General features: G+C 42.8%; 1 long non-coding RNA gene across 1 annotated transcript; it reads right to left on the reverse strand.

The window, feature by feature from the left end:
- Window positions 1–32942: 32942 nt before the first annotated feature.
- LOC132398398 (uncharacterized) lies at window positions 32943–58338 on the reverse strand. Its single transcript, XR_009513641.1, has 3 exons — window positions 58213–58338; window positions 42019–42090; window positions 32943–33656 (listed from the first exon to the last, which is right to left on the reverse strand). It is a non-coding gene; the product is annotated as an uncharacterized LOC132398398 (long non-coding RNA).
- Window positions 58339–72089: the final 13751 nt, after the last annotated feature.

A 72089-nucleotide genomic window follows, 5' to 3' on the forward strand; every position in this document is an offset into this window, starting at 1 on the left:
GTGTATAAAACCATAAAATTTCCACATCTGTATGTTGAAGGTGAGTCACTCAGCACCAAATTCCTGGGTGCTGACTTTCACTTGCTCAAGTTATTGGCACTTTTAATCCTAGCGTTCTGGGGTCAAGTCCCACATCAGAAACCTTTGCACAAAAATCTAGGCTAGTACTCCAGGACATGAGGTGTTGTACTGTCAGAGATGCAACCTTTGAGCTAAGATATAAAACCAAACATGAGATACCATGAGGCTATTTTTTTAAAAATCGTGAACCCTCCCTCTGGCTAGTGTAAAATTTCTTCTCTTTTCTGCAGATCCTGAAGATTGATGAAGAATTACTTCTACTCTATTTTTTGTGTTCTGAGGTGGCTAGTGAGGACAATATGGATACTACACCTCTTCCACAGATGTGTCAGGTGGTGGCTGATGGGGCACGGAGGAGTGAGGGACCATAAATTTCAGTATGCTAGAACTGCATTCAATCAAAGTAAAAGGCTTATAATGTTGACGAAAGCAGCATTTAAGCCTATGAATTGTGCAAGTTTCAGAATGCATCAAAGAAAGACTAAAGCATTGATAAGGAAAGAGGGTCAAAGAATATAAGAGCTGTCTGTCAAGAAACATAACAACTGCTTGTAATTCTATGGATTAAAACTTGTATAAATACATTAAAAGGGAAAGAACAGATAAAACTAATGTGGATTACTTACAGCTGGATTGGGGAGTGATTATATTGGAGAATGAGGAAGTATTAGATAAATTAAACAAACATTTTTTTTTCGAAATTGAGAGATGATAAAGACAACATCCTATAAATAGTTGAAACTAATAGGTCTAACGTGAATGGGAGACTCAAAGAAGATAGCATTAGTGAAGTAATGTATTGGGAAGAAATCACTGTGACTAAAAGGTTGATGTGCTTTCTGAATTCTGAAGTGGTGATTTTCGATCATCAAAATTCCATAGTTTCTACATTAGTTTCTACAGACTGAAGGGAGGCAAATATATTCCTGACATTTAAGAAGACGTGAAAGAGCAACGAGTAGGAAAGATGCCAGAACACATGATCAAAGAAAATGTTATGGGTGCATTTTGGAAATAATAATCGGATTCAGCTGAGATTGCTTGGATTTGTGCAAGGGAATCATATTTTACAAATCTGTTAAAGGTTTCTGAGATATTAATCCAGCAAAATAGATAAGTGAGATCCAGTCACTGTGGCATTTTTGCACTTTCAGAAGCCTGTATCAAGTGCCATACAGGAGATTAATAGACAAGATGAGAGCACATACCATTGGATGCGATATATCAGCATGGAATGAAGGTTGGTCAATGGGCAGGAACCATTGACCAGGAATACATTGCCATTTCTAGGTTGGAAACCTGTGCCTACTGGAACCTCAGTTGTTCACAATATCGATACACTATATCGAAAATATTCACAAGGTCTACTGCAATATGTCTAGGATTGATAAATAGCTGACCATCATATAAGCTGAGAAGAGAATGTAGAGTGACTTTGTAGAATATAGACAAGTTGGATGAATTGACAAGGACACGGCAGATGGGGCTCAACTGTTAGCTATCCACTTTGGTAAAAATAAATAGAATAGAAGAGTACATTTAAATGGTAAGAAATTTCAGAGGTATCAGCATATCCTAGCAGTTGAAACACTGAAAGTTAACATAATTACAATAAAACAATTTGGAAGTCAGATGTTTTGTTGACCTTATTACAATATTTGTGCACAGGAGTGGAGATTACTTCTTCCAGTTACGTGCACCCCCGTGTATCACATTATAAATATTGTGTCCAGGTCAGGTCTTCCTACCAAGGGATGGATATATGAAGGTGGAGGAGGTAATGAATGTTTATGGTGGCAGATGAGGTTGTTGATCAAGTGGACTGCTTTGTAAAAGCTCATGGTTCAAAGTATTATCAGAATACATACATGTCACCACATACAACCCTGAGATTCTTTCAGGGTTCAGGCATAATCCGCAAATCTATAGAATAGTATTTGTAATAGTCTTTGTAAACAGGATCAATGAAAGAGCAAGAGCCTATAAGACCACAAACTGTGCAACCTCAAATATGAATATTAGCAATAAATAATGACAGCACTAAATAACAAGATAAGGAATCCTTAAAGTAAGAACATTATTGTGGGAACATCTCAATAGATGAGTGTAGTTATCCATTTTTGTTCGAGCCTGATGGTTGAGTGGTAGTGACTGTTCCTGAACTTGGTGGTGGGGGCCTGAGGCACTTGTACATTGCACCTGATGGCAGCAGTGAGAGAAGAGCATGGCCTGGGTGGTGAGGATCTTTGATGATGGATGCTGCTTTTCGATGACAGCATTTCATGTAGGTTTGCTCAGTGGTTGGGAGGGCTTTACCAAGATGTACTGGGTGAACCCATTATTTTTTGTAGGATTTTCCATTCAAAGGTATTGGTGTTCCCATACCAGGCCGTAATGCAGCCAGTCAACACACTTAGCACCACACATCTATAGAAGTTTATGAAAGTTTTAGATGACATGCCAAATCTCCGCAGACTCCTAAGGAAATAAAGGCACTGTCATACTTTCTTTGAAATTACATTTATATGATGGGTCCACAACAGGTCCTCAGAGATTACGACACCCAGAAATTTAAAGTTACTGACCTCTCCACCTCTGATTCTCCGATGAGGACTGGCTCATGGATCTGTGGTTTCCCCCTCCTGAAGTCTACAATCAGTTCCTTGGTCTTGCCGACATCGAGTGAGAGAACATTGTTATGACACTACTTAGCCAGATTTTTGGTCTCCCTCCTGTATGCTGATTCATCACCCCTTTGATACAGCCCACAACACATCAGCAAACTTGAATATGGTGTTGGAGCTGTACTTAGCAACACAGTCATAGGTCCTGGAAAGTGTTGAACTTCTTGACAGCTACAGGCAGTGGAGAGAATTCCATCATGACGTGGTAGTCCAGTGGCTGGCATGGCTTTATGACATCTCCAGCTGTAAGGTGAGGGTTCAATTCCCACTACTGCCTGTAAGGTGTTTGTATATTCTCCCTATGACTGTGGGGTTTCCTCCAGCAGTTCTGGTTTCCTCCCACATTCCAAGGATGTAAGATTAGGGTTGGTGAGTTGTGGGTATGCCATGTTGGTGCCCCTTGTGGGCTGCCCAGCACAATCATTGCTGATTTGATTAGATGCAAACGACGGATGTTGCTGCATGTTTTGATGTATGTACACGTGACAAATAAAGTTAATCTTTGATCTTTAATCACACTTCTAACTTGTGCCTTGTGGAAAGACTTTAAAGTCTCAGGAGGTGAGTCGCTCAGCAGTGGATATGCAGCTGTTAACTGGCTCGTGTACTTGTGTGCCTGGTGCATCTGAGCTTCTCTCAGTGGTGACTGGGGGGGGGGGGGGGGTTGGTAATGGCTATGCCATTGAACATTAAGGGTAGGTGGGTAGCCTTTCTCTTGCCAGAGCTGAACACCATTTGCCATTTACTAGCCTCTGCCTGAATGTTCCTCATGCCTTTTTGTCTGAGGAGTTGCTGGTGAGATCAAACGGTTACTCACCAGAAAACATTCCCACTTCGACCTTACAGTGGAAGGAAGGTCACTAATGAAACAGCTGAAGATGGATTGGCCCAGGACTCTGCCCCAAGGAACTCCATTAGTTTTAGAACATAGAATATAGAAAAGTATAGCACAGTACAGGCCCTTCAGCCTACAATGTTGTGCTGACCTTTTAACCTACTCCAGCATCAATCTAACCCCTCCCTCACACATAGCCCTTCATCCATGTGTCTAAGAGTTTCTTAAATGTCCGTAATGTATTTGCCTCTAACATTACATTAGCAATGCATGTTATTCACTTACCACTCCATGTGTAAGTGTGATCCCTCTCATACTTTCTGCCATTTGCCCTCAAATTACACCCTCTTGAATTAGCCACTTCTGTCTCTGACTCTGCACTCTATCTATGCCTCTCATCCTCCTTGACTCCAAAGAGAAAAGGCCTAGCTCACTGAATCTTTCCTGATAAGACATGCTCTCTGGTCCAGACAGCAACCTGACAACTCTCCTCTGCACTGTCTCCAAGTCTTCCTTTCTTCCTTGTGTGAGGTATGGCCCTGGCCATTGGAACGTTTTCCCTTCGATGCATATTGACTTCAATCTGTCGTGGTCAAAAGCTGCTTTGAACTCAATGTCAGTCACTTCCACCTCACTTTACCCGTGGAGTTCAGTTCTTCAGACTGCATCCCTGATTGAAAATGCAAAGTCAGTGCCACTTAACCCCACTGTCAACCACAGCTCCAGTTGCTTTGGTGATGATTGGGGGTGGAATGATCTGTGGTAATTAGACTGGATTTGCATAGCTTTTTTGTGGTCTTCTGCTGCCGTGGCCCATCTGCTTGAAGGTTTGATGTGTTGTGCGTTCAGGGATGGTTTCCATACACCACTGTTGTAATGTGTGATTACTTGAGTTACTGTCACCTTCCTGTCAACTTGAACCAGTGCGGCCATTCTCCTTTGACCTCTCTAACTGACGAAATATTTTTACCCACAGAACTGCTACTCGATGGATTTTTTTTTGTACCACTCTCTAAACTCTAGAGAATGTTCTGCTTGTAAGTCCCAGGAGATCAGCAGTTTATGAAGTACTCAAGTCACTTCTTCAGGTACCAACCATCATTCCATGGTCAAAGTCGCTGAGGTTACATTTCTTCCTCATTCTGCTGTTTGGTCAGAACAACATCTGAACCTCTTGACCATGTCAGCATGCCTTTATGCATTGAGTTGCTGCCACATGATTGGCTGATCAGATATTTGCATTAATGAGCAGGGGTACAGATGTACCTAATAAAGTGGCCACTGAGAGTACATGGGGAATTTTCCACATTGTTAGGTAGATGGCAGTGTTGCAACTGTACAGGAATGGCTTGGATAGAGGTAGCTTGTTCAGAAGTGCAGGTCCTCAGCTGTCAGCTGCGATGTTGCCTGGTCTCATATCCTTTGCTCTTGGCCTCTCCCTGATGCTGAGTGAAGTGATTTGAATTGACTGGTAGGGACCTCAGGAGGAATTCGAGATGGATTGCCCAGACTCCATTGATAGCTCAACTTGTTTGCAAATGTTTCAGAGACGCCAGAAACTGCAAGTGCTGGAATCTGGAGCAAAGCACAAAGCTCAGGAGGACCCTCAGCCTCTGTGGAGGGGAATGGATAGTTGGTGTTTCAGATCGAGATGCTTATGAGGGGAAATCAATTGGTCCAGATGAAGGGTCTGACCCCGAAACATCAGCTGCCCATTTCCCTTGCTGAGTTCCTCCGGCGCTTTGTGAGTTGCAAATGTTTCAGCCTTGTTTCAGACTCTCATGTGCTGAATCCAGCCATCACTGAAGATGAGGAGATTCTTGGAATCTCTCTTCCTGTTAGCTGTTTAATTATACACCACTAGTCAAGACATGGTTGTACTGTTGAGCTTCGATCTGATCCAGTAGCTGTGAGAGTGTTCATCTCTGCCTGTTACATGGCATTTTTACTCTTTAGTACACTGGTGTCCTGTACGGCTGCTTTGTCAAGTTGCCCCTCATTATTTTTTACTTTGCTTGGTGCTATTCCCCCACACCAGGGTTGATCCACTGGCTTGACAGTGGAGTGAGGGGTATGTTAGGCCATGAGGTGGCAGGTTGCGGTGGTGGTGATTTCACAGGTGGTCCATTCTGTCTCATAGAGACCCAGCAAATCTGATCAGAGTCTATCCCACTTAGCCTGCATGAGGGAACACACAACATGGTGGAGTGAGTCCTCGGCGTGATTATGAGAATTTAGCTTTAGAAGGACTGAGCAGTGGTCACTTCTACCAATGTTGTCACAAACATAACATGTGGGGGGTAAGGCAGCATAGCAGATAGAGAGACGCTATTTAGCACCAGCGATCCGGGTTCAATTCCCACCTCTGCCTGTAAGTAATCTGTACGTTCTTCATGTGACTGTGTGAGCTCCTCCCAAGTGCTCTGGTTTCCCCCCATATTCCAAAGACATACGGGTTAGTATGTTAATTAGTCACATGGGTGTAATTGGGCAGCTTGTGCTCGTTGGGCCGGAAGCTTACTGTAAATGTGCTGTATCTCTTAAACACACACACATAAAATGCTGGAGGAACTCAGCAAGTCAAGTAGCTTATATGGAGGGGAATAAACAGTTGGTGCTTTGGGCTGAGACCCTACATTTGGGTCTCCATAGATGCTGATTGACCTGCTGAATTCTTCTAGCATTTTGTGTGCATTTCTGAAGATCTCCAGAGGGCTACAAAATGCTGGAGGAACTCAGCAGGTCAGGCAGCGTCTGTGGAGAGGAACTGCCAGTTGACATTTCAAGCCAAGACCCTTCATCGAGGCTGGAAAGGAAGGGGAAAGAAGCCAGAATGAAAAGGTGGGGGAGATGAAGGAGTACAAGTTGGCAAATGAATCCAGGTGACGGGGAAGGTGGGTGGGTTGGAGAGGGAGGAATGAACGTAGAAGCTAGGAGATGATAGGAGAGAAGAGTGGACAATGGGAGAAAGGGAAGGTGGAGGGGCACCAGAGGGAGGTGATGGGCAAGTGAAGAGAAGAGGTAAGAAGAGAGCCAGAATGTGAAATGGCAAAAGAGGGTAGGGGAAGGGTTAAATTACTGGAAGTTTGAGAAATCGGTGTTCATGTTGTTAAGGTGGAGGCTACCCAGATGGAATATGGGATGTTGCTTCTCACCTCAGAATCTGTTGTGTTTATGACAGACAGATGTACCTGCCACATTGCTGAGGACAAGACTTATCCCAGATGTCAATTCCCTTATTACCTGCTACAGACCTAGTCTGGCTGCTTTGTCTTTCAGGACTCATCAGCTCCAATCAGAGTTGGTGTTACCAAGTTTGCTCATGGACACTGAAGCTCCCCGCCTCTGTACCCTCACTAATTTCCATGTATCTGACTGCATTGCTCCTTGGAGAGCTGGAGCTGGGAGTGCTCCTGCCTGTAATATCTCTGAGGAAAATGATCTGTAGACACGAGCTCTTGTTACGCTCCTCCTACAGGGATGCTTTGGGACGTGTGTTGTTTGTGACACTGTTAAAAGTTGGCTGTAGATGAGTGATTGAAGAGGCAGAGGTTTTAGAATCATTCTAACTGTAAATAGCAGGTATTAATGATCCTACCCTATGATAGTGTGCCTGTGGGGAGTTTGCACACTTTTTATGATGGCGTGGATTTCTTCTGGATGCTTCCTTTGTATTACCCATCCCAAAAATGCATGAGTTTGTAGGTTAGTTGCCCTCTCTAAATTGCTCCTAGTGTCTAAATGAGCAGTTGGAATCTGGGGGTGTTTGAAGGGAATGTGGGGAGAATACAAAGGGTTAGGGTAGGATCAGTGTAAAAATGGGTGCTTGATGGATTTAGCGGGCTGAAGGTCTTACTTCTGTGCTGTATCTCTCTCCGATTCAAGATATTTTACATCTGTTCAGTACATCAACTGAATAGGGATCCTAACTATTTTCTCCTCTCCCTTTTCCCCGGCCAGTTTTAATTTCTGCCCGACCCTTCCTTTTCCACCTCAGCACATTAAGGAAGGAGTATTGAAAATCTGTGGAAGTAGTGAGGGACTTGTATATTACAAGTGAATATTACAAGTTTGGGGTATTTAATTTGAAAAGATCCCTGCTGTTCTAACCTTTGGTTTAGCAATACCTCATCATTTCCCCTGGAGCTTATGTTAAAGAAAATTACATGGAAATCTGCCATGTTCCAGTTTGTTCCATTTAAAATGAAAATCTGTCTATTGCACTTAGTGTTTCAAGCTGTTTCCACTCCAGGGCACGCACTGCCATTCAGCTCTGTTGTGAATACCAAATTCATTTAGTTACACGGATCAAAGTCCACTTTTTCAGAAGGTTCATTTAAGCCACTGCAGGAACTCAACTTGAGTTGTTTACCTCTCACAACTTCACCGTATTAAAGAGACAGGGTCGCCCATTGTACAGATTGGTTGAGGGCAGATCTTACTTAGAGATACAGTATGGTTTACACAGGCCCTTTTGGCCCGCTCCACCAAATTACACCTATTAACCTACTATCCTGTATGTCTTTGAAATGTGGGTGGAAGCTGGTGTAGCCATAGGAAACCCATTCAGTCATGGGGTGAATGTACAAACTCCTTACATACAGCAACAGGAGCAAAGGTTTGCATGTGGAGACAACAAGTAGTATCTGGGATATCACTCCTGGTACTTGGAACAACATACCCCCTCCTTCTTGAACAGTTTTTCCATTTCCCTCTCTCTACATCATCCCCCTTCCTTGCCCTCTCTTACCTACTTCCACTCACCCTTCCCTTCCATTACTCCTTTCCAATTTCCCTCACTCCTTCCTACCCTCTTTATCCTGCATTGTTGCAAGGACGTGGCAGTGGAACGAACTCAAGTGCTGAAAACGGCGCGGAGGCTGAGTCAGGAGACGTTACGGTCGCAGCGAGCGTGGAATTGGTGCCAAGGGAGTCTTCACCCGGAGTCTTGGTCTTCGTAGAGAATTCAGGAACAATGCTAGACTTAGAGCTGATAGTCCTAAGAACCATGGAACGAAGTTACTCATACATAAGTCATCCAACTAACTGGCACCTTCTAGTTGTGGTCACAGGATTCTTATGCTGCATTGGCTGATGGAAAGCAGGTGTTTGTAGTTATTGGAACCTGGGAATGAGCGGGAACTAAACAAGGTAATTAAGGCCCAATTCCTGAGTAAGATAGCCAGGTGCCAGAAGGGACCATGACATGCATTCCATCTTAATTCCTCTTCCCCTTTTCCCCCCTTCCCCTCCTGCCTTCTCCTTATCCTCTTTACCTACTCCTCCTTCCTCCCTCTGCTTCCTCACCTCTTCCCCTGTCCATTCACCCACTCCTCCTCCTCTTCCTCCCCTCTCCTGCCCTTGACGTCACCCTCTTCCTTCCCTTCGCCTTTGCCTCTTACCCACATTGCCTTCCCCTCCTCCACCCTCCCATTCCTGTCACCAATTCCTCGCCCCCTCCTTCCCCATAATTCCACCCTAATCCATTCAAGCTGAAGTCAAATCAGAACTCTGACTTCAAGTGAAAATCTGTGAATATCAGTATTGACATTTTGATCAGCTTTTAAACTTCTACCATTCATAATTACTCACATTGGTCTGGTCTTTGCTGCTGATGATCAGATTAGTTACAGATTCAATTTAAACTTTTAATTTTGAAAATTGTGGAGATTCACCAGAAGAGCTGTGATATGCATTCCTGTTGTTGGTTGACCTATGTTTGAAGTGTTGGATTTATTTGATACACTATAGAGGTTAAAATTTGAGTGATTTTGTTCAACCACCATACACTCAGTACCTACTTCATCAGGCGCACCTACTCATTAATGCAAATATCTAATCAGCCAATCATGTGGCAGCAAGCCAATACATAAAAGCATGCAGACATGGTCAAGAGGTTTAGTTCTTGCTCAGACCAAACATCAGAATGGGGAAGAAATGTGATCCAAGTGACTTTAGCCATGGAATGATTGTTGGTGTCAGATGGGGTGGTTTGAGTATCATAGAAACCTTTGATTTCCTGGGGCTTTCACACACAAGCTCTAATTTACAGAGAAAGTTGCAAAACAAAAATCCGGTCAGCAGCTGTTCATTAGATGTGAGAGGAGAATGTCCAGACTGGTTAAAGCTGACAGGAGGGTGATAGATACAATGCTTTGAACCTTGAAATGGATGGGCTACAGCAGCAGAAGACAACAAATGTACTCTCAGTGACCACTTTATGAGGTAGTCCCTGTACCTAATATGTGATTTGATTTTATTGAATGGTGTAGCGGGCATACCTGATAGAGCGGCCACTGAGTTTAAGTTGTTATAATAAATTCACTCAAATTTTAACCTCTATGATGAATCAAATAAATCCAACACTTCAAACATTGGTTAACCAGTAACAGGAAGGCATATCACATTATTATCTCCTGTGCCTGATAAGGTAGCCACTGGGTGTATGTTATGAGATTTGTTATTTTGTGGCAGCAGTACAGTACACAAAATATACTATAAGTTACAATAGGAAATATATGACTTCAGACCCATGGCAATCAATAGGCATCCGTTAGGCTTGTGAGACTATGGATTTGCGCCTTGGAAGGTTTTCTGGGGCGCAGGCCTGCGCAGGGTTGTATGGGAGACCGGCAGTTGCCCAAGCTGCATGCCTTCCCCTCTCCACACCACTGATGATGCCCAGAGGACGGACACTAGGACCCAAGCAGCTTGGCACCAGTGTTGTCACAGAACAATGTGTTGTTGAGTGCCTTGCTCAAGGACACAACACGCTGCCTCAGCTGAGGCTCAAACCAGTGACCTTCAGATCCCTAGACCAATGCCTTATCCACTAGGCCACGCGCCAACACACAAGACCCATAACAATGTAACTATTAATTATGAAATTAATCAAAAGATCTCTTGGTTACCTAGCGCACCATAACCTTCTCCAGGCCATTTGGAAATGGGTGAATCAGCTGGGTTTGTTGATTTGGTCTCCTCTACACTGGTGAGACCCATCGTAAATTGGGGGACCTCTTCTTTCAGCACCTCCGCTCCATCAACCAGAAGTGGAACAATCAAATGGCCAAACATTTTATTCTAGTTCCCATTTCCATTCTGACATGTTGGTTTATGGACCAAGACAAGGCCATCCTCAGGGTGGATCAGCAACACCTTATATTCCGTCTGGGTAGCCTCCAGCTGATGGCATGAGTATCTGTTTCTCCTTCCTGTTAAAAAAATCCCTCTCTCTCCCCTCTTCTCCTATTCCTCACTCTGGCCATTTCCTTCTTCTCACCTGCTTATCACTCCCCTCGGGTCCCCTCCTCCTTCCCTTTTCCTATGGTCCACACTCCTCTCCAATCGGATTCCTTCTTCTCCAGTCCATTACCTTTCCCACCCCACTTGGCTTCATCTATCACCTTCTAGCCAGCCTCCTTCCCCTGCCCCCACCTTTCTAGTCTGACAACTTCCCTTATCCTTTTCAGTCCTAAAGTAGAGCTTGGGCCTGAATTGTCAACTGTTTATTCATTTCCATAGATGCTGCCTGACCTGCTGAGTTCCTCCAGCATTTTATATGCGTTGCTTTGGATTTCTAGTGTCTGCAGACTTCCTTGTCTTTGTGAGTGTTGAATTCCAGCTTTTAAAAGTGAGTTGATACAGATGCCAGAACAGCAGAGTTTCAGCATTGCCTCAGCCTGGCATTGTGCTGTCTCCTCCATTCTCCAAAGTGAGCTTTGGACTCACCACAAAGCTGAGATAAGAAGATAAGGAGCATTAGCAGGTGAAGGCCATCTGGCCCATTGAGCCTGTTCCACCATTCAATAAGATCATGGATGTTCTGTCCATGGACTCAGCTCCTTCTACCTGTCGTTTACCCATAATCCTTAATACCCTTGCTAAACAAAAATCTATCTAACTGTGTCTAAAATATCATATGTTTAATGAAGTAGCCTCTACTGCTTCCCTGGGCAGATAATTGCACAGATTCATCACTCTCTGAGAAAAGCATTTTCTCATCTCCATCCTAAGTCCACTCCCCTGAATCTCAAGGCTCTGACTTGCATTTCTTTGCAGAAAGAGGACAAAACTTGGAACTGATTTCTTTGCGCAGATTGGGAAACCTCTAAACAAACTCGAGCAGGAAAGTCTGACGATCTGTGAACAAGAAGACAGCAGGAAGAGCCTTGGGAATCATGCTTGTATTAGCGTTGACATCTTCTCCAGTGCAATGTGCAGCCAGGGCAGCCGTAAGCTCATTCGGTGGACACTGGGGCTCCCCTGCCCTGTACCGTGACAAGTCTGGTTTCACTTGGATTCCCAATCAATCACCAGTGAATGGATAGTAACTTCGGTGCCCACCTCCATTTGGATTTTTAGGAGGTGGTATTCCCACCCATGTGAGGGTGATCATCCGATGTCAAATCCTGCCTACACTCGCTGATTTCCTCAGCATGGGCATTTCCTCAGAGTTCACTCCGTGCTGAGTAGCTGGAGACACACCAGCGTCCCCTGAGGTTCGAGAAGCTTCCTGGTAAATCTGTGCTAAATCCATGGGCACTCAACTGCAAAACACAGCAGCCTCTCTTCCCATGCCCAGATGAGCTGTGGGAAGCAAGCTAGGCCCAGAAGTGGAGAAAACTAGTGGTGAAGAATTCAAGCAATGCATTTTTGTGGCCACACTGTCCCTGGAGTGAAGGAAATCCATATATTACTATTTATATAAATGGTAATAACTCAGTGTGATTTATTATCTGCAGTGTGCAGTCTACAGCCGAGGCTGTACTGAGCCCCTTCACTACTGATCATCCTGTCCCTGACCCAATCCAGCCCAGACTTCGAGTTGGGCAAGTTTGGCTATGCTCTCACTGAGGGGCTGAATGTCCTCTTTCCATTCCTTCCTAACCAAGGGGTCTGCTCTAATCCTTGTACCAACGAGTATGCAGGAGACTAATGTATGTCTCATCTTTTTATAAAAGACGAGTAATGCTTAATAAGGGGAGAATGGACTTAAAATAAACACCGTTGTTATCAATTGCCGTTTCCGCACCCCCTCCCCAGTTCACGGATAGCGGATAGGCTCCTGTGATCATTGTTAATCCACTTGTACGAGCTAATTTGTTCCCACCTTTCGCGGATCGTATTCAAAGACGCATCCACCCGACCCTGCTGCCGGTGACGGAGGGGTCTGTGGGGAGCGATGGCATGTGATTCAGTCAATGTGAACTGCATGGCACGAACAACGGTGCCTCTCGAGAACGTGTCCCACTTGGGAACATTCACATTTACAGGATAGAAGTTATTCCATTGGAATGTTGTCAGTTGTTCTTTCAGCACTGTTACCTTCAATGTTGGCTGGGTTGCTTAGCTGCCTTTCAGATTCAGGTAAGTTTATTAGCATACAAAGAAAAGATTGAAGATTGGTTTTATTTGATAGGTCTGCATCAAAGCATCGAACCATACAGTGAAATATGTTGTGTGATGATGAACGCAGGCACAAAATAACTGAAGGCTCTTCGCAGGTACTCCGACCACTCAGGATGAACATCACGATAGAAGGACTAGCTCAACACGGAGCGGTGGGTGCTCAGCTTCTGTGGAGCAATTAACAGGTAGAACAAACCATGATTAGGTAAATTAGCGATAATCAGGTGAAGTAGAACACCGGGATCTGGGTCCCTCCCCGCTGATCCAAAGAGTTCACTACAGAGTTGTGTATATCAACGACCAACATCGTCCAGTGAAGTGTTTAGGACAAGCCAGGACACTCCCGGCGCTAAAATAATTTTCCCCCAATTTACTAACTCTAATCCGGACATCTTTAGAATATGGGAGAGAACTGGAGCACTCACGTTGGAGGAGCAAAACCTTGTATTCGGTCTGGGCAGCCTCCAGTCTGGTGGCACCAACATCGATTTCTCGAACTTCCAGTAATTGCCCCCCCACACCTTCACCATATCCCATTCCTGCTTCCCTCTCTTGCTGATTTCCTTACCTGCCCATCCTCTTCCTCTGCCCTTTCTTCCATGGTCTTCTACCCTCTCCTTCTCCAGCCCTGTATCTCTTTCACCAACCAACTTCCCAGTTCTTTATGTCACTCACTCCCTGCCCCTCTCCTGGTTTCACCTATCACCTACCACCTTGTACTACTTCCTCCCCCCCCCCCATCTTCTTACTCTGACTTCTCATCTTTTTTTCCAGTCCTGATGAAGAGTCTCTGCCCGAAATGACGACAGTTTATTCCTTTCTATTGATGCTGCCTGGCCTTCTGAGCTGCTCCAGCATTTTGCGTGTGGAACCCTCGTGGGCACAGGGACAATGCCCATTACAGACAGTGGCAGGAATTGAACTCTGATCACTGTCACTGTGAAGTGTTGTGCTAACCACTACTGTACAAAGGGTACAATGAAATTCCGTGCTCTCGTTAAACTCATGGAGTAAATGGTTTACATGACAATAGTAAATACAATACATACTGTAAAGAGTGCTAAACAGCGTGGCTGGTTAGTGTAGTCTATTACATTATGTCTAATAATGTAATAGCCTCTCCAGTCTCAGGCTGTATTTAATGACAATGCTATAGACTTCAGCGTGGACTCAATTTGGTTAATTGCTCTGAGCTAAAGAAATGCGGATTAGTGCTCGTCTTGAACTGGACCAGTACTGAATTATCTGCTCTCCCCCAGGTAATAAGGGGTGTGGAAATGAAGGAAAAATCTGAAATGAAAAATCAAGAAGTGTTCAGGTCTGGAACAGAATTGATGAGGGGGTCTCAGACTAGAAGTACTAACTCTGTTTCTCTTTCCAATTGATCTGTTTTGGGGCGTGCTTCAGTTTAATGTCTCACAGCTTACGAAAGAGACAATCAGCCAAATTCACACTGGGGATCCAATAATCTTTACTGGAAATTTCCATGCCGTGGTGTTGAGTGAGGAGAGGGGCTGGCTAGCTGGCAACACCCTACAGTTCCATTTAGGATTAAGCTCAAGGATGCCAGGGGAGTGGCAGCACACATGAGACAGTGTTCATGGAATCTGGTTCTGTATGGTGTGAGACTGCTTCTTTATATATCAAAATAAACTATTCTCATAATAAATATTTACAAGAATAAACTGTGCATTCACTTTCGTTCCTCTTCTGGCTTTTAATGATGCTTGGCAGTCCAACTTAAAAGTGAATTACCAGCACCAACTGGACTGGAGTGTGGTGTAGAGAGTTGGGAAATAAAACCCCTATGAGCTCTTTATCAAATGAAAACTAAATTACCCAAAACCCCCTTTAGATTGTAAATAATGAAAGACAATATTGTGAATAAATTTAAAATCACTTCCATAACTTAGTAAGGTTTTTAAATGAAAACTATTAACCCCTGAAGCTAGTAACGCAGTCTACATTTTCTTCCTTTCAACCTTATAGGCTTCACATTGTAAAACGTATTCAACTGTTTTATAATGATGACAAAATCTACACACCCCAGAGTGATATTTTCCAACAAAATATGAGGAATAATTAAGCATAGTATGCCTAATTCTAAGTTGAGTCAATATAATTCCTTCCATTCTTATCTTACCCCCTTCTCCCATCAATCCAACAGTTTTATGCATTCTTTCATTCTTACATTACACAGTCAATACTTTCTGAAGTGTTTGCTTACATTTCTTAAAATCTTTAGGACCATTGCCACTCATACGGCCACCTCAGGTGGTACTCTGATATTTGAGGGGCTTCCTCACTCAACCTGGTCTCTCCTTGTCCAGCAGTAGAAGAGCTCTTCGCTGTTGTTCTTTCCTCACCTTCACACCAAGCCCTTGCCATGGCTGCGCCAAGCTTCAGTGCGCCCCTCAGCAGGTTCGCCAGCAGACTGGACTGTGCCAGGCCAACAGCTTTCCTCCACAGATCTCTCGATGGGCTAGCAGACAAATGTGCGTCTTTCATCGAGTTATTGATCTTCCAGCAGCACTTGGTGTCTATCCCCGTGTGCGTCCCTGGGAACAGCTCATAGCTCAAAGAGCCCTCTGTCACGCTGCTGTTTGGATGAACCATGACATGGACCCTTGCAGCTTTCTCAAATTCATTAGAAAAGTTACATTTTCTGGCAATACTGCATCGACAGGGATACTGTGGTGTGCTCTGAGTGGCCACCTTATTAGATACCTCCTGTACCTGATAAAGTGGCCATTGAGCGTATGTTCCTGGTCCATCCACTTCAAGGTTTGATGTATTGTGCACTCAGAGAAGTTCTGTTGTATGGTGTGGTATTTGAATTGCTTCTTTCATCCTGTCAGCTTGAACCAATCTGACCATTCTCCTCTGACCTCTTTCTCCCACAGAACTGCTACACAGTTTGTTTTTTTTTGGTAACATTCTCTGTAAACTCAAGAGAATGTTGTGCATGAAAATCTCAACAATTTATGAAATACTCGAACCAGCCTGTCTGGTACTAAACAATTATTCCATGGTCAAAGTCACTAAGATGACATTTTTCCCCCATTCCGACGTTTCACCACGTCTGTTTTGAGTTGCTACGATATGATCGGCTGATTAGATATTTGCATTAGTAAGGCCATAAGACATAATAGCAGAATTAGACCATCTGGCCCATCGAGTCTACTCCGCCATTTCATCATGGCTGATCCTTTTTTCTATCTCCTCCTCGACCCCAGTTCCTGGCCTTCTCCCCGTGACCGTTAATGCCATGTCCAAATAAGAACCTGTCAATCTACCTTAAATACACCCAACGACCTGGCCTCCAAAGCTGCATGTGGCAACAAATTCCACAAATTCACCACCCTTTGGCTAAAGAAATCTCTCTGCATCTCTGTTTTGAAAGGGCACCCTCTATCCTGAGGCTACACCCTCTTGTCCTAAACTCTCCCACAACATCCTTTCCACATCTACTCTGTCTAGGCCTTTCAACATTCAAAAGGTTTCAATGAGATCCCCTCTCATCCTTTTGAATTCTAGTGAGTACAGACCCAGAGCCATGAAATGTTCCTCGTATGATAACCCTTTCATTCCTGGAATCATCCTTGTGAACCTCCTCTGGACCCTCCCCAGTGCCAGCACATCTTTTCTAAGATGAGGGGCCCAAAACTGTTCACAATACTCAAGGTGAGGCCTCACCAGTGCCTTATAAAGCCTCAGCATCACATCCTTGCTCTTGTATTCTAGACCTCTTGAAATGAATGCTAACATGAAATTTGCCTTCCTCACTACCTACTCAACTTGCAAGTTAACCTTCAGGATGTTCTGCACAAGGACTCCCAAGTCCCTCTGCATCTCAGATTCCTGGATTTTCTTCCCATTTAGAAGATAGTCTCCACGTTTTTTTCCACTACCAAAGTACATGACCATGCATTTTCCAACATTGTTTTTCATTTGCCACTTTCTTGCCCATTCTCTTAATCTGTCCAAGTCCTTCTGCATCCTACCTGTTTCCTCAACACTACCTGCCCCTCCACCAATCTTCACTTCATCTGCAAACTTGGCAACAAAACCATCTATTCCATCATCTAAATCATTTATGTACAGCATACAAAGAAGTGATGCCAACACTGACCCCTGCGGAACACCACTAGTCACTGGAAGCCAAGCAGAAAAGGATCTTTTTATTCCCTCACTACCTCCTACCAATCAGCCAATGCTCTATCCAGGCCAGGAACTTTCCTGTAATACTATGGGCTCTTAACGTGGTAGGCAGCCTCATGTGTGGCACCTTGTCGAAGACCTTCTGAAAGTCCAAATATACAATATCCACTGCATCCCCTTTATCTATCCTACTTGTTATCTCCTTAAAGAATTCCAACAGCTTTGTCAGGTGTACCTAATATAGTGGCCACTGAGTATATTCAGAATAAACTCACTGTACAACAAATAAATCCAATTAGTTTCTCCTTAAAACCAGAGGAAACAAACACCCAAAAAAGTTCCCCCAATAAAAGCAGGATAATCGCTCCAAAAATTTGTTCTATGTGAAGCATCATTCCATATTATTTATATGCATGTCATGAGTGTTAATGCCAAGCCTGATTGACATGGCATTTGACCAATCTTCATTCTGGCTACACCCTTGTCACTATCTGTGAATCTGGTGAATCTGTGGAATTAATTGCCACAGCTCCTTGTGGAAGCCAAGTCACTGGGGAGGTTGATAGGTTCCTGATTAGTAAGGGCGTCAAAGTTTACGGAGAGAAGGCTGGAAAATGGGTTGAGAGGATTAGTAAATAAGCCATGATGGAATGGGCTGAATGGCCTAATTCCACTCCTTTGACTTATTACAGCCTCAAAAAGAAGCGATTGAACCCTGTGATGTGATTTTTTTCATAAAGGCAGTTGAAAACAGTCTGCTCCAGCCCACTAATGAGCCTTAACCCCTTCTCTGGCCCCTAATGAGCCTTAATTCCAACCTGCTAATTCGCTTTTCTCACATATGCATCTCTTACAGATGTTCCAGCTTACTACAATTTAATTAGCGGAGTTTCTGGATAGTGTTGTCATGTGGAACAGTGCCTCTGCTAAAACTGGCCCAAAGATGCTATAGTCCTGATGCCACATTTATTTTGTCTCTCAGTGCTCAAATACAGCTGAATCAGGACTTCATCTTGTGGTTGGGAGAGCTGGGTTGAGTATTTCTTTGGGATTCCTGAAGGAATATTTGTACCCATCCCACTTACATTCTTGAACTGTGATCAGCAGTGTTCTGAATGAGAAAGCAGATTTAAGATAAGACAACAGTTGGCAAATGGTCTTTAAAGGGAATACAGGGGATTTTTTTAAAGTTTAGAGACACAGCATGTTAACAGGCCTTTTTGGTTCAAAAAACCTGCCCTGCTCAATTACACTCATGTGACCAATTAATGTGCAAACCTATATGTCTTTTGAAGGTGGGAGGGAACCAGAGCACTGAGAGGAAGCCCATATGGTCATGGGTAGAACGTAAAATTCCTTACAAACCGCGGCAGGAATTGAACTCTAGTTGCTGGTGCTATAGAACGCTAATCGCTGTGGTACCGTCACCAAGCAAAATGCTGGAGCAACTCACCAGGTCAGGCAGCATCTGTGGAGGAAAATGGACAGTCAATGTTTTGGGTTAAAGATTGGCAAAAACAATGTGCAAAAGAAGACAAATAATAAATAAATAGGTAAATAGATAGATACTGAGAACACATGTAGTGATAATAATAGGCATCCGTTAGACTCATGAGACCATGGATTTGCGCCTTAGAAGGTTTCCGGGGTGCAGGCCCAGGCAGGGCTTATTGGAAGCCGGCAGTTAACCTTTCCTATGGACTGGAGGAAACTAGAGGAAAGGAATGCTGTAGCAAGTTCTCCCAATAAAAGCAGGGTTATCACACAAAGATTTGTAATGAGTGGAGATTCACCAGTGTATATGCCAAGGCTGATTGACACCACTGTCAAAGGTTCTTGACTTGAAATGACTGTCAATTTCCCTCCATGGAAACTGCCTGACCCATGGAGTTTCTTCAGCAATTTGTTTGTAGATGCAGATTTCAGCAGTTGTTATCTCTTGTGTCTCCACTATTGGTGAAGTATGTTTTACAATTAATGCAATGCCATAAAGCAAGAAAATAGGCCACTCAGCTCCTCAAGCCTGCCCTGCCATTCAATATAATCACGTTCGATCTGTCCCAGTCCTCAACTCCTCCTTTGTACCAAATTCTCTTAGCTCTGAATTTCTGCATGGTTTGAAAATGGATCTAGCTGTGTCATCCAAGCCATGAACTCGATCATCAGGTAGGAGGTACAGGAACCTTATATCCCACACCACTCTACAACCATCAGCCTCCTGACCCAGAATGGAGAGTTTAATTCACCTCAATGCTGAACTGATTCCACAACCTACAAACTCATTTTCAAGTAGTCTACTACACATGGGTGTTGGCGAGTGGCCTAGTGGATAAGGCATCGGTCTAGTGATCTGAAGGTCACTGGTTCAAGCCTCAGCTGAGGCAGCGTGTTGTGTCCTTGAGCAAGGGACTTAACAACACATTGTTCTGCGATGACACTGGTGCCAAGCTGCATGGGTCCTAATGCCCTTCCTTTGGACATCATCGGTGATGTGGAGAGGGGAAGGCATGCAGCTTGGGCAACTGCCGGCTTCCAATAAACCCTGCCTGGGCCTGCACCCCGGAAACCTTCTAAGGCGCAAATCCATGGTCTCATGAGACTAACGGACACCTATTATTATTACTACACGTGTTCTCAGTATCTATCTATTTACCTATTTATTTATTATTTGTCTTCTTTTGCACATTGTTTTTGCCAGTCTTTAATTATGTATAGTTTTCATAAATTCTATCGTATTTCGTTTCTGTAAATACCTGCAAGAAAACGAATCTCAGGGTAGTACATGATGATTTTGATAATAACTTTACTTTGACTTTGACTTAAATAACTCTGATGACTTAGCCTGGAAGTGAGACACAAACCAAGTAATGAAGTGGGGACCCTTTCTCCCCCCCACACATCTTCACCCCTTTCCTCTCCTCCAGCAACCCACACCTTTCTCTCTTCTGTTGTTCCTTCATACATGGCAGGAACCTTGGCCACTGCTCCCCTTGAACAGGTGCATTACGTGTCCCACATAGACAGGAAGCTTGAGTTAACAGCTCAGTTGGAACTGAGCCACACAGGGCTCAGTGGAGAGAGTTTTACACTGTAACCTTGCAATGGAAATTCTAATGTTGATATTAAAACATTCGCCATTGCCAATATCCTTCACTCTAAACAGCACAAAATTAACAGAAGGAAAAATTGCTTTGACATTACAAGCGTTGCATAGAAATACTCATTTTGTGATTGAGAGAGTTTTGAATAAATTTGTGTGAACAATTTCGGTGCAGCATTTATTCAAAGGACCTGCTGCGTCTTGACACTGAAGGAGCTGTATTAGTATTCATGGCTGAAATATAGAACTGTGAGGTTAACAGCTGCATTCCTGCTGATATATTAATTTAGTTCTTGTCACTTTGTGTGACTGTATCTCCAGCAAGGCGGTACATTCTCCCCCTCCACTGTTGAATGTTTTAAACCACAGGAATCTCCTACAAGAAACATCCAAAGAAAGATGTTGCAAATGGGCTTCTCTGTAGGCGTTTATTTTAACCTATTGACTATAACACACTGACTCCTTTTACGAACTGCAGCACTGAGTGAGGAGAGATATAGAAATCACATTCTAGATTTAACCCTTCGCATTCTTTTTTAAAATTCTGAGGCAGTAGCAGTAAGTATCTCCTTGGTTATTACCAGCACTAACCATCTCCACCAACCCAGAAAACCCACAGCTAGTTACCAGCTACAGTCTCAGCCCAGATCACCAGCAGGCAACAGCATCTGGCCTTGCAAGTAATTAAAGATCCCTGACTTCACCACATCATTGTCACCGTGGTCTGACATGGTCATTCTCTCAGAAACCTCAAAGTAGGTATCATGATGGTACTGAGAGTTCCTTATGAAGACCAGGTTGAGGAGGTGTTCGAGTGTAAGAAACCAAAATACCAGGAGCTGGTAGAGCAGTTCCAGAGACAGGGTTGGAGGGCACAATGCAAGCCTACAGAGGTGGGTTTGAGGGGATTTGCTGACTGCTTGGTCTGCAGGACCTGCTCTCTCCTTGGCTTTATGGTGGCTGCAAAGAAAAGAGCCATTAGGGCTAGATGACTATGGTTAAAGAAGTGTGACCCATGGACCAGTGCTGCTGGGACACAAGACAGGGATTGATCAAACCTGGCTGGGTGGCCTGGTTGAGAGTGTCTGATGTTGAAAGACCTGAAACACCCGAAGATCCCAGGTTACATCACTAACGATGTGTCCCAGTGCATCCTAGGATGTATTTCAGCATCAGTAAGGAGACGTTGTGCCAAGTGGCAGAGGTGGTAGAGTTGCTGTCTCACAGCTCCAGCAGCTCCAGTTCAATCCCAGCCTTGGGATGCTGGAACCATGAATTTGCTGTTGCTGGTAGTAGGGTTGGTGGTGCCGTGGATAGTGTAGAAGGTTGGTGTAGGTTACAACAGGACATTGACAGGATCCAAAGCAGGGCTGAGAAGAAGCAAACACGAGGAAATCAGCAGATGCTGGAAATTCAAGCAACACACACAAAATGCTTGTGGAATGCAGGAGGCCAGGCAGCATCTATAGGAAAAAGCACTGTCGACGTTTCGGGCTGAGACCCTTCGTCAGGACTGACGAAGGATCTCGGCCCGAAACATTGACAATGCTTTTTCCTATGGATGCTGCTGGGCCTGCTGCGTTCCACCAGCATTTTGTGTGTGTTGCTGAGAAGAAGCAGACAGCATTCAGTTAGGAGAAGTGTGAAGTAATACACATTGGAAAGTTGGACTTGAAGGCAGAGAACAAGGTTAATGGCAGCATTCTTAACGGTGTGCAGGAACAGAGGCATCCTGGGATCCACATGCATAGAACCATCAAAGCTGCCATGCAAGCTGATAGTGTGGTTAAGAAGGCCTATGGTGTATTGGTCTTCATTAGTTGGAATTCAAAAGCCATGAGGTAATTAATGTTGTAGCTCTATAAAACACTGGTTAGACTACTATTTGGAATATTGTGTACATTTCTGGTTGCCTCATTGTAGGGAGGATATGGAAGCTTTTGAGAGGGTGCAGAAGAGATTTACCAGAACACTGCCAGGATTAGGGGGCATGTCTTAAGAGGAACTGTTGAGCACACATGGGCTTTTCTCTTTTGGAGTGAAGGAGGGTGAGAGGTCACTTGACAAAGCTGTATAAAATGAATCGAGGCATAGATAAGAGTGGTCATCAGCACCTGTTTCTCAGGGCGGCAATGGCTAATTTGAGAGGGGATAATTTTAAGGTGATTGGAGAAAAATCGAGAGGAAGGGGGCGATATCAAAGGCAGGTTTTTTACACAGAGAGTCGTAGGTGGGTGGAACGCCCTGTCAGAATGGTAGAGGCAAATACATTAGAGACTTCTAAGCGAATCTTAGATAACTCTTATGCAAGGGGTTTCTTCTTTATGTTACTGCCTATTTTAATCAAAATGGCTTCTTATTACGTTTAAAGTAAGAATGCTTCTTTGTTGTGGTAACTGTTGAAAGAGTGCTATCTCTCGCAGCTTGTTTGGGTTATAATTACTGATAACGAGAATTGTATATTTGCTAACCAATTGGGGTAGATGTTATTCTTTCTTGTGGGTCTGTAAGCTAGTGTTGCGCAGGCTTTTGGGGAGTTGGAGAGGAGGTTGCAAGGAAGGAGGACATGTGGGATGCACTTTGGTCGACCACCGAGGTTGGTCCCAGATACCGGGTCGAGGAGGTCGGAGAAGATCGAATAGTGGACCGAAGACTTTGATAGTTGAGCTCCAACGGTTGTGCACGAATTGACTGAACTCTGATAAGTTTTGGCACCTTTTCTTTCTTTTCTTTTCTTTCGTATATATTGTATCGCTACTAATTACCTAGTCCTAGTAAGATTTATAAAGTGTATTCTTTAACCGTACATGGTGTGCGGTCTGATATTGTGTGTGCGAGTTTGTACCAATGTGCATTTCACAGCATCCACACAGAATGGAGACACGGGTTGGCAGGTGGACGGATTTTCCCCTAGACATACATCAGCCGATCGCGTGAGCATTACTCTTAGATAGGCGCACAGATGAAAGGAATATGGAGGGCTATGTGGGAGAGCAGGATTAGACTGCTCTTGGAATAGGTTAAAAGATATTACAGCATTGTGGGCAGAAGGGCCTGGACTGTGCTTTACTGTTTCATTCAGATACTGCCTGAGTGGAGTTTGCATGCTTGCCCAGTGACCTTGTTGGGTTTCCCTGCAGGTGCTCGTTTCTCCCACATCATCAAAACTTGGCAGTCAATGTGGTGGGGGGGGGGGGGAATTGCTGAGAATGTGGGAAGATTCAAATTTTAATCTGCTACGTTCTGTGTACAGTCAAAATTGACCTCACTGATTTTTGCACATGAAATATATGTACACACGTAATGAAAACTTACTGCAACAGCATCACAAGCTAATAGTGTCAGGGACACAACATTCTCAGGAAAACATGAATTAAGCACTATTTTTACAAGCAAACAGGTGCTTGATGGTTCGCTCGGACATGGTCAATCAGTGGGCCTATATCTGCTGCCTCACTCTATTACTGCGATCGTAACCCTCTGTGAGCTTACTTGGATTCTAATAGCCTCACCAGATATTGACCTCCAAAAAAAATAGAAGAAATTTCAAACAGGGCAGGTGTGTTTGAAGAAACAAGTCAAAACAAGTTGTACCTAACCAGGTCTGTTTGGAGCAGGCTGAAACCTGTGGAACCTTAGTTTTACGGTATCCTTGCCCAATGAGCTCCGAGCAACCGACACTGCCTATTGTAAAGGTTCTTGTTGTTGTTCGTCTCCATGCCTTGTGGCTCATAGGGTAGTGACCTTGGCGCTTCCTTTAGCGTTTGCCTGTTTTTCACGAGGCTGAGTCGCTATCTCAGCGCTCAGACCAGCATGAATGGAAAGCCCGCAAAGGGTATAACTGAAGGGTGGCAGGGAAGGCACTTGGCACATTTGTCTTCGTCATCCAGGCAAACTGAGTACAAGAGTATGGAATCTATGTTGCAGCTCAATAAAAGTTTCCTTAGGCCACACTTGGAGTATTGTGCGCAAATGAGGTCCACTGCTACAGAAAGAATGTCAAGGCTTTGGAGACGGTGCAGAGAAGGTTTGCCGGGATGCTGTCTGGATTGGAGAATATTAGCTATAAGGAGAGGTTGGAGGAACTTGGATTGGTTTCTCTAGAACATACAGGGGAAACCTGGTAGAATTATAGTATTAAATTAGGATTGAGGGTGCTATGGCTGTGTAGCGGTTAGTGCAATCACTTTGCAGAGTTAGTAATGACTGATTGGGGTTTGATTCCCACCGCTATTTGTAAGGAATTTATATACTCTCCCCGTGACTCGTGGGTTTCTCCCAGGTGATCTATTTCCCTCCATGCTCCACACAACTAGTGTTAGTGAGTTGTGAGCATATGCTATGTTGGTGCTGGAGGAGTTGAGGCTGCCTCCAGTGCAATCCTCGGACTGTGCTGGCCATTGACACAAAACATCACACTTCACTGTATATTTTTATGTAAATGTGGCACATAAAGCAAATCTTTCTCTTTCAATATATAACATTTTGAGAGATATAGTTAGGGTAGATAGTCAAAGTCCCTTTCACAGGTTAGAAACATAAGATATTAGAGGGTATAGATTTAAACTGAGGGGGGCAGGAGTTTAAAAGATATGTGGGGCATGATTTTTTTACCCAGAGTGTGGTAGGTGCCTGGAATGTGCTGGCAGAGGTAGTTGGGGGTGGGGAGCAGATACAACCGAAGTATTTTAAGTGACATTTAATAGACACACAAATATGTAGGGATAAAGGGATCACGTGCAGTTATATAGGCAGATGATAGGACAAAAATGCGGCCATCAGGGTGAGTAACAGTGTATTAGAAATGCAGAATCAAAAAGGGTAGCAAATACAGTACTCAAAGTGTTATATCTCAATGCATAAGGTGTAAGAAATCAGGTGGATGATCTTGTTGCACTTATACACTTGTTAGGTATGATGTTGTAGCCATCACTGAATCATGGCTGGAGATGAATATCCAAGGTCATACATTGTATCATAGGGTCAGGAGGTAGGGAGAGGGGTTGGCATGGCTCAGCTGGTAAAGAATGGCATTAAATCATTAGAAAGATGTGACACAGGATCAGAAGATGTTGAATCCTTGTGAGTTGAGTTAAGAAACTGCAAGGGTAAAAGGACCCTGATGGCAGTTATATACAGGCAGCTGTGATGTGGACTACAGATTACAATAGGATATAGAAAGGCTAAAAGGGTAACGTTTGATAGTCATGGGAGATTTTAACATGCAGGTAGATTGGGAAAATCAGGTTGGTAATGGATCCCTAGAGAGTGAATTTGTTGAATGCCTGTGAGATGGTTTTTTGGACCTATTTGTCATTGAGCCTACTAGAGGATCAGCTATACCGATTTGGGTGTTATATAATGAACCAGAGACAATGAGGGAGCTTAAGGTAAACAAACCTTTAGGAGTCAGTGCTCACAATATGATTGAGTTCAACTTGAAATTTGATAGGGACAAAGTAAGGTCTGCCATAGCAGTATTTTAGTGGAGTAAAGGAAATTACAGTGGTATGAGAGAAGAGTTGACCAAAGTTAATTGGAAGGAGATGCTGGCAGGGATGACAGCAGAGTAGCAATGGCATGAGTTTCGGGGGAAAATGAGGAAGGTGCAGGATAGATGTATTCCAAAGACAAAGAAATACTCAAATGGTAAAATAGTACAACCGTGACTGACAAGAGAAGTCAAAACTGATGTAAAAGCAAAAGCGAGAGCGTGCAGCAAAGCAAAAATTAGTGGGAAGATAGAGGATTGGGAATCTTTTAAAACCCTGCAGAAAGCAACTAAAAAGTTGTTAGGAGAGAAAAGATGAAATAAGAAAGCAAGCTAGCAAGCAATATGAATTATAGATAGAAAAAGCATTTTCAAGTATATAAAAAATAAGAGAGAGATGAAAGTGGATATGGGACTGCTGGAAAATGAAGCTGGAGAAATAATAATGGGAGACAAGGAGATGGCAGATGAACTAAGTGAGTATTTTGCATCAGTCCTCTCTGTGGAAGACACTGGCAGGGTGCCAGATATTGAAGGGTGTGAGGGAAGAGAAGTGAGTGCCGTTACTATTACAGGGAAGAAGGTGCTCAAAAAGCTAAAAGACCTAAAGGTACATAAATCACCCGGACCAGATAAACTGCACCCTAGGGTTCTGAAAGAGGTTAGTAGTAGAGATTGTGGAGGCATTAGTAATGATTTTTTTAAGAATCATTGGAGTCTGGTGTGGTTCTGGATGACTGTAAAATTGCGAATTTCACTCCACTCTTTAAGAAAGGAGGGAAGCAGCAGAAAGGAAATTATAGACCAGTTAGCCTGACGTCAGTGGCTGGGAAGATGTTAGAGACAATTGTTAGGGATGAGATTATGGAATATTTGATGACACAGGACAAGATAGGACAAAGTCAGCATGATTTCTTTAAGGGAAAATCTTTCCTGATGAACCTGTTGGAATTCTTTGTGGAGATTACAAGTAGGATAGATAAAAGGGATGTAGTGGATGTTGTATATTTGGATTTGACAAGGTGCCACACATGAGGCTGCTTACCAAGTTAAGAGCCCATAGTATTATAGGAAAGTTGCTGGCATGGTTAGAGCACTAGCTGATAGGTAGGAGGCAGTGAGTGGGAATAAAAGGATCCATTTCTGGCTGGCTGCCAGTGGCTAGTGGCTTTCTGCAGGAGTCGGTGTTGGGATCACTTCTTTTTATGCTTTGTTGCCAAATTTGTAGGTGATAGGAAGATTGGTGGTGGGGTAGGTAGGGTTGAAGAAACAGGAAGGCTGCAAAAGGACGTAAACAGATTAGGTGAATGGGCAGCAGAGTGACAAATGAAGTAGAATGTTGGAAAATGCATGGTCATGCACTTTGGTAGTAGAAATAAATATGCAGACTGTTTTCTTAATGGAGAGAAAATCCAAAAATCTGAGATGAGTCCTTATGCAGAACACCTTGAAGGTTAACTTGCAGGTTGAGTTAGTGATGAGAAAGTCAAATGAAATGTTAGCATTCATTTCAAGAGGTCTGGAATATAAGAGTAGGGGTGTGATGCAGAGGCTTTATAAGGTACTGGTGAATATTGTGAAGAGTTTTGGGGTCCTTATCTAAGAAAAGATATGCTGGCATTGGGAAGGGTTCAGAGGAGGTTCACAAGGATTATTCTGGGAATGAAAGGGCTAACAAGTGAGGAACATTTGATTAATCTGGGCCTGTTCTTGCTGGAATTTAGGATGGGGGGGGGGATCTCATCGAAACCTTTTAAATGTTGAAAGATCCAGACAGAGTAGATGTAGAAAGGATGTTTCACATGGTGGGGGAGTCTAGACAAGAGGGCACAGCCTCAGGATAGAGGAGCATCCATTTAAAACAGAGATGTGGAGAAATTTCTTTAACCAGAGGGTGGTAAATTTGTGGAATTTGTTACCACAGGCAACTAACTGTTAGGTCTGGTCATTGGGTGTATTTAAGGCAGATATTGATAGGTTCTTGACTGGCTGGGGTATCAAAGGTTAGGGGAAGAAGGTCAGGGAGTGGGGCTGAGGAAGAAAAAAAAGGGATCAGCCATAATTGAATGGCAGAGCAGACTCGAGGGGCAGAATGGCCTAATTCTGCTCCTATGTCTTTATGGTCTTATGGTTTTATCTATTTGGCATCTTGGTTAGCACAATTGTTGTGGGCTGAAGAGATTGTTCAATGTACCATGTTTCTACAGAAGTGGTTTGCCATTGCCTTCTTCTGGGCAGTGTCTTTACAACGTGAATGACCCCAGCCATTATCAGTACTTTTCAGAGATTGTCTGCCTGGCGTCAGTGGTCCCATAAGCAGGACGTGATATGTACCAGCTGCTCATGTGACCATCCACCACCTTCTACCATGGTTTCATGTGACCCTGATAGGTGGGACTAAGTAGGCTCTGCACCATGCAGACTAACGGAGGGAAGGAGCATCTTACGCACCCCACCACCCAAACAACTGCAATACTTTCTCTTAGAAGTCAGCTCAGCAAAATGTTCAGCTTACAAACAAAATTATTGTTAATTCTGTCACCAGAGGATACGGTTGAGTGAACTGATAGATTGGACATCATGCAGGGAGCTTTTAATTTCTTACCTTGGGTAAGTAAGGTTTAACTTACTTACCCAAGGATTGTAAAGAATGATCTGACACTTTATTCACCATTGGCTTTACAAAAATGGCTATTCACAACTTTCGAAGCATTGATTGTGAAAAGAGAACTCTGCTAGTAACACCTTCTCAGCATCTGAAACCATGCTTCAATAGAAACATACTGCAGGTAAATACAGCAGGGTATTATACATTTAGTAGGTGAAACACACTCAGAGTATTTCCTCCTGTATGAATAAAGTGACCACTGAATATATGTTCATGGTCTTGTGCTGCTGTAGCCCATCCTCTTCCAAGTTTCAAAGTGCTGTGCATTCAGCAACACTGTTCTGTACATCATTGTTGTAATGTGTGGCTATTTGAGTTACTGTTGCCTTCCTGACAACTTGAACTGGTCTGGCCATTCTCCTCTGACCCCTTCCACCAACAAAGCAATTTCACCCACAGAATCGATACCTTTTGGATGTTTTTTCGTTGTTTTTTCACACCATTCTCTGTAAACTCAAACCGCTTGTTTGGCACCAACAATCATTCCACAGTCAAAGTCACTCAGATCACATTTCTTCTCTCCTCTGATGTTTGGTCTGAACAACAACTGGCCCATCTTGACCATGTCTGCATGCTTTTATGTATTGTGTTGCTGTCACATGATTGGTTGATTAGATATTTGCGTTCATGAGCTGGTGCAGGAGTATCGCAGAAACTGCAGGTCTCCTGGGATCTTCACACACAGCAGTCTCTAGAGTTTACAGGGAATGGTATGAAAAGCAAAAAAAACATGCAGTGTGTTCCATAGGCAAAAATGAACAGGTGTAGATTTTCAAAGATAATTGAATTTAAGCCCCTGACCTGAGTACACCAGCGAATGATATATTTAGTAGGGAAAATATTTTGATTAATTTATTTCTTTATTGGTAATCCTGGAAAGCTTATGTAAATTATGATATTCAAGCTTCAATGTGTATTTCTTACAGAATTTTGGAAAAATCTATTATCATTCTGGTTTCAAACTAATTCCACACAATTGGGAATGTAAAACCTGTAAGTGCACCCTAAACTTGTCGTAGGATTTGGAGGCTTCCCTGCCTTGATGGCTGGGAGAGCTATGCTGGCTGGAGTCAGGGCTTTATGCTTTGGGTCTTGGTAGGGTCACCCATGCCAAACAGGTCAAAGGGTAGAGTCCAGACTAAGAGCGGTTCGCCAGTCCTCCAGGTTCAGGGTTAAGGGCTAACAACCGTGACTGTTCAAGCAAAACTGTTACAGAAACAGCAATGACGAATCCTTTGACATCCATGTGGACAGACAGAGATGTGGGATCTTTACTGCTGCCCTAAATAATGTAATAGGCAGCCATTTCTGAATTGTGACTTTCTAAATATTTTCAAATTTAACTGAATATACATCCCTGACCCGATTTTAGCTGCATTTCCATTTGTCTTCTCCTGTGTCAAAACAACACAACCCGTGTTAAGTTATAATTATAACCCTGATCCAACTATTGATACAGGTTCTTAATGAACAAGTAGTGGTTTGACTTAATTGAATTCTTCGTAAAACCAAACAGAATTGTGTTTAGAAATTCAAAGGGATGTGTGCATAAGTGGAAGGAATGCAGACTTTTTGCACGGACTTGGTGCAGATGTCATGTCTAAACCTGCCTTTAGTTTTAGTGCTCTTGGTGAGTAAGGAATGAAAAATCTTTCACTTGAGGCTGTGTATTAACATCTGATGCTCCATTTCAGCACAGCTAGAGGCAAGGTGAAGACTATAACATTTTACATAACAACCTAGTGTTCTTCACAGGGGAGTGACCTGACAAAACCACGGTGGATTAGGGTAGGTGACCCTGACCCCGAACTAGTCAAATGTATAAAGCTCCAAGTTAAATGCAAAAGATTGTTTTAATTCCACATTGGGGACATGTGGGGCACACTGGTATTTAGCCAGTAGGCCACTCAGCCGCTCAAACGGCACTGTAGCATAGCAGTTAGTGTAACGCTATTACAGTGACAGTGACCCGGGTATAATTCCCGCCACTCTCTGTGAGGAGTTTCTACATTCTCCCTATGATTGCATGGGTTTACTCCAGGTGTTTCAGTTTCCTCCCATATTTCAAAGATGTATGGGTTAGTAGGTTAATTGGTCACATGGGTGTAATTGGGCACCACAGGCTCATTGGGTTGTATTCCTAAATAAAATTTTAAAAATCACAAACCTCTGCCACTCTTGGTTTATCTGTCTTTAATATAAACTCACGCATACTCACTCCCCTGTGGTAATGTTTCCCCTCTTTGCTTATCAACACCCACTTCAAAATATTTGAAGGCTCCCTTTCCACTGTCATTTGAGGAAAAGTGTTCCAAAGACCCTGAGAGAAATACTTTCACATCTGCTGTAAACGAGCAACACCTCATTTTTAACCAGTGAACTCTGAGTCTAGATCTTACAAGAGGAAACATCCTCTCCACATTCAACCTGTCATGACTCCTCAGCCTATCCATGTAGCACTGTAGGGGACTGGACCTGGTTGCTGTGGGGATGTGTATTGCTGTACACTTCCATGACAGCATAGTCTTTCTCCGATCAGACGGAGTAGAAAACAAGTAAGTATCCACCTTGATTCTTGGTGCTGTCCTATCGCTATAGAATTAACCGAACGTCCAATAACAACTGATCTTAAGGATGGTCTCACTGCTCACCCCCCCCCCACCCCGCCAAGAGACTCCCTTCATCCTATGATTCATCTCTCCGGCCTCTTGATCCCTCAATCAGCCAAGTTTTTGCATAGATTCTGCATGTCACCAAAAACTTTGACAAATTTCTATAGACGTACAGTTGAGAGTATCTGAAGCAATGCATCCTGGCCTGGTATGGAAAGGGACACAGAAAGTGATGGTTACAATGCAATCCATCACTGGAAAGCCCTCCCCCACTAATGAGTACATTTACATGGAACACTGCCACAGTAAAGCAGCATCCACCATCAAATTCTCCCACCGCCCAGGCCATGCTCCCTTGTCACTACTACATCAGGCAGGAGATACAGGAGCCTTAGGTCCCACACCACCAGGTTCAGGAACAGTTACTATCTTACAACCATCAGGCTCCTGAACTGGCATGGATAACTTCATTCAGCACTGCACTGAACTGCTTCTATGAGTTAGACGCACTTTGAAGACTGTTTACAACTCATGTTCTCGGTTTTACATTTATTTGTACAGTTTATCTTTTGCATATTGGCTGTTATCACTATTTGTCTATGTATACTTTTTCATATATTCTATTGTATTTCTTTTTTTCCCTGTAAATGGCTGCAAAATAATGAATCTCAGCATTGTATATGGTGACATATATGTAGTTTGATAATAAATTTACTTTGAATATCCCCACTTTCAATCTGCCTTCCAGTGAGATGGTGGCATGCTCAGACACAGTGGCCTCTCTGGGTCAAACCAAAGGTGTAATTGTTTGTCCTTTATGTCTTTTTTATGATTGCAAGATGCTACTGGATATTAAGAACATTGAAGTACTGCAGGACTATTCCATCAGGGAGTTGCTTGTTAGTGATGGAGCTGGACTTATTGCATACTGTTGTTGTGTTGTCGCCCGGGCTTGTTCTGTACCATTGTTATGTCAAGGCAGTGCACATTGATTGTCCTGGATGTTTTTCTTGTAATCACAAGACCCTGTTCGGCATTGGTCTGATTCATTGGTTCATTGGCTAGACCAACAGCGGGGGAGCTGTATTGCCTCACTGTAGTGTGGTCTCGGCCCTCGTGCCACGGGGTCGCCTGTTGCAGCCGCCAAGGGGAGGAGACACTGAAGGTGGCGTGGGAGAGAGTTGAAGCTTCTGTGGGCATGCTGTTGGGTTGGGTTGGGGTCTGGCCCCTCTCATCAGTGCTGCCCTCCAGTGATCGTTTGGTGGAAGAACAAGCTGGAGTAGGATAATATCAAATGTACCATCAATCTATAGTCATGCCACTCAAGTACTTGGGATGCGTGAATGTTTGTGACTGTATGACTGAATGTTTTCCTGCTAATGTAACCATATGTGCTGTGTTGTGTGCTGTATGCTGTTGGCACTGGTGAGGCCAAGAGGGGGTCTTGACAACTGGGCATCTCAAGATCTCCACAGCTTCCGCCCATGCTTGTGAAGATCATCATCATCCCCATTGTCCTTCGAGACAGACAGATGCCAGCCGCATGTATTTATATTTATTGGGTTTTTTTATTGTGCTCTTTTTGCTTATTGTGTTTGTTATGCTGCACTGGATCTGGAGGAACAGTCATTTTGTTCTCCTTTACACTTGAGTACCGACGAATGGCAATAATCAATCGTGAATCTTGAATCTTAAGCCAGACAAACAAGATAATATGCCTTAATGATTAGCACCCGGTGCCTCTAACATCCATCATCCTGAAGGGCTTTGAGAGGCTGCTCGTGGCATGAATCTTCTTCAGCTTTCCAGACAATCTTGACCCACTGCGATTTGCCTGCCACAGAAACAGATCTACAGCAATGCCATCCCTCAGCACTATCATCATCTCTAGAGCATCTGGACAGAAAAGACACCAATGCCAGGCCTTTGTTTAATGACTACAGTTCTGCCTTCAATACTATTCCAAACAAATTCATCACCAAACTCTGGACTATGGAGTTAATGCTTCCGTTTGTAAATGCCCCTTTGACTTTCTGACAGATTACAGTCAGTAAGGATAGACAGAAACACCTCCGTCACGATTATTTTGAACACAAGGTTTTGTCCTCAGCCCCCGACTCTACACCCTGTGGCTAGCTTCTGCTCTGACTAGTGGGCAGAAATGGCGTGTCAGAGTACAGGAAGGACACGGCGAGCTTAGTGACGAGATGACATGACGGCAACCGTTCCCTCAATGTCACAGGGAGGGCTGCCATTGACTTCAGAAAGGGGAGGGGGTAGTGCACACTCCCCCGCCTACATCAACACCATTGAGGTTGAGAGATTTGACAGCTTTTATAGACGTGGGCATCACCAGTAACTTGCCACAGCCAAGGAAACTCACAAGCACCTCTAATTCCTCAGAAGGCTAAAGAGATTTTGTATTTCCCAGTTGACTCTGACAGATTTTTATTGCACCATAGAAAGGATTCTGTCTGGATGCTCCATGTTGCCACTTCTGGACTTCACACTTCAGGAAGGGTCTGTGAATGCGTTGGAGAAGGCCGCTGGTACACTACCAGGAATAACGGACTTCAGGAAAGCGTGGCTGCCACAGATGTTGGGGCCATTCTCCTAAAAGCAGTGAAGGGTAAGAAAGTATGCTTTGAAATTTGAAATTGTTTCAATAAAATAAACAAAGGTTCATTGTTTTCAGTACACAAAAGATTCTGCATATGTTAGAAATTTAGAGAAACACGCTCAAAATGCTGGAGGCACTCAGCATTTATGGAGAAGAATAAATATCAAAACCTCGACTTTTGATTCCTTGCCATAGGTGCTGCCTGACCTGCTGAGTTCCTCCAGTATTTTCCGTGTGTTCTACTGCTTGCATGCAGAAGGGTCATAATCTCTGCACTCAGATTCAAAGTGATGAGAATTAGAAGTAATTTGGGATGTTTTTTAAGCATTGAGGTTTTGTAAGCAGCAATGTACTGCCTGACTTTTCAATGGATGTTCAAAGGGACTTTTCCTAAAGGACAAATTGACAATAAAATGTCAAGTGGGATGTTGGATAGCTCTTTTAAGAAGCGCATTTGCAGATGAGCATCTTGTGTGCTGCATCATTTTGCCTCAGTGATTATCATATCATTATGACAAGCCTTGTCCGTATATTAATACATACAAAACTTTATACTTTATTGTTAAAACCTGCTCATTTTAGCAAATGCTGCTCAATCTGTGGTTATTGAAACTTCATTGTGAATTACAGAGCACTCATCTTGATAACAGTATTGTGTAATTGCATTCTAAGCCTTTTTGCGATGCAGTCTTTCCCCTTTCAATTTCATTTTAATATAATTATGTGGCAAATTATCCTCATGTGGAGTTGCTATAGTCTGCTGTGGTTATCTTTACAGACCATGAGCTGTTTTCTACAGCACTGCTGAGCAGAACCTGTTCTTATCTTCTGGCAAATGTACGGCTGCTTGAAAGATTAGATTTCATAATCCAAGATGAAAATGTAATGATGAAAAAAGCTGTAAAATCATGTCGGTCAGCAAATGTAATGGAGGCATGGCCCAAAAGCAGAGCAGCAGAGTTGATTCAGTGGAGAATGATAACTTTAATAATAGACCACAAAATAACAAGCCACAAGGGGCCACAAACAAAAGAGAACAGAAGCTAAACACAACAAGCAGCAAGGTAAACTTTAGGCAGGGAAAGTGAGGGCTAGGAGCAACTGGGTGAAGCTGGATGGTTCAATGAGTGAACCAGGACTGTGGATGAGAATGGGGTTAAATAGGCTGCAGGTGATGTGTCTGGAACAGGTAAATCCTGGCAGGTGTCTGCCTGTGCAGGCTGGGAGGTGTCAGTGGGAGAAGGGCTGATAATGTCACCATTAGTGCAACTACAGTACTGTGCAAAAGTCTTAGGCACATATATATATATAACTAAGGTGCCTAAGACATTAACGCAGAATTATATTTGTCAAAGTGGAGTGGAGAGTGAGTTTGTAAATGTGGAAGGAGCAAAGGATTTTGGGAATGGTGAGGGTGAAGTGCCGGGCGAGGGATGCGGGACAGGTGGCAGAAGGTTACCATGGGTGGGTGTGGATACACCCAGCCCTGAGGCACCAGGCAAGGTTATTGGTTTCCAACCAATTGGTTTATTGATCATTGCAGAATGTCTCCCTCTCCCCTCCCTTCCCTTTTTCCCAATCATATTTCCCTCTCCCTGCCCCCTTTCCCACTCTCAGTCCACAATAGAGACCCATATCAAAACCAGGTTGATCATCACTCACGTGTCATGAAATTTTGTTTTGTTTTTGCAGCAAAAGTACAGTGCAATACATAAAATTACTACAGTACTGCGCAGATGCAGGAAAGGCATTCCCATGCGTCCAGCCAAGAGCTTTAAAAAGCAGGAAGTTTTTTGATTGGAGGTCTGCACAGATGCATAAGTGCTCCCGTGCAAATCTGGCAAAGAGCTTTAAAAACCCAGTCTCCATAAACAAAGGGTGCCATTTAGCAGAGCAGTCACTCTGGGAGTGGTTGTCATCCGAGTGGTCTGAGTCAGAGTGGTAAGGCTTTGGCTCAGCAGGGCTTCAGTGAGAACAGGCAGAGGCAAGGTAAGTGGGTAAGTTTATTCCTTATTTCATCTTTCTTATTTAACTCGTGACAGAATAGAGGGTATGTCTACAGGGCCAGTGTTCTGTTCTGGGCATCAGATGTGGGATTTTCGGGAGACTTCTAGCCTCCCCAATGGCCACATCTGCGCCAGATGAATTGAGATGCAGCTCCTTAGAGTCTGCGTTAAAGAAGTGGAGCTGCAGCTCAATGCCCTTTGGCTTGTTTGGGAAAGAAAGTGAGGAGGTGACAGACAGGAGCCACAGGAAAGTCATTACCCCAAGGCTACACAAGATAAATGGGTGACTGGCAGGAGAGGGAAGGGAGAATGTCAGATAGTGGTGAGCACCCCTGTGGTGTTCTCCTCAACAATAAGATTGGGAAGCTTTTAAAATCCAACAAAAGACAACTGAGAAAGCTATATGAAGGAAAAAGATGAAGTATGAGGACAAATTAGCTAATAATATAAAGCAGGATACTAAAAGCTTTTTCAGTTATATAAAGAGTAAGATGGAGGTGAGAGTTGATATTGGGCCTTTGGAAAATGATGCTGGTGAGGTAGTAATGGGGAACAAAGAAATGGCAGGTGAACTTAATGGGTACTTTGCTAATGTCTTCACTGTTGAAGACACTAGCAGAGTGTCAGAGATCTGTGTCAGGGAGCAGGAATGAGTGCCATTATTATTACAAACAAAAAAGTGCTAGGCAAACTCAGAGATCTTAAGGTGGATAAGACACCTGGACCGGATGGACTACATCCCAGAGAACTGGGAGAAGCTGCTGAAGAGATAACAGATGCATTGGTCATGATCTTTCAAGAATCACTTGATTCCAATATGGTCCTGGAGGACTGGAAGATTGCAAATGTCACGCCACTCTTTAAGAAGGGAGGAAGGCAAAGGAAAGCAAATTACAGACCAGTTAGCATAATCTCAGTGGTTGGAAGAGTGTTAGTGTCAATTATTAAGGATGAGGTTTCGGGATACTTGGAGACTAATGATAAAATAAATCAAAGTCAGCATGGTTTCTGTAAAGGGAAATCTTGCCTGATAAATCTGTTAGAGTTCTATAAGGAAGTAACAAGGAGGGTGGACAAAGGAGAGGCAGTGGATGTCATCTACTTGAATTTTCAGAAAGTGTTTGATAAAGTGCCACACATGAGGCTGCTTAACAAGATAAAATCCTATGGCGTTACAGGAAAGATACTGGCATGGATAGAGGAATGGTTGACAGACAGAAGGCAGTGAGTTGGAATAATAAGTGCCTTTTCTGGTTGGATGCCAATGACTAGTGGTGTTCCTCAGGGGCCAATATTGGAACCGCAACTTTTCACATTGTTTGTCCGTGATTTGGCCTAAGTGTGGCCTATGGTTAGGCCACACTTAGACCCCCTCCAGTTCGCCTATCAGCCCTGACTAGGAGTTGAGGATGCCATCGTCTACCTGCTGAACTGTGTCTACGCCCACCTAGACAAGCCGCCGAGCACTGAGGGTCATGTTTTTTGACTTCTCCAGTGCGTTCAACACCATCCGCCCTGCTCTGCTGGGTGAGAAGCTGACAGTGATGCAGGTGGATGCTTCCCTGGTGTCATGGATTATTGATTACCTGACTGGCAGACCACAGTACGTGCGCTTGCAACACTGTGTGTCAGACAGAGTGGTCAGCAGCACTGGGGCTCCACAGGGGACTGTCCTGTCTCCCTTTCTCCACCATCCACACCTCGGACTTCAACTACTGCACAGAGTCTTGCCATCTTCAGATGTTTTCTGATGATTCTGCCATAGTTGGATGCATCAGCAAGGGAGATGAGGCTGAGTACAGGGCTACGGTGGGAAACTTTGTCACATGGTGTGAGCAGAATCATCTGCAGCTTAATGTGAAAAAGACTAAGGAGCTGGTGGTGGACCTGAGGAGGGCTAAGGCACCGGTGACCCCTGTTTCCATCCAAGGGGTCAGTGTGGACATAGTGGAGGATTACAAATATCTGGGGATACAAATGGACAACAAACTGGACTGATCAAAGAACACTGAGGCTGTCTACAAGAAGGGTCAGAGCTGTCTCTATTTCCTGAGGAGACTGAGGTCTTTTAACATTTGCCGGACAATGCTGAGGCTGTTCTATGAGTCTGTGGTGGCCAGTGCTATCATGTTTGCTGTTGTGTGCTGGGGCAGCAGGCTGAGGGTAGCGGACACCAACAGAATCGACAAACTCATTCGTAAGGCCAGTGATGTTGCGGGGGTGGAACTGGACTCTCTGACGGTGGTGTCTGAAAAAAGGATGCTGTCCAAGTTGCATGCCATCTTGGACAACGACTCCCATCCACTCCATAATGTACTGGTTAGGCACAGGAGTACGTTCAGCCAGAGACTCATTCCACCGAGATGTAACACTGAGCGTCATAGGAAGTCATTCCTGCCTGTGGCCATCAAACTTTACAACTCCTCCCTCAGAGTGTCAGACACCCTGAGCCAATAGGCTGGTCCTGGACTTACTTTTTTCCACTTGGCATGATTAACTTATTATTATTTAATTATTTATGGTTTTCTGTTGCTATATTTCTTCTCTATTCTTGGTTGGTGCAGCTGTAATGAAACCTCTCTCGGGATCAATAAAGTATGTCCGTCTGTCTGCCTGGATAATGGAATTGATGGCTTTGTGACAAAGTTTGCAGATGATATGAAGATGGGTGGATGGAATAGAATATAAAATATGGAGACAATGCTGAGGCTTTTTAAGACACTTTATAAGCTGCACTTGGAGTGTTATCAACAGTTTTTGGGCCCCATATCTCAGAAAGGGTGTATTGTCATTGGAGTGAGTCCAGAGGAGGTTCACGAGGATGATTGCAGAAATGAAGGGCTAACGTATGAGGAGCATTTGTCAGCTTTGGGCCTGTACTCACTGGAGTTTTTATTTGAGGTGTTAGCAAATAATGCCTTAGACAAACTGAATAATTTTTGCTAGCAGGCAGATCTGAATTAGAAGGCATGACATTGAGAGCAGCATCACACTGTGAGAAAGAGGGCTCCTTGAGTGGCTTCTACCATTGGAGGCACATTGTTAGGAATTATAATTCCACATCCACGACAGCTCAAAGAACAAGGACAGGAGAAGCAAGGGGAAAGCCAACTCCTGGACGTTGCCGTCAAAGCACATACCACCCTGACGTGGAAATATATACTGTTCCTTCACAGTTGCTGGGTCAAAACCCTAGAACACCCTTCCTAACACCTACCTACACCTCAAGGACCTCAGTTGCTCTGGAAAGCAGCTCACTGCCACCTTCTCAAGGGGAATGAAATGTTGACTCAGCCTGCAAAGCCCACATCCTTTGAATTAATATTTTTTTAAAATCCTGGTTTCTTCCTGCTTCCTTACCAGTCCCGATGAAGGGTCTTGGCTCGAACTGTAGACTGGAAGTGGAAATGCTGCCTGACCTGCTGAGTTCCTGCAGCATGTTGTGTGGTTACTCTGGACTTCCAGCCTCTGTAGAATATCTTGTTTTTTAAAAAATCCTTTCTGCATTTAGGTTTGCACAGAGTCTGTTAATTCAATTAAATACTTCTTGGAATGCAGTCTCTGCAGTTATTTTGATAATGCACACCGTACAACTGCTAATGTTTGCACAGCTGAGCCAAGTAAACAGTAGTTTGGCAATGCCCAGAGTATGTTTTGGAAATGATGTTGGTCAGGATATGAAAGAGTTCACTAGCTCTCTTTTCAACATGGAGCGCTTTGAGTGAGGGTTGGTGGGGGGGGGGGAGGACGCTATAAAATCAACCCCTTTATTGGACCTGATTCAAAACCATTCATAAAAAACTTGCATGCTTTCTGCCCAACCATTAAGAATGGTAACCTGATGAAATCCCCCTGTATCTCAGAGTCTCTGGACTGACTGTAACAAAATTCTCTTGGCTCACTGAAGTCTGTTGATACCGTACCTGAGCTGATTTTAATTCCAGAATTGCGTAAGGAGATTAAAAATATAGAGAGAAATTGGAGAAAAGACAAGAGATCCTGCAGAGTAACACTGGTGTTACTGTGGATTTCCAGCATCTGCAGAATCCCTTGTGTTTATGATTTTCTGCTCCACTGTGAAGTTCCTTCGAGATATGTCTACCCTGAAGAAGACTGAATCTTCTTTTCAACAGGAGTTCAGTGAGACCTTCTCTGTGATCTCTGCTGCTCACCTCCCTGTTTGTATTCCTTACCATTCCCCCCACCTTCTTATTCTGGCTTCCTCTCCCTTCCTTTCCAGTCCCAATGATGGGTCTTGGCCTGAAATGTTGACTCTTTATTTCTCTCCATAGATGCTACTTGACCTGCAGAGTTCTTCCAGCATGTTGTGTGTGTTAGAAAATAAGCAGAATATTTGCAACCTCATGCCAGATCTACCACTCAATATGCCTGATAGTTTGCCACTGGGATGGTATTTAAAAGAGAAGGAGTGCCAGGTTCAGCGGTGGGGTGGCATGAATGCAGACACACCCGGCTCTGTTGAGACACTAGGCAAGGTTATTTGATTCCAAGCAGTTAGTTTATTGAATGTCTCTTTGGTGCTTCCTGCTCCCCTCCCCCTCTCCCTTCCTCTTTTCCCAACCATGATTCCCCTCTCTGCCCCCTTCCCACTTACAGTCCATAATAGAGACCCACATCAGAACCAGGTTTATCATCACTCACGTATCTCATGAAACTTGTGGGGTTTTTTTGTGGCAGCAGTACTGGGCAATACATAAAAATACTACAGTACTGTACAAAACTCTTAAGCATCCTAGCGATATATATGTATTTTGCACATTACAGTAACTTTTGCATCGTTTGATCTTCCAAAGTTCCTTGGATTGTACGTATGATTGCTTGAAAATCAGAAAATATAACCTTTGCTGTCTCAGTGAAGAAGTAAAAAGGAAATGGGTTTTAGAGAGCGATTTATCTGCAGCCAAAGGGAAGATGCTAGAGTATGTTCTAAAAAATATGGTTTTCAGATAGTGGGTGCTACCTCTGTTGAAGGCATATTCTTTATAAAGAAAATGTTTCCAATAGTGGGAGAACCTAGACCAGAGTGCACAGCATTAGAAGAACACCTCTCTAGAATAGAGATGAGGAGGAATTTCTTCACCAGACAGTGGTGAATCTGTGGAATCAGATCATAAAACCATGGTAGATAGGAGGAGTATTGGAGAATTAGGCCATTGTGTCTGCTTCACCATTCCATCATGACTGATTTAATATCCTACTCAGCCCCATTCTCCTGTCCTCTGCCATGTACGGCTGTTGAGGCCAAGTCATTGGGTATATTTAAAGTGGAGGTTGATAGTTTCTTGATTAGTAATGGTGTCAGGGGAGAAGGCAGGAGAATGGAGTTTGAAGGGAAAATATACCAGCCATGATCAAATTGGAGCAGACTCAATGGGCTGAATGGTCCTATGCCTAATAGACTTTTGGTACTAGGCAACATGTCATGCCTTGATGATTATTTAGTGAAAGCTAATACAGGCAGGTTAAAATTGCATGCTCTTAACTTAATAGAATATGTTGATACAGTGACAGTGAGAGTCAATGAAGACAATAAGATTGATGTGGTATGCATGGACTAACAAAAGATGTATGATAAGATGCCACATAATAGATGTGTCATTGAGATTGAAGCCTGAAGAATAAAAAGGCATTGTAGCAGCACGGGTGAAGAACTGGCTAACAGAAAATAAAAAAGGAAAGAAAGGCTGTTTCTCAGTATGGGGGTTAGTGTGCAACAGGAGTCAGACTAGGGCCACTGTTTTCCTTAACGTACACTAATGATTTGTGAAGTAATGTTTAGTCAGGAAGAAGGAAAATGAATGCTACACAGTACAGTTCTAAATGAGAGACAAGAACTGATCTGGGGGTACAAATGCATTGTTGAGTATGGCAGAGTAGACTGAGAAGGTGGTTAACAATGCACACCGACATGGACTTTATCAAAGCATGGCAGGGAAATTATGATCTGACTTTATAAAACACTGGCTTGGCCACAAATGGAGTTCGGGCAGCCACTCTTTAAGGTGTAGAAGAAATTTACTAATAATAACTCCAATTAAGTGGATAAGCTCTGCAGTTAACTGGCGAGGTGGTGATTATTCTCCATGGGACAGGGGAGGTTGTGAGGGGTTCTGATAGTGGTATTCAAAATCATTGTAGATGGAGTAGATAGAATGAAACTGTTCTGTTTGGTCAAATGGAGAGGCTGTAAGGACATTTTGTGTTTTCTGTATAACTGCATGGGTTTACCCTGTACAGTCCAGTTTCCTCCTCTGGTCAAAAGATATACAATTAGGTTTAGTGAGCTGTGGGCAAGCTACATTGGTGCCAGAAGCATGGTGGTACTTACAAACTGCCCAGCACAATCCTCGCTGGTTTGATTCAATGCAAATGATGCATTCCACTGTATCTTTCGATGTACCTGTGACAAATTAAACATAATCTTAATAAAGATAATCTTAATCTTATGTTATTCTTAATTTAAACAGAAAACTGCAGGGCTGGAAGAAGGTGACTGGCAAAAGAATCAAAGTAATATGAGGAATTTTTTTTTACCATAGTAATTGGTTAGGATCTGAAATACCCTGCTAAGGGGGAAAAAGGAGGCAGATTCACTTATATCATGAAAACAGAGGCAGGATAAATTTAAATATCTAAAAGGAAACAGGATATTTTTTACTTATTTAGAGATATAGCATGGTAACAGGCCCTTTGGCTCATTGAAGTTGCAGCACCCAATTACACCCGTGTGACCAATTAACCTATTCACCCACATACCTTTGGAACGTGGGAGGAAACTGGAGCACCCAGAGGAAGCCCACACGGTAATGGGAAGAAAGTACAAACTCCCTATAGACAGTGTTGAGAATTGAAACTGGGTCTCTGGCACTGTACTAGCTAAAGCTACCATGCACCCCCACCCCACTTGCAAGTGGTAGAGTGGCTAGCTAGATAGATCTTCGGCATTGGCTTACTGGGATGAACAATTCAGGGCAGTAACACTCCTGAGATTCGATTCATAACTTAAATTGTTTTCTTAGATGAAGGGACTAAGTTATCCAAGTTTTCTGAATCAAAGCAAAGCAGGAAACAAGCTGTGTGGAGCAACTGAAGACGATGCAGTTAACATAGTTTGTGTAAGAAGGCAGTAGATGGAATAACATGAAGAGAAATGTGGGATTATGGACAATGGTATGAAGGGTGGAAAAACAGAATACGTTCTGTAGAAAAATAGGATGGTACTTCAAAGTACTTGTGCATTCTTTCACAGGAATTAAGAAACTATGAAGGTATGTTCATTTAATCCCCATTTATAGTTAAGTAATGAATGTAACCTTGTGACCTTTGACACTTCTGTCCATCACAATATGGGCTTTCACAGATGGAATCCGAAGCAGAAACAATGGGCCGAATCTAATTCTGCTCTTTTGCTTTATGGTCTTATTGCAAGGACTTCACTCGACTTGATGCAATTTTACAGGTTCTACGCAGAGCACACTTCTGGCCTTGCTCTAAGCATCTCACAAGATGTGTCAGGAAGGACGCTGGGGGGTATTTCTTCCAGCCAGACGGTGGAGATTCGGTATGTCATCTAAGACTCTGGCAAACTTCTATTGATGGACAGTATCCCAACTGGTTGCATTATGACTTAGTATGGAAATTCCAATGCCCAGGAACAGAAAAGCCTACAAAAAGTGATGGATACAACCCAGTCCATCACAGAAAAAGTGAGCACATCTACAAGGAGTACTGCCGTAAGAAAGCAACATCCATCAACAAATACCCCCACATCCATACCATGTTCTCTTCTTGCTGCTGTCATCGGGAAGGAGGTGAAGGAGGCTTAGGTCCCACACCGCAAGGTTCAGGAACAGTTATTACCCTACAACCGTCAGGCTCTTGAACCAATGTGGATAACTTCACTGATCTCAACTCTGAACTGATTCCACACTGAACTCACAACCGATTCCACTTTCAAGGACTCTACTGCTCATGTTCTCAGTTTTAATTATTTATCTATCTGTCTTGCTACCAGTTTACTTATTGTTACTATTTTGAGTTTGCATAGTTTGTCTTCTTTTGCAGATTGATTGCTTGTTATTCTTTATTTTTGTGGAAATTTTAATTGATTCTACTGTATTCCTTTGTTCTGCCATGAACATCTGCAAGAAATAAATCTCCGGATAATATATGGTGACACATACATACTTCCATAATAACTTGACTTTGAATGTTGAACTTTTGAACCAGTGGTAAGGTCAGTATGATCGATCAGCCAATTGGAGCCAAGGTAATAATGATACAATGAGTTTGTTGCAACCAATTGTCTACACCAAGACATGGGACAAGAGACATTGATGCAACTGAACTCCATGAAAGCTCTTTAGCAGAGCAAAGGGGAAAGGAGCAGCAAAAGCAGATTAGAAACAGACCATGGACGTCAAAAAGTCTTGTGGGATTTAGAAATGCAACAAATCACCCTGCAAGCTTGAACATTATCGCAATTTAAATGTTACCTTGGCTGCTTCTGTTGAATAAACATGATTGAATGAACTTGATGAAATGCCCTTTTTTTTCTGCTTCAGTTCAGGTTAAGAACAACATTCCATCATTAAAATAAAGAGTTTGCTTCTTAAGGAAAGGGAAACCAGAATCTTTGGTTTGTTCTGTAAGTCACTGGATGACTTTATCTACACACATCTTAAATCTCCACAGTTTTACTAAAAAGTAGCAGAGTAACATCATACAAGTACTGGGCCATGCCTTTGATCAGTCAGCCTTCAAAGCCAGCGAGAGCATTGAGCTAGAATAAACTGTTGGTTGGTTGGAACACATAATCTAATAAGACACTCTCAGCAGAATACAGAAATGGACTGCACTAAGATTGCCCTCTTTCGGATGATTTTTTCAACCTACTTGTATCCTTGGGTGAATAATGAAGATTTCAAAAAGGTCAGGATTGTGATGCAGTATTCCTCAACTACGTACATCTCAGCCAGCGGTGTTAAAACAGGATACCTGTTATTTACCAACATACTCAAAATGCCGGAAGAGTATTTCCTTATTTTGTTGTTGTCTGTGAAAACTTGTCTTAGACAAAGCATTTTTTTTCTGTTTCCAGCATTTACCTTGGTAATCGTGCTTCACAGGTACTTAGTGATCATCCTGGGACATGTTCTCCCTCTGGTGACAAACAGGATGCAGGAGGAACTCAACAGCTTTTGTGGAGTGAAGTAGGCAGACAACATTTCATGTCAATTAAAGATCTTGACCCAAACGTAGTCTGGTCATTTCTCTTCACAGATGCTGCCTGATCTGCTGAATTCTTCCAGCAATTTGTTTGTAGCTCCAGATCCAGCTTCATCTGTCTCCATTTTCATTAGTTCCCTTCTCAGAGTTTCTGAGTTTCTTGGGGAAGAAGTCTGCCAGCCATATTTGGCTTCATTGTGTCAAACAACTGCATAGACACTCAGCGGACACTTTATTAGGTATGTACCAATACAACTGCTCCTTAATGCAAATACCTAAACATCCAATCATGTGGCAGCACCGCAAAGCATAAAAGTATGACAGCAAGGCATGGTCAACAGCTCAGACCAAACATCAGAATGGAGGAGAAATGTGATCTAAGAGACTTTGTCCGTGGTATGATTGTCAGTGGTGGTTTGAGTATCTGCTGATCTCTTGGGATTTTTATGCACAACAGTCCCTGAATTTTACAGAGAAGAGTGTGAAAAACAAACAAAATCATCCAGCGAGCGGCAGTTTCTGTGAGCAAAAATGCCTTGTTAATGAAAGGGGCCGGAGGAGAATGGCCAGACTGGTTAAAACCGACAGGAAGGTGACAGTAGCTTGTTACAGCAGTGGCATGAAGAACAGCATCTCTGAATGCACGACATGTCGAACCCTGATGCTCTATAGCAGTAGAAGACCATGAACGTATACTCAGTAGCCACTTTGTTAGATACAGGAGCTACCTAATAAAGTGGCCACTGAGTGTATCAGTCAGCTTGCATACTTAGATGCAGGCAGAGAACAGAATGCACACAGGATATTTGAAGAGACCTTTCAAACTTAGACCACCGTTGACTTTCATGGTGGCTTTCTGAGGGCTTTAGTGTAATTCACGATCTGTCTCAGTGCCCAGGTGATATGTAGATACCTGTTGTGCAAAATTCCAGCATATACAATTCATTGCGTGTGTGCATCTTTTGTGGTAAATTTTACTGTGTCTATGAATTTTCCTTTGTTCTGCTGTGGCTTCTGTATTGTGCAAGAGCTTAATACAGCTGTGTAAAGCAGATGTTATTGCAGCAGAGATAAAGCATTTCAACGCAGTTCATTTCATGCACAGAGATGCTGTTCTTGGCCATCTTCCTAATATACTATCCTGCCGTCTTCTAACTCAACTGAGCACTCTGGATCCAGTCGGCCTCTCTGTCTGTTTGATCATCTCCATCCGCTCACTCTGAACCGGTTTGCCTCACTTGCTCATTATTAAAGCAAAAATCAAATCAAAACAGTGTGAGTGTTTGAGGTGCAACCCCATATCACATTGCCCCTGCTCTCAAAATCAGAATGAAAATCAGGTTTATTATCACTGACTTAAGTTGTGAAATTTATAAACACAAGAGATTCTGCAGATGCTGGAAATCCAGAGCAACATACACAAAATGCTGGAGGAACTTAGCGGGCCAGGCAGCATCTATGCAAAGGAATAAACAGCCGATGCTTCGATGAAGTCCTGATGAGAGGTCTCGGCCAGAAATGCCAAACCCACAGATGCTCCTTGACCTGCTGAATTCCTCCAGAATTTTATGTTTGTTGTCATGAAATCAGTTGTTTTGCAGCACCACTACAGTGCAATACGTAAAATATACTATAAATTACAAGAAATATATAATTTAAAAAATTGAATAACTAGTGAAAAAGAAAGCAAAAACAATGAAGTTGTTTTTATGGGTTCATTTCCTGTCAGAAATCTGATGGCTAAGGGGAAGAAGCAGCCCTAAAAGCATTGATTGTGGATCTTCAGGCTCCTGTACCTCTTCTCTGATGGTAGTAAGAAGAACAGACGATGTCCTGGGTGATAGGAGTCCTTGATGATAGATCTTCTTCTTCGGCTGTCCATCGATTTTCGATGATGACTGAGGCCTGGGCAAGGTTGTATGGAAGACCGGCAGTTGCCCAAGCTGCAAGTCTCCCCTCTCCATGCCACCGCTGTTGTCCAAGGGAAGGGCATTAGGACCCATACAGCTTGGCACTGGTGTCGTCGTAGAGCAATGAGTGGTTAAGTGCCTTGCTCAAGGACATACATGCAGCCTCAGCCAACGCTCGAACTAGCAACCTTCAGGTTACTAGACTGACGCCTTAACCACATGCCACGTGCATATATAATGATAGATGCCGCCATTCTGAAGCATTCGCTTTTGAAGTTGTCCTCATACTGGGGAGGCTAGTGCTATGACGAAGCTGTATACAACCCTCTGCTGCTTTTCTCAATCTTGTACAGTGACCCTCCATACCAGACAGTGATGCAAACAGTAAGAATGCTCTCCATGGTACATCTGTAGAAATTTGCTAGTCTTTGTTGACGTAACAATGCTCTTAAAAGTCCTAATGAAATATAGTTTCTGGCGTGCCCTCTTGGTTTGTGGGGCATTCAGAGAGATCATTTTGTCACAACAGTACATCGGGGTAGTACAAGGGAAAAGCAACAACAGAAGGTAGAATAAAGAGAAAGTGCAGTGCACGCAGACAATAAAATACATGGCCATGATGAAGTAGATTGTAGGGTTACAAGTCTATCTTCTTGTACCAGAGGACCATTCAATAGTTCTATAACAGCGGGCTGGAACCTGTCCTTGACCCTGGTAGTACTTGCTTTCAGGATTTTATATATTTTGCTGAATGGGAGAGGGTTGTGGGGTGTGGAGAAGGAAGAACGTCTGGGGCAGTGGGCCTTTGATTACACTCAGTGCCTCTTTGATCAGCAGCTTCTGAGAAACTCAAACCACACCGACAACCACTCGATGGTCAAAGTCACTTAGATCACACTTCTTCCCCATTCTAATATATGGTCTGAACAACCATTGAACCTCTTGACCATGGCTGTGTGCTTTTATGCATTGTGTTACTGCCACATGATTAGATATTTGCAGTATCGAGCAGGGCCTCTGAATGTATGTTGGCCATTCCACCGAGACAGTGAAAGTGAGATGGAGTTAAAAGAGGGGTCCTGTTGAAGGGTCTCGGTGAAACGTCAACTGTATTCTTTTCAATAGATGCTGCCTGGCCTGCTGAGTTCCTCCAGCATTTTGTATGTATTGCTTGGATTTCCATCATCTGCAGATTTTCTCTTGTCTATAGAGGGGAGGGTGACTTCAACGATGTGCTGGTCTGTGTCCACGACTCGCTGCAGTTTCTTGTGGTCAGGGGCAGAGTAATTTCCAGACTAATCCATTATGCACCTGAATAGGATGCTTTTAATGGTACCTTTCCTCTGGTACCATTGATAATTTGCTTCCATGACCCTCCGGGAGCTGAATGAACATGGTCTGGGCATGCAGCAGAGTTAACAGCAGGAAAAGCTGAAATACTATCCCAACTGCTTTGTACATGGTGCAGATGCTGGAGCTTGAAAGCCTGGACTCAATGACAGCTCCTTCCCCACTGCTTTCAGACTTCTGAACCGATCAGCCCTCTCACATCCCCTTTCCCAGTGGTGCTGTCATGTTCTTGAATCATTAATTCTACGTCTTCCAATATCCCTTTAGAACAGAGATAAGGAGGAATTTACTTTGTCACAGATGGCTGTGGAGGCCAATCCTTGGGTAAATCCAATGCAGGATTGATAGGTTCTTGATTAGTAAGGGCTAATGGTCTAATTCAGCCCATAATGGCCTAACTCCTATGTCGTGTGCTCCTATAGTTCTGTTATCACTTTAATATTTTGCACTACGTCAAATGGCAGTGATATAATTTGTACCATTTTGTTCTTTTTGATCTTATTGCTGTATTTATTATTTTTATTATTGTCATAGACCAGCCCTTCTCAACCCTTTTGCTCTGGAGGAACCTTTGCAATAATTTTCAGGTCTCAGGGAACCCTTTTGTAAAAGTTATTATATCTACAGCTCATGGTACATTAGCGGGATCAGTAAGTTGTAGATAGAATTATACAAAAATAATCATCAATGCTCTTTTGAAAAAAGAATGAACTTTTAGCCAACCTTTCTTGAAAAAAAGACATGTAGTTAAGCTTAGCTTACCTTTCTTGAAATTAATCTCTTTCTTTCCCTTTCATAAATTAAAAAAACCCATAAGGCAAACATAATAAATTTATGTCAAATAACTGACTTAAGCCAAAATGGGATTTAATTTTTCTAAAGGTAGGCTTGGTAGATTTAATTTAAATAAAGGTTGTAAGTTGATTTTAATTAATGCTACTTACAATACGAAAATTTATTGACAATGTTGAATAGTAAAGCTGCTAAAAACCATAAGCTAAAGCAATATGACTAAAAATATAGCTTAAGACACAATTTTATACAAGACTTTGAAAAAGCATTTTCTTACTAAGCAACGTGATCAGCTCAAATATAGGCCTAGGATGTGAAACCTGTACTTGTTTTTTGCTCACAAATACTCAATTCTGGATCAAACTTGAGATAAGCACACATGGGTTTCACCTTCAACTTGATGCCTCCCCTAACTCACGTCAAAAACTGAGAATGGACGCAACCAAATAAACATGGCCCTACTGCGCTCTGCCGTATTGGACTGAGAGACCTCCAATGAGATCGTTAATGGGACTGCTCAGTCACCGCCCACCACTGTGACTGCCAGCACTGCACATCACGCACACTTAAAAAAGAACGATGTTTTTTTTTACTCACAATCTCTCGCAGAACCCCAGTGACCTCTCGCAGAACCCCAGCTAAGAAACTCTGCCATGGACACTCGGTGGTCACTTCATTGCGAACCTCCTGAACCTAATAAAATGGCCACTGAGTGTATGTTTGTGGTCTTCTGCTGCTGTTGCCCCTCTACTTCAATGCTTCACGTGTTGTGCATTCAGAGATGCTCATCACTGTTGTAATGCCTGGTTATTTGAGTTACTGTTGCCTTCAGACTGGCCATTCTTCTCTGACCTCTTTCATAAACAAGGTGTTTTTGTCCAAAGAACTGATGCTCATCGGATGTTTTTATTTGTTTATTTGCACCATTCTCCATAAACTCTAGATAACTGTTGTGCATAAAAATAGCAGGAGGCCAGCAGTTTCTGAGATACTCAAACCACCCTGTCTGGCACCAACAACCATTCCACAGCCAAAGTCACTTGGGTCGCATTTCTTCCCCATTCTGATATTTGATCTGAAAATGAACCTCTTGACCATGTCTGCATGCTTTTATGCATTGAGTTACTGCCATGTGATTGGCTGACTAGGTATTTGCTTTAACAAGCAGGTGTACAGGGGTACCTAATAAAGTGGCCTCTGAGTGCATGCTTTTAAGTCTGTGACTGTCACCTGAGAAAGCCATTTTATTGCACCATAGTTGTATGACAATAAACTAATCTGAATCTGAGGCAGAACTGGCCTCAGTTTCAGCGTCCTGAATGACAGGGATCTGAAGTTACTGGAGTCTATGAATTATTACTCATCCTGTTCTCTAGCTGCCTTATGACATTGGACATGCTTATTGAGTTGATCTGTTAATGGGTCTGATTTAGTTGAGGTTACATTTGCACAAGTGGTTTAAAATGTGACTTGAAACCTTCAGGTATACTGAGACCAAGTAAAAAAACTTGTATATTGATTCAAGATGAAGAACGTTTTCATGAAACCACTCAGCAAAAAGGAAAGCCTTTTCTTTAAGTGTTGACTGACAGAGTCCATGGAATCTTCCACTGATAAATGGCTTAATAAATTCCTTCAGGTCAAAAAGGAAATAGTGCTAATTAGTTTAAATTAAAGTCAAATGATTCATTGCATCTGCTAAAATTAGACTATATTCCTGCTCTCCTGTGCAGTGTGGTCAGAAGGTGACCTAAGGACTTTTTAAAGCCGCTTCCACAACTAAGACATTAGAAATTCTGGTTGTTGTTATTCTACTTGAACACTCAGTTGTTTGACTGGCCACAGCACTGAACAGCTCGGGCACAGAGTTGGCATACTGGCACGGTTAGAGGGACTGCCTTGGGTTCAGTATAGACCTCCACTACTGTCTGTGAGTTCTTCCTGTGCATGTGAGTGTTTATGATGGTTTCTTACATCATGCCAAAGAATTGGTTTGTTGGTAGGGTAGTTGTCTGCTGTATATTGTCCCTTGAGCAGTAGAATTAATGGGAATCAGAGGGGAATAGTTTGTAGGAAAATATAGTAAGGGAATGGGACTGTGCCAGCAGAGACTCAATGGAGTGAATGGCTTCCTTCTGATCCTTGAGGAAATGTGGGAAAGAATGGAAATAAAAACTAAAGGATGTATTACCTTTCCTCTGTCACCGTGAGTCTTGACTGGACTTATATCTGGACCTGATATGACCTGACTTGCACTACCATACTCTCTCTTTTCTATTTTCTAATTATGATTTATACCGTAATTTAAATTTTTATTATATTTGCTTTGATTTGTACTTCAGGGAGCGCGAAGCGCAGAAACAAATATCACTGTGATGATTGTACGCTCTAATATCAATTGTTTGGTGACAATAAAGTATTTGTATTTGTAGACAGAATTTCCATTGCAACTGTGGTATTATACAGTGTGACAAGGTTCTATGTGCATTGTGAGCACCCACATCTCACGCTCTTCATACAGCATTGACTTAAGGCCTGACCTGGTTTAAACTCTTGTGCCTGTGGCACTGAAGGTCACAGAGGCACCAGGCATCTTGGTATCCATGTCAGTTCAGGTGCTGATGACTGACAAGCACAGAGCTGTGCACAGCATTGACGGAGGCTCCCTATCTCAGTGGAGAAGAAGTCATGGCACCCTTCTAGGGTGTAGGACTGCAGTAAATGCTGGTATGTGGATTTTCACAGGGAACAGTGTCCTCGACATTTCAGGAAGTGGTAGATGGTGCCAAGGTCACATTACAAGCCTAGGATCAGAGCTCCAATTGGCCCACAAGCAGAAAAACTTGCTACTTGTGTTTAACCACCACGTCGACTCATTAGTTTGTTCTCAGGAAACTGTTATATTGTTTCATGCAAAGCCTATCATCCCAAACCTAATCCACAGCTGGCTCTTGGTTGACGAGGATTTCTCCCTGAACCCATGGCTTCACGTGTCAGGACGTGGGTCATGGCCGAATACAGATGTGAGGGTTTTTCTGGTGACAGAGAAGGGACTCACAAGAAAGACTTTAAGTGTACATTGTTGGGTTACTATCCAATGCAACCCAGAGGAAGTCTTCCTGCCTGCAGCATCCTTCGTGATTTAGGTGATTATAAGGGCAGAGCCCCTGTCTAGCAATGGATAGGGTTGCCATTCCTCAGGCTTGATAGAACAGCACAGCATAAGAGGGGCCCCTTTGGCCTGAGATGTTCTGCAGAACTAATTAATCCAGTTACTAAATGTGTAATCCCTTCAGACTACACAGTCCATATTTCTCCATTCTTTGCATATTCATGTGCCTTTCTGAGAGCGTCTTTATCACCTCCATCATACTTTCCCTCACTACCACCCCCAGCAATGCATTCCCACCACACTCTGTGTCAAAAAATACCTGCTCCACACATCTCCTTTGAACTTGAAATGCATGTCCCCGAGTATTGTAAACACAGCTGATTCTTCAGATGTGGGAAATCCAGAGCAACACGCACAAAACACTGGAAGAGCTCAGCGGGTTAGGCTGCAACCATGGAGGGGAAAATGTAGTCAATATTTTGGGTGGAGACCCTTCAACAAGACTGGAAAAGTAGGAGAAAGAAGCCTGAACAAGATGAGGAAGGAGCACAAGATAGCAGGTGATAGGTGAAATCAAGTGAAGGGGTTGCTGGGTGGGTGGGGGGGGGGCAATAAAGATGGGAGGTGACAAGTGGAAGGAGTAAAGGAGGAGCAACAGAGTGATGGGTATGTGAAGAGAAGAGAAGGGGGAAGACTGGAGCTAGAATGGGGAATGGAAAAAGAGAGAAAAAAGATATTTTAATCAGCACCATATGCACGCGCTAGGTCAGAAAATCAAGATCCGGGTTTAGATGCATTAAACATTGAGAATTTCTTCAACCAGGCAGTTCCTGATCAACCATTCTCTTTAGCCTCACACCCCTCACTATCTATTGCTTCAGTCTCTGTAAACAATAAAAAAAAGTTGAAATTAAAGAGACGATATTTCATCTCCTTTGGTTACATGGGAAGCTGCCATGACAAGAGGGGTGAGTGAAGTTAGAGGTGGAAGGGCGGAGCAGGGAGTCGCAGAGGGAACATTGCTTTTGGTATGCCAAACGGGGAGAAAAAAGATGTGTCAGATGTGGTATTATGTTGAAGGCAGTTGTGATCCATTGAATGCAGAGGCTGGTGGGGTGGTGAGTGATGACAAAAAGAACCCTCATTTACATCTTCCACCTATCCCCTCCCCCCAGCTTCTTACTATATCCCCCTCCCCTATTCATCCACCTACCCCCTCACCTGGTCTCACCCATTATCAACCAGCTTGTACTCCTTCCCCAACACCTATCGTCTGATTCTGCCTTCTTCCCCCTTTCTGTCCAGTTCTGATAAAGGATTTCTGCCTGAAGTGCCAAATGCTTTTTGCTCTCCAAAGATGCCCCCTGACTTGTTGAATCCATCCAGCATTTTGTGTGTGTTTCTCAAGATTACAAGCATTTGTAGAATCTCTTTGTGATTAAGAGGAATCCTACCCTTGTTCTTGTTCAGAGGGGAGAGAGTAAGTGCACAAAAGCAGGGAATTGAATAAGCAGAGATGGGAACATAATGGAGAAATGGCATGAGTATGGAACACGGAGGACATTTCAGAATCAGAATTAGGAATATTATCACTGATGTATGTTGTGAAATTTGTTGTTTTGTGGCAGAAGCACAGTGCAAGACACAAAATACCCTAAATTACAATAAGAAATAAAATGAATAGTTCAAAAAAGGTAAAAAACATGGTACTGTTCATAGATTCATGGACAGTTAAGGAATCTGATACATTGGAGAAGAAGCTGTTCCTAAGTTGCTGAGTGTGGGTCCTCAGGCTCCTGTATCTCCTCCCTGATGATAGTATTAAGAAGTGAGAATAATGAGAACTATTGGTTACTACATTTTTGGGGTATGGTAGGTTGCTGTAGGTTTCCTGGTGCAATACAATGTATTGGCAGATAACTGTCATAGAGTCATAGAGGGATAGAAGATAGAAACAGGTCCATTGGCCCACTGTGTTCATACTAACCATCAAGCGTATTTATATTACCCTATTCTCCCCACTCTGTCGCCAGCCCGCCAGTTCTTACTACTCATCCACATACTAAGAGCTGTCTACAGCAATCAATTAGCCCTCCTAACTATCAACTATGTTGCATTCACTTTTGCTTAATTGTAGATAGTCAGTTTCAGAAATCTGGAACCAGTCCTGATTCTGGGTTTGGAACAGAAACATCATCAATTCCTTTCCTTCCACCGATGTTGCTCGACTCTTCGAGTTCCTCCAGCAGGCTGTTTGTTGAATGTTGGAAAAAAATCATCCTAAAACAGTCATCAAGTGTTATTGAGTTCCTTATACATTCTTCATGAGGTGCTATCAGAAGGTGAAGGCTTTGGAAGGCCGATCTAGTTAGACATTCCTGTCAACCGGCCTCAATATTTTGTCCTTCCATTTATTTGTGATCTTTCATTCCCAGTCATGGTTGCCCACTTCATAACATCAGAGAAAAAGTGCAATGTATTTGAAAGGATCTGAAAATGGCAGTGATGAATTGGACCAAGCTAATTCAACTTTGATTATTTTTCAAATTGTTATATTATAACATGCAGTTATAAAAAATTGAAAAACTGTACCAATAAGTTGTTTATTTTGGATTCATCACTATCACATTCTCACTTTTTTAATTGCTTCCCTTTCTATTAATTAATTTCTAATTAATTTCTGAGTCAATTTGTATTATCTGTGTTTCCTTCCCTGCCAACATTCCATTCCTTTGTTTAAGAATGTTAAACCACAAATCCCTTCTTCTTAATATTCAGCAATTCTTCAACCAATAGTCACAAGAGACTCTGCAGATGCAGGAAATCTTGAGCAACACCCACAAAATGCTGGATGAACTTAACAAGTCAGGGGGCATCTTTGGAGAGGTATAAGCATTTGGCATTTCAGGCAGAAATCCTTCATCAGGACTCAACAGGAAGGGGGAAGAAGGCAGAATAAGAAGATAGGTGTAGGGGAAGGAGTATAAGCTGGTTGGCAATGGGTGAGAGCAGGTGAGGGGGTCGGTGGATGAATAGGGGAGAGGGATACAGTAAGAAGCTGGAGGAGCTCAGCAGTTCAGGGGGAGCTGGCAGGTGATAGGTGAGACCAGGGGAGTGAATGATGAATTGAGAAGCTGGAAGGTTATAGCTGGAAGAGGTAAAGGTCTGAAGAAGCGTGTTTCAGCAGCAGCTACTCAGCGACTGGAAGCGTGAGAAGGTATCGCTCATTCAGGTTTGCCGACTGAGTTCCAGAGGCATTGATCTGCAGCAGATTAATGTTTGAGCAGTGGCCAATCAGTGAATGAGATTGATTGCTAAGAACAAATAAAAATAAGGCGGGGGCAATTGAAGCGACCATTGTTGGAGTGGACAATGTTAGAGTGGTTATTTCAGGCTTCAGCACAGAGGGGTTTGAGTGAGAGAAGGCCAAAAACTGAAAGTAGATTTTTCCCCCAGTTTATTTATTATTTCCTTCTTTAAATTTGCGGTTAGAATTGTAGGGATGCCCAGTAGAATAGTTGAATGCACCTCCTGTGGGATATGGGAAGGCAGGGAGACCCCTAACGTCCCTGATGACTTCATCTGCAAGAAGTGCATCTAACTGCAGCTTCGAACACTCTGTGCTAAGGAGTTGGAGCTGGGACTGGATGAACTCCAGATCATTCAGGAGGCTGAGGGGTTGATACAAATGTTTGTAGATAGGATATAGAGAGAGGTAGTTGCATACAAGGTGCAGGACACTGGAAACTGGGTAACAGTCAGGATGAGCAAAGGGGTTAAAGAGCCAGTGTAGAGTACCCCTGTGGTCATCCTGACTTGGGCATCCCCCACAACAACAGGTATACCACTTTGGATACTGTTGGGGAGGGATGACTAAGTAGAGGAAAGTCACAGCAGTCAGATCCCTGGCCCTGTGACTCAGGGGGGAGCAGGGGCGAGCTGCGACGATAAGGCATTCATTTGTCAGGGGAACAGATAGGAGGTTCTGTGGACAAGAATGAGATTCCCAGATGGTATATTGGCTCCTGGGTGCCAAGGTCTAGGATATCTTGGACTGAGTCCTCAGCATTTTTAGGTGGGAGGGTGAACATCCAGAGGTTGTAGTCCATGTAGACATGGGTAGGGAGTGATGAGGTTCTGCATAGTGAGTTCAGGGAGTTAGGTGCTAAGTTAAAGAACATAACCTCCAGGTTGTGACCTCAGGTTTGCTACCAGTGCCACATGCTAGTGAGGCCAGAAATAGGAAGATCATACAATTTAACATGTAACTAAGAAGTTGGTGTAAGAGAGAGGGCTTTAGATTTCTGGATCATTGGGCTCTTCCGGGGAAGGTGGGACCTGTACAGAACAGATGGTATGCACCTGAACCGGAGTGGGACAAGTATCCTAGTGGGAAGATTTGCCACTGTTTAAACTAGAGTTGTGGGAGGTGGGGGAACAAGAGAGCAGGAACAAGTCATGGAGACGTTGTGGAGACATGCTGTTAGGACCTCATACAAAGTCAGGAATCAAAAGGTTGAGCATGGTGTGACTAATATCCTGAGCTGCATATATTTCAATACAAGAAATATTGTAGGAAAGGCAGATGAGCTCAGCGCATTATGATATTGTAGCCATTAATGAGAGTTGGCTGCAGAAAGACCAGGACAGGCAACTCAGTATTCCCGGGTTCCATTGTTTTAGATGAGATAGAGTGGGAGGGATTGAAGGAGGAGGGGTGACATTACTAGTCAGGGAAAATGTCACAGCAGTGCTCAGTCAGGACAGACTGGAGAACTCATCTAGTGAAGCTTTATGGGTGGAATTGAGGAATAACAAAGGGATGACCCCATAACAATGTGGCTTTATTATGGGCCACCCAACAGTTTGAGGGATTTAGAGGAACAAATCTGTCGAGAAATCACAGACTGTTGCAGGAAACATAGGTTGTTATAGTAGGTGATTACAACTTTTCACATTTTGACTGTGACTCGTGTACTGTAAAAGGACTAGATGAGATCGAGTTTGTCATATGTGTTTAGGAAAGTTTCTTTAATCAGTACGTAGAAGTCCCAATGAGAGAATGCGCGATACTTGATCTGCTATTAGGGAGTGAAACAGGGCAGGTGGGAGAAAGCCATTAGTTTCAAAGTAAAAATGCAAAGGAATAGGTCTGGTCTGTGCATTGAGATTCTAAATTGGAAGAAGGTCAATTTGGATGATATCAGAGAAGATCTGGCGAGTGTGGATTGGGTCAGGCTGTTTACTGGCAAAGGTATACTTGGTAAGTGGGAGGCCTTCAAAAATGAAATTTTGAGAGTACAAAGCTTGTACATTCCTGTCAGAATAAAAGGTAAAGGTAACTAGTTTAGGGAACCTTGGTTTGCAAGAGATATTGAGGGGCTCTGATTAAGAAAAAAAGGATGGGCATAGCAGGTGTAGGCAGGTAGAAACAAATGATAAGAAATGCAAGAAACACTTAAGAAAGAAATCAGGAGCGCTAAAAGAAGGAATGGAATTGCCCTAGCAGGCAAGGAGAAAGATAATCCTAAGGGATTCTATAGATATATTGAGAAGAAAAGGATTGGAACAATCCTGGTCCTCCGGAAGATCAGAATGGTAATCTATATGTGGAGCCGAAAGAGATGGGGGAGATCTTAAATGTATTTCTTTGCATCTATATTTACTTGGGGGATGGACACAGAATCTATAGAAGTGAAATAAAATAGCAGCAACATCATGGAATCTACAAATTACTGAGGACAATGTGTTTGCTGTCATGATGAAAATTAAGGCGGATCAATTCCCAGGGCTTGACTAGGTGTTCCCTTGGACCCTGTCGGAGGCAAGTGCAGAAATTGCAGGGGCTCCAACAGAGATATTTAAATCACCCTTAGCTACAGATGAGATACTGGAGGATTTGAGGATAGCCAATGTTGTTCTGCTGTTTAAGAAAGGCTCTAAAAATAAACCAGTGCTAAACATCATTATAATGCTGGAGCTGTCAACTTTGAAGGGAAAATATTATGGCTCTCTACAATGTGAACAATCACATTCCTGTATGGATAGAATTAAAACTCACTTATTGTGGGTTCTTATTGATTACTGTTTTGAATGTATCAATGAAAAACCCCAGATCTCTTTCCCATACCTTAAGCTATGGCATGGCGTCGTGTTTCATGCTGAGCAATCGTAAATCCAATTTTATGCATGTTGCCTACGTAGTCACTGGAAGTTCATCTCAATGTTATTCTTGTGTTACTTTATACAAAAGCTGCCCTTTAAAAATAAATAAATACATTTCACAAGTGATTTGCAATCATTACTGGATAATTAAATCATGCCTCCATGGTCCAGAAGCAAAGAAATGAATCAGTTTTAAATTTGAATTTGGTGAACATTTGTCCATTATCAGTATAACATTGAATTCAAATGTTTATGTTTGGTCTGCAGTCATCTCAGTGATTAATCTCTGTGCCTGTATGGTGATCTGCTCAGTTTTTCATCTGCCTGGATCTGTCCCAGGAGCACGGGGAATGTTTGTATAAAGCAAACTGATGAAGAAACTTTGTGGGTCAAGCAGCATCTGTGGAGAAAAATGGACAGTTGATATTTTTAGTTGAGACCCTCCATCTAGACTAAATGCTGCATATTGATCTGAGTGCTTGCAAGTGTCCTTGTATCAAAGTATCTCAGAAGAAAAAATATGTTAAGAGATAGAAGCAACACACACAAAATGCTCAAAGAACTCAGCAGGCCAGACAACATCTAGATCAGGGATGTCCAACCTATGGCGCATATGCCAAAAGCGGCGCATTGGATGATTGTGCATTGGTTGTGAAGAAACTTCCTCACGTAATAGAAGACATGATCTTAATAGACACTATAAAACACAACATCAGACAGAAATGGAAGGAAAACTGAAGCTAGTGCTTGGGTCTGAGTTATGGAAAGAATATGTGATTAAGAAAAAGGAAGAAATCAAAAGAAACCAAAATATATTTGTTAAAAGTCCCATAATGTTTATCTTGTTTTTATATTAAATCAATATATCATGTAAAATGCCAAGATCTCTCTATTAATATATTTTTACAAGAATTGAATGGGGGTACAAGAGTTGTATGGTGCATCTGAACTCATGCTTGAAAAAATGGACGCATGGAATGTAAAAGGTTGGCCACCCCTGATCTAAATACTGCCTGGCCTGCTGAGCTCCTTGAGCATTTTGTGTGTGTTGCTTGGATTTCCAGCATCTGCAGATTTACTCTTGTTTGTGTTGAGAGATAGAAGCCATCCAACCCCTCACGCCTGCTCTGCCATTCAAAATCAGAGTCAGGTTTATTGTCACGGGCAAACACTCAACGGCTACTTTACTCGGTACCTCCTGTACTTAATAAAGTGGACACTGAGTACATGTTCAAAGTTCATAAATGCCAACAGTTACAACCCTGAGATTCATTTTCTTGTGGGCATCGTCAACAAATCTATAGAATAGTAACTATTACAGAATCAATGAACGATTGCCCAACTAGGGCATTCAACCAGAGTGCAGAAGACAACAACCTGTTTTTTTCTTGTTTCAGGGCTGCTCGGGGTTTGATATTTGCAGTTTGTTATTATTAAAGTTATCACTCACCACAAATCATCTCCATTGCACTGCATTTTGGTCAAGCTTCCTCTGTCCTCTCTCATTAACAAGTTCCCACAAAACTGGAGCTCACTTGGAGTTTTCTTTAGTTTCTTGCATCATTCTCTGTAAGCTTTAGCGACCGTTGTGAATGAATAAAACAGATCAGCATTTTCTGAGATACTCAAACCACCCCATCTGGCACCAACAATCACTCCACAGTCAAAGTCACTTGGATGATACTTCTTCCTTGTTCTGATGTTTGATCTGAACAACAACAGAACCTCTTGACTATGTCTGCATGCTTTTATGTATTGAGCTTCTGACATGATTGCCTGATTAGACATTCGTCTTAATGAGCAGATATATTATTAACAATCTAATAAAGTGGCCACTGAGTGTATGTCTCCTCAGCAACACCCTCCAAGATCAGAACTGGATCTCTGGGTAACTTGGATCACTTCAACTAACACAGATTAGCTCATATCAGTTCATTTTAAATGAGGTTGATAAGATTTGAGAGCATGCCTTATGAGGATAGGTTGAGCGAGCTAGGGCTTTTCTCTTTGGAGCAAAGAAGGATGAAAAGTGAATTGACTGAGGTCTACAAGATCATAAGAAGCATGTTGAGAGTGGACAACTAAAGACCTTTCCTCAGGGTGCAGGGAGCATAATTTAAAGGTGATTGGAGGAAAGTATAGGGGGGATGTCACATGTATTTTTGTTACGGAGGGTTGAAAGTGAATCAAACATGCTTCTAGGTGTGATGATTGAGGCAAATACATTACAGATACTTAAGAGACTCTAAGATAGGCATATGGATGAAAGAAACACGGTGAGCTCTGGGTTGGGATGGGTGAGGTTGATTTCACAGAAGGTCAAAAGGCTGGCATGTCACCATAGACTGAAGGGCCTGTGTTGTGTTGCATTGTTGTATGTTCTATGTCATGAGATTTGTTGCTTTATGGCAACAAGACAATGCAAAATATTAAAAATTACTATAACTTACGATAAATAAATAGAGCGAGAGAGCAATAGTGAGGCAGTGTCCATAAATCTATTGGCAGAGGGGAAGAAGCCTTTCATTGAATGTGTGTCTTCAGGCTCTACCTCCTCCCCAATGGTAGTAATGAGAAGTGGGCATGTCCCAGGCGATGAGGGTCTTTAATGGTGGAATCTGCCTTTGATAATGTCCTCACGGTGGGGAGGTTTATGCCTGAGATGGAGCTGACTGAGTCTACAATCTTCTACGGTCTCTTACAATGCTGTGCATTGGCCCCTCCATACCAGACAGTGATGCAAACAGTTAGAATGCTCTCCATGGTACATCTGTAGAAATTTGCTGAAGTCCTTGGTGACATACCAAATCTCCTCAAACTTATAAGAAAATGGAGCTGCTGGCATGTCTTTTATGTGATGGCATCAATGTGTTGGGCCCAGGATAGATCATCTGAGATATCATGGCTAATTTTGTTTTATCTCAAACATTATCCCTCATTAAAACTTTATCCACAGACTGCATTCATACCACAAATCTGTTGGATTATGGTGGAGGTGCCACAGTAACATAGTGGTTAGGGTAATTACCTTACAGCACCAGCGATCACCGATTGGGTTTGATTCAAGGAGATTGTACATTCTCACTATGAACGCATGGGCTTTGTCCAGGTTCTGTAGTTTCCTCCCACATTCCAAAGACATACTGTTAGGATTAGGGATAGTAAATTGTAGGCACACCATCTTGGTATCAGAAAAACAGCGGCACTTACGGGCTGTCCCCATCGCAATCGTTGGGACAAATGACCCATTTCACTGTATGTTTCCATGTACATGTGACAAATAAAGCTAATCTATTCTATTGATTACTATCTGGAATATACAGGGTGACTGGAGGCTTGACAGATCTCCAGGGTAAGGAATTTCAGAGAATCACTACCCTGGAATCAAACACAAGACCTTCTCTGTCCTGATTGACAAACCTCCTATTTTAATATGGTGAACCCTATGTTTGGATACACAGCCAGGGGAAATTGTCATCCCGTGTCAAGCCCCTGAAATATTCAGCATTTTCCAATGAGATCACATCTCATTTTCCTAAACTTCGGAATGTATAGGCAAGAGAGGATTAATCTCTCCTTACAGGACAATACTCGTGTTACAGGAATTAATATGGTGAATTTTGCTGCGCTGTTTCTACCTTAAGCATGGGTATTCCAGGGTAATTAAACTTGGGCACAAAATTCCAGGGATGGTCTCACTAGGGATTTGTGTTGTTTCACTGAACAGTTTTAAACTCATAACCTCCTCCATCACGACCATTAATGTGGACCATTAATGACCACATCATTAATGCTACCTTCTTGTTAACTTTCAGTGATTTGTTCACAAAACAACACATCTCCTCTTAACAACAACCCCTCATCATTTAATATCAAAATATCCTGCTTTCTTCAAGAAGATCTACCAAAGCACAAAGCTTTATTCACTAAGTGGGCACTTTATTAGGTGCCTCCTGTACCTAATAAAGTGACCACTGAGGGTATATTCATGGCCATCTGCTGCTGTAGCCCATCCACTTCAAGGTTTGACATGTTGTACATTCAGAGATGCTCTTCTGCCCACCACTGTTGTAATGTGTGGTTATTTGAGTTACTGTCACCTTCCTGTAAGCCTCACGAGGAAATCTGCAGATGCTGGAAATTCAGACAACACACACAAAATGCTGGTGGAACGCAGCAGGCCAGGCAGCGTCCGTAGGGAGAAGTACTGTCGATGTTTCAGGCCGAGACCCTTTGTCAGGACTAACTGAAAGGAAAGATAGTAAGAGATTTGAAAGTAGGAGGGGAATGGGGTAAATGCGAAATGATAGGACGAGTAGGAGGAATCTCTTACTATCTTTCCTTTCAGTCAGTCCTGACGAAGGGTCTCGGCCCGAAACGTCAACAGTGCTTCTCCCTATAGATGCTGCCTGGCCTGCTGCATTCCACCAGCATTTTGTGTGTGTTCCTGTAAGCCTGTTAGGTTTGTAGGTGAGGTGGAGTTACGATGGTGCTCAAAAGCGACTCCTTCGAGCTTATCTACAAAAACAGCTTTATTTAGTTTTGATATCTTCCTCTTTCCTTTTCAGGGTGGATGGGATTTGGTTGAAGACCCTGTCCTGGAGTTACAGTCAGACTTTGGTTCTTTGCAGTGGTGGGAGCTGCTCCCAGGGGCTCACAACTGGCTGCTTTTTGAAATCTGAAGGTCACGCCCTAGAAGATGAACGTGTCTTCAGGGTTCCAAGGTTTCGTGTCCCTGTGGACAGGCTGATTCTGAGCCAGTGCCACCAACTGAAGCGTCATGGGAGAGAACGGAACATCAGGAGCGCTGGTCCAGCTGTCGGAGCCTCTGTACTTGGTGAATCATACTCTTTCTCTCTCCCTTGTTCGTGAGAGTTCGTTGCCGATTCTTGGGTTGGAGAAAAAGCGGTGTGACTGTCCTTTAACGTTGTAAATCAGTGAGTTGTTTTGTTATGTCTCCCCTCTTGCTGTGAAAGGGGACACCTCCTTTTCCCTTTATTAGGGAGAGGGAGCCTGTGGTATGTTGAATTGCGGGTGAACGATTCATTTTTGTTCTACTGCAGATCAAGGTCTCTCTTTGGGGTTGTGGTGAACTATGTGCCTGTCTGGACACGCTCCCTGCTGAATGCTCCTGTGGCTCCTCCCACAGGCCCCTGTATAAAGGCGATCTGAGGCCTGATGCTCGGCCTCAGTCTCCAGGACATAGTATAATGGACACTCACTCCTGGTTCCTTCTTCCAGTCAATAAAAGCCGATATCTCGCCTTACGTCTCAGTGTGAGTTATTGATGGTGCATCAGGGGTCTTTGCTATTTCTTGTTTGGTGGGCGGTGGATGCTGATGTTTGTTTACTGAAGTGGTGGAGGGGGTTACTTTACTGCTGCTTGTGCATGGGAAGGGGAGTAGAGGGGCTTTGAGGTTTTAACTTTTTAACTGTCCCTCATTCTTTGTGGCACTCTTCTGTTTTTGTGGGTGTCTGTGAAGAACAAAAATTTCAGGTTGTATATTGTATACATTCTCTGATATTAAATGGAACTATTGAACCAGTCTGCTCTTTCTCCTCTGACCTTTCTCATTAATGAGGCATTTTTTGCCCATATAACTGCCACTCGCTGGATTTGTTTCTGACCATTCTCTGTAAACTCTGTGACTGCTCTGCATGCAAACCCCAGGAGATCAGCAATTTCTCAGTTACTCAAACCACCCCATATGGCATCATCAGTCATACCATAGTCAAAGTCAGATCACATTTCTTCCCCATTCTGATGTTTGGTCTGAACAACAACTGAACCTGTAACCATGTCTGCATGCTTTTAAGCACTGAGTTTCTGCCACACGATTGGCTGATTAGATACTTGCATTAACAAACAGGTATAACAATGTACCTGAAAAAGTGCCCACCAATTGTACTCTCTTGTATAATACTCCATCTGTCCTGTCCTTGTCCATTTATTTAGCCTGTCTGATGAGGCCTCTGTCAGTCAGTGCCTAGATATGCAAATGTGGGCAGTAGAATATGGAGAGCAAGCTGTTGCCCATGTAGCAAGCTCCCCTTCTCCACACATCTGATGAACACAAAGGAACGGCAGAGACCAGCAGCATCGCAGGAGTTGCCAGTCAGCATTGAACTCAATGTAGGACAGCCTTAAGGACCTCAGTCCCCGATTTTCCCTCAGGATTCACTCCCAAAGCTTTCCCCATGAGTGGAAGGCAGCGTGAGTTTGAGATTAGAATGTTCCTTCTTCTAGAGGAGCTGCCAACCATGGCTGACAAGTCACATCTGCCCAAAGTGAGTGGTTTTAAGGTGCAGAAGCCTGGCTTTTCCCCTTCTTCTGTCAGTAGAAATGGTTCCTCTGGGCTAAATAGCTAAACCACATGTGAAGGCCAGGAGCTGGACTTGTCAGAGGCAGGGAGATGGGAACAGGTGCAGAGAGACAGAGGGGTGTAAAATGAGGGTAGAAGCAAAAGGTAGTAAGGTGAAAAGTAAAAGTGGCAGGCAGGCAAATCCAGGGCAAAAATCAAAAAGGGCCACTTTTCAACATAATTGTATAAGGGCTAAGAGTGTTGTAAAAACAAGCCTGAAGGCTTTGTATGTCAATGCGAGGAGCATTCGTAACAAGGTGGATGAATGGAATGTGCAGATAGTTATTAATGAATGTGATATAGTTGGGATCACAGAGACATGGCTCCAGGGTGACTAAGGATGGGAGCTCAACATCCAGGGATATTCAATATTCAGGAGGGATAGACAGGAAAGAAAAGGAGGTGGGGTAGCGTTGCTGGTTAGAGAGGAGATTAACGCAATAGAAAGGAAGGACATGAGCCTGGAGGATGTGGAATCGATATGTGCAGAGCTGCATAACACTAAGGGGCAGAAAATGCTGGTGGGAGTTGTGTACAGGCCACCTAACAGTAGTAGTGAGGTTGAGGATGGCATTAAACAGGAAATTAGAAATGCATGCAATAAAGGAACAGCAGTTATAATGGGTGACTTCAATCTACATATAGATTAGGTGAACCAAATTGGTAAGTGTGCTGAGGAAGAGGATTTCTTGGAATGTATGTGGGATGGTTTTCTGAACCAACATGTTGAGGAACCAACTAGAGAGCAGGCCATTCTAGACTGGGTATTGAGCAATGAGGAAGGGTTAGTTAGCAATCTTGTCATGCGAGGCCCCTTGGGTAAGAGTGACCATAATATGGTGGAATTCTTCATTAAGATGGAGAGTGACATAGTTAATACAGAAATAAAGGTTCTGAACTTAAAGAAGGGTAATTTTGAAGGTATGAGACATGAATCAGCTAAGATAGACTGGCAAGTGATACTTAAAGGGTTGACGGTGGATATGCAATAGCAAACATTTAAAGATTGCATGGATGAACTACAACAATTGTTCATCCTAGTTTGTAAAAAGAATAAACCAGGGAAGGTAGTGCACCCGTGGCTGACAAGGGAAATTAGGGATAGTATCAAGTCCAAAGAAGAAACATACAAATTAGCCAGAAAAAGCAGCACACCTGAGGACTGGGAGAAATTCAGAGTCCAGCAGAGGAGGACAAAGGGCTTAATTAGGAAAGGGAAAAAAGATTGAGAGAAAGCTGGCAGGGAACATAAAAACTGACTAAAATCTTTTATAGATATGTGAAAAGAAAATGATTGGTCAAGACAAATGTAGGTCCCTTACAGTCAGAAACCGGTGAATTGATCATAGGGAACAAGGATATGGCAGACCAATTGAATAACTACTTTGGTTCTGTCTTCACAAAGGAGGACATAAATAATGTTCCGGAAATAGTAAGTGATCGAGGGTCTACTGAGATGGAGGAACTGAGGGAAATACATGTTAGTAGGGAAGTGGTGTTAGGTAAGTTGAAGGGATTAAAGGCAGATAAATCCCCAGGGCCAGATGGTCTGCATCCCAGAGTGCTTAAGGAAGTAGCCCAAGAAATAGTGGATGCATTAGTGATAATTTTTCAAAACTCTTTAGATTCTGGATTAGTTCCTGAGGATTGGAGGGTGGCTAATGCAACCCCACTTTTTAAAAAAAGAGGGAGAGAGGAACTGGGGAATTATAGACTGGTTAGCCTGACATTGGTGGTGGGGAAAATGCTAGAGTCGGTTTTCAAAGATGTGATAACAGCACATTTGGAAAGAGGTGAAATCATCGGACAAAGTCGGCATAGATTTGTGAAAGGAAAATCATGTCTGATGAATCTTATAGAATTTTTTGAGGATGTAACTAGTACAGTGGATAGGGGAGAACCAGTGGATGTGGTATATTTGGATTTTCAAAAGGCTTTTGACAAGGTCCCACACAGGAGATTAGTGTGCAAACTTAAAGCACACAGTATTGGGGGTATGGTATTGATGTGGATAGAGAATTGGTTGGCAGACAGGAAGCAAAGAGTGGGAGTAAACGGGACCTTTTCAGAATGGTAGGCAGTGACTAGTGGGGTACCGCAAGGCTCAGTGCTGGGACCCCAGTTGTTTACAATATATATTAATGATTTAGACGAGGGAATTAAATAGAGAATCTCCAAGTTTGCGGATGACATGAAGCTGGGCAGCAGTGTTAGCTGCGAGGAGGATGCTAAGAGGTTGCAGGGTGACTTGGATAGGTTAGGTGAGTGGGCAAATTCATGGCAGATGCAACTTAATGTGGATAAATGTGAGGTTATCCACTTTGGTGGCTAGAACAGGAAAACAGATTATTATCTGAATGGCATCCGATTAGGAAAAAGGGAGATGCAACGAGACCTGGGTGTCATTGTACACCAGTCATTGAAAGTGGGCATGCAGGAACAGCAGGCAGTGAAAAAGGCAAATGGTATGTTGGCATTCATAGCAAAAGGATTTGAGTACAGGAGCAGGGAGGTTCCACTGCAGTTGTACAAGGCCTTGGTGAGACCACACCTGGAGTACTGTGTGCAGTTTTGGTCCCCTAATCTGAGGAAAGACATTCTTGCCACACAGCGAGTACAAAGAAGGTTCACTAGATTGATTCCTGGGATGGCAGGACTTTTATATGAAGAAAGATTGGATCAACTGGGCTTATACTCACTTGAATTTAGAAGATTGAGGGGGGATCTTATTGAAAAGTATAAAATTCTAAAGGGATTGGACAGGCTAGATGCAGGAAGATTGTTCCCAATGTTGGGGAAGTCCAGAACGAGGGGTCACAGTTTAAGGATAAAGGGGAAGCCTTTTAGGACCAAGATGAGGAGAAACTTCTTCACACAGAGAGTGGTGAATCTGTGGAATTCTCTGCCACAGGAAACAGTTGAGGCCGGTTCATTGGCTATATTTAAGAGGGAGTTACATATGGCCCTTGTGGCTAAAGGGATCAGGGGTATAGAGAGAAGGCAGGTACAGGGTTCCTTGTTGGATGATCAGCTATGATCATACTGAATGGCGGTGCAGGCTTGAAGGGCCGAATGGCCTACTCCTGCACCTATTTACTATGTTTTTATGTTTCTATGTATTTGAGTTGCACATTATCGGAAGCATTTAATAGGTAGTGCGAGCTTGTCCCCATTATCACCCCAGCTATAACAATCTTACTGAACCTTATCTACTTCCCCCTAATACTGCCACCTAGGTTTACACTATCAGCAGTCTTGGCTACGTTACACTTGATCCCATCATTGACATAGATTGCAAAACATCACCCATCCCTCTAGAACCTCAATCTGCACAGCCTCCCATTCCAAAAACTATCCTTTAGTTTTATTCTGTTTTCTATCCATTAATCAGTTCAAACTCAGTGCCAGATTATAATTCCATCTCCGTGTAATATTGTTTGGTAATCCCCTGCGTGACTCTTTATGAATAACCTCCTGACTTGAGTGTACTCTATATTGCACTGACCGTTCTATTTATTTTAAATTATTATAAAATACTATGATTGCACATTGCATGTTCAGATGGAGATGTAATGTAAGGATTTTTACTCCTCATGTAAGAAATAAAGTCAATTCAGGTCCTGGAAGTCCCAAAATAGGTGAGGGTGAGTTGCTTGTTATGATCCCAAAAAAAGTTTCTCAGTACGCACCCACTGGTTCTATCTTACCTCTTCTGCTAATTATAACCTCAACAGTCTCTAACAGATTTATAGAATGCAATTTCCATTTTATAACAACACACACAAGCCATTTTATAATGTTCTCTTCAATTTGCCCAGTCCTATTATTATTTTCCAAGTGCCCAGTTACTACTTGCTCAAAAATAGATTCTAGCATTGTATTTACTCCATTCTATGGTTCTGCTGGGACACAAGCTGGGATCTGATCAACCTTGGCTGGGTCACATGGGTGAGGGTGTCTGATGTTGAAAGGGCTGAAACACCCGATGACCCCAGGTTACATCACTGTCCCAGCACATCCTAGGGAATACTTCAGCATCACTACAGGTGAAGAAGTAGCAGTTAGAAATCATGAGTATTTTAATTAAAGAATGCGGAGGGCAATTAAAGGTTAGAGTTTGCAATGTGTGCGTTGCCAGGGAAATAGACTGAAAATTTCTATATATTCATTTTGAATGGATAAATAGGAATTAGGGTGAATGATTTAACGTGCTAATCCTTGGGGATACTGAGCTAATTTATAATTAAAAAACGAATGATGTTTGGGTTTGTTTTGGCAATATTTAATTTTGCTAGAAGTATGGAACATAGAACATTGCAGCAAGTACAGGTCCTTCAGCCCTCCATGTTGTGCTGAGCTTTTAATCTTCTCCAACATCAATCTATCACTCTTTCCCAGGGATTCTAATTTAGATTGCATTGGAAAATACATGCAATTAACCCTCATGTGTTTGACATGCATTAGAGTGGCGGGGTGGAGATACGTCTCTACCAAAGGAAGTGCAAGGTGCTCTTTCCCACCACTAGCCTGAAGGTTACCCTTGGGCAAGGTGTAGCACCTGATCAGGGTCACGTGAAGCCATGGAGGTAGGTGGTGGATGCTCGTATGAGCAGCTGGTGCACATCGCAAGTCCTGGTTACACGACCGCTGACGCCAGGCAGACAGTCTCTGAAGAGTATTGATAATGGCTATGCTCACCCAGGAGAAAGCAATGGCAAACCACTTCTGTAGAAAAATTTGCCAAGAACAATCATGGTCATCATTACTGTTAACAACAATTGTAAACTGAGTTTGTATTCTTGGCTGCTGTTGTTACCCACGGACTTGCCAGTGGGCTCAAGGTTACTATCTCAATGTTTTTTTTATCAAATACATGTATATATACATGAAGGAACCAGTCACTGTCAGAATAAATATTGTAATCATTTCCACACTACTTGTGTCAATTGACCGTCCATTTTACATGCTTGAATAGATCTTACTTTACACAGCAGCACCTTGTGATCATACGTGAGGAAATCTGCAGATGCTGGAAATTCTGTCCTGACGAGGGGTCTCGGCCCAAAACGTCGACAGTGCTTCTCCTTATAGATGCTGCCTGGCCTGCTGTGTTCCACCAGCATTTTGTGTGCACCTTGTGATCGTGACTGGTTATAGTTTTAGAATCAGAATCAGATTCAGGTTTAATATCACCGGCACATGCCGTTTAATTTGTTGTTATGCAGCAGCAGTATATTGCAATACATAATAATGAAAACTGTGAATTAAATGTATATATAAAAGCATCATCCATCATCAAAGACCCTAACCACCCAGGTTAAGCTCTCTTCTTGCTGCTGCCATCAGGAAGAAGTTTCAGAAGCCTCGACTCACACAGACAGGGTCAGGAACAGTTATTAGCCCTCAATCATCAGTGTCTTGAACCAGAGGGGATAATTCACTTTATTTCACTTGGCCTTTCACTAAACTGTTACCATAACCTATGGACTCACTCTCAATCTCATGTCATCTCATGTTCTCAATACTTATTACTTATTTAGTAATTATTATCATTATTCTCTTTTTTATTTGCACAGTTTGTTCTCTTGCATATTGGTTGTTTATCCTTCCTTTTGGGTGCTGTCTTTCATTGATTCTATTGTGTTTCTTGAATTTATTGAGTATGACTAGAAGAAAATGAATCTCAAAGTTGTATATGATGTGTACTTCGAGAATAAATTTACTTTGAATCAGAATATGAAGCTAAGGGAAAGGTTTTAGTAGTATTGCTTTCTTTGTAATCTGCAGGAAGTCTGCTTTACCTCTTGCTGACATCAAGAACTTGCTGTGCTGCATCTTAATGCATTTCAAAGCAGCATAATCAAACACAGTGAGTGCTTGGCTAGATAACTAGTTAATAGGGCGGATTCTAAAATGTGATCAAGAGTTAAGCTTGAAAGGAGGTGGAAAATTAGGAAAATATAAAAAAGATATTCCAATGCTTAGGTCCCTACCAATAATAGTCACTAAATTTTGGGATGATAAATATTCTAGGACTAGAAGAACATAAATATTTGGTAGAATTTTTGAACTGTCAGAAATTACAGTGATGGGACTATGGAGGGATTTGAAAATAGGACTCGAATTTTAAAATCAAGTTATTGCTTAACTGGATCAGGAACTAATCTAAGTCATTGGGCACAGGAATCTTAGATGAGCAAGTGGGGCACAAACAGCAGAACTTAGGATGGTCTCAAGTTCAAAGGCAGAATAAGAAAGGTGAGGTATCATCTGTGGGGGACTATGGCACCATGATCAACTCAGCCAACATGACATGTTGAGGAATAAGGGCAATAGTTATGTTGCTGGAAGTCGTGTCCCCAGTCTGTCTAAAATCCAGGCACCACCGTTCCATCTTTGCAACAAGTAGATGGACACCATGAAGCAGTGAAACCTGTAGACAACATGAGGCACTTAAATGTGTGGCTGGACAATTCTCTCACATTTATTGAAGACCAGGGCAAATATGAAGAAATTATTATCTCTTCTTGCAGGAACACAGAGTGCAGGAGGTGAAGTCCTTTGAGCCACCATTTTGGTTTTGGTGTGCTCTGCTGTGCAATGCTAGGCTCCCGAGTGGATAGACAGGATAACAATAGATGTTTTCTATCATTAAGGACATTTGAGTGTGTCATTGCCAAAAGTTAAACATAACAAGCTCCTGATGGTGGTGAGCATTCCCTGCTCGACTTAACAAGAAAAACCTCCAGTGCCTGCTTTCCCACTCACAACCCAATTCATTACAAAGCGGGAGACACAGCAATGGTCCAGGACAAAGGTACTTCTATGGGTGGGACTCTAGTGAAAAAAATAATGAACAATTGATCTCTCAAACAATCTCATCGATACCATTGCACCAGATAGGCTACCTACTCTGAACTCTCTCTGTAACAACATATTCTGTATTTCAATGTTGTCTTTTCTTTTGTACTACCTTTATATACTTAAGTATGGAACGATCTGTCTGGATGGCATGTAAACATTTCACTGTATCTCGGTATCTGTGACAATGATAAACCAATTACTAAATCTTGATAAACCATGATTAAGAGTAATGAGGGTTTCAATGATTCAACAACCAACATACTCAACAAAAACCATATTACTGGCTGAAGGAACTATACTTGTATTAGACTTTCCATGAAATAAAAATGAACAGGCTTGAATTGGATATAAACTGAGCAAGAACGGTCTGACTGTTTTCTGCACGGCTAGGCACTCTAATCAATTCATACTTGAATTATGGCAATGGATGTTGAACCTAGAAATAGCAACCAAAAAGTAGGAGCAGGAGAAGGCCATTCATCCCCTGTGGGCTGCTCTGCCATTCAATGCAATCATGGATGTTCTCCACTCAATACCACAAATCTCTTGTCTCCTTCAGCGTCTTGGCTTCCACTCATTTCTGTGGTAGAGAATTCTACAAGTTAATTACCCCAGG

This window comes from Hypanus sabinus, chromosome 8 (genome assembly GCF_030144855.1).
Source record: "Hypanus sabinus isolate sHypSab1 chromosome 8, sHypSab1.hap1, whole genome shotgun sequence".
NCBI classification, from domain to species: Eukaryota; Metazoa; Chordata; class Chondrichthyes; order Myliobatiformes; family Dasyatidae; genus Hypanus; species Hypanus sabinus.